Source organism: Lactuca saligna, chromosome 4, assembly GCF_052625555.1.
Source record: "Lactuca saligna cultivar CGN05327 chromosome 4, ASM5262555v1, whole genome shotgun sequence".
NCBI lineage: Eukaryota > Viridiplantae > Streptophyta > Magnoliopsida > Asterales > Asteraceae > Lactuca > Lactuca saligna.
Genome location: NC_136420.1, coordinates 141,217,405 through 141,289,493, shown reverse-complemented (window position 1 = coordinate 141,289,493; position 72,089 = coordinate 141,217,405). Strand labels below are relative to the sequence as shown.

At 39.1% G+C, this 72,089-nt stretch overlaps 3 protein-coding genes and 2 non-coding genes across 6 annotated transcripts; 3 read left to right on the top strand and 2 right to left on the bottom strand.

The window, feature by feature from the left end:
- Nucleotides 1-18,600: 18,600 nt before the first annotated feature.
- On the bottom strand, nt 18,601-18,707 carry LOC145044429 (small nucleolar RNA R71). The gene has a single exon (XR_013681381.1). It is a non-coding gene; the product is annotated as a small nucleolar RNA R71 (small nucleolar RNA).
- Nucleotides 18,708-31,006: 12,299 nt separating this feature from the next.
- LOC145042889 (uncharacterized) lies at nt 31,007-33,768 on the top strand. The gene is made up of 4 exons (XM_078991402.1): nt 31,007-31,320; nt 31,890-31,991; nt 32,064-32,823; nt 33,442-33,768. Exons 1-4 carry the CDS (start codon nt 31,093-31,095, stop codon nt 33,678-33,680), a joined length of 1,329 nt encoding a protein of 442 aa, XP_078847528.1. The 5' UTR covers nt 31,007-31,092; the 3' UTR covers nt 33,681-33,768.
- Nucleotides 33,769-39,703: 5,935 nt separating this feature from the next.
- Nucleotides 39,704-45,750, top strand: MET18 (ARM repeat superfamily protein). Of its 2 annotated transcripts, none has more exons than XM_078991400.1 (19): nt 39,704-39,905; nt 40,015-40,077; nt 40,173-40,227; nt 40,690-40,787; nt 40,922-41,071; nt 41,159-41,218; nt 41,316-41,504; nt 41,571-41,621; nt 41,697-41,783; nt 41,857-42,469; nt 42,573-42,952; nt 43,034-43,213; nt 43,902-44,554; nt 44,647-44,722; nt 44,834-44,945; nt 45,031-45,107; nt 45,193-45,273; nt 45,362-45,441; nt 45,517-45,750. In XM_078991400.1, the coding sequence occupies exons 1-19, from the start codon at nt 39,822-39,824 to the stop codon at nt 45,548-45,550; spliced, it is 3,123 nt and encodes a 1,040-aa protein (XP_078847526.1). In that variant the 5' UTR covers nt 39,704-39,821; the 3' UTR covers nt 45,551-45,750. The 2 variants fall into 2 exon arrangements, with proteins under 2 accessions (XP_078847526.1, XP_078847525.1); XM_078991399.1 differs by having other exon boundaries at nt 43,899-44,554.
- Nucleotides 45,751-45,821: 71 nt separating this feature from the next.
- LOC145042888 (protein PAF1 homolog) lies at nt 45,822-49,574 on the bottom strand. The gene is made up of 12 exons (XM_078991401.1): nt 48,130-49,574; nt 47,966-48,034; nt 47,773-47,880; nt 47,493-47,676; nt 47,344-47,414; nt 47,109-47,228; nt 46,941-47,046; nt 46,775-46,861; nt 46,626-46,694; nt 46,472-46,543; nt 46,253-46,393; nt 45,822-46,176 (listed from the first exon to the last, which is right to left on the bottom strand). The coding sequence occupies exons 1-12, from the start codon at nt 48,984-48,986 to the stop codon at nt 46,030-46,032; spliced, it is 2,031 nt and encodes a 676-aa protein (XP_078847527.1). The 5' UTR covers nt 48,987-49,574; the 3' UTR covers nt 45,822-46,029.
- Nucleotides 49,575-51,197: 1,623 nt separating this feature from the next.
- LOC145044391 (U6 spliceosomal RNA) lies at nt 51,198-51,300 on the top strand. The gene has a single exon (XR_013681346.1). It is a non-coding gene; the product is annotated as a U6 spliceosomal RNA (small nuclear RNA).
- The last annotated feature ends 20,789 nt before the right edge of the window (nt 51,301-72,089 follow it).

The following is a 72,089-nucleotide window of genomic DNA, read 5'->3' as shown; positions in this document are numbered from 1 at the left end:
ATGGAAGGTTGGATGTATGTTACTAAGTTCACGCGGTAGGTTAAGCTTGTATGCCATAGGGCCGATTTTGGAAAGAATCTCGAAAGGCCCTATGTATCTTGTATTTACTTTCCCCCGCTTTCCAAAGCGTATTAAACCCTTCCACGGTGAGACCTTTAATAAAACGTGGTCTCCTACCTGGAATTCCAAAGGTTTCCTCCTTTGGTCAGCGTAGTTTTTCTGTCGGTCTCTAGAGGCCTTCAATCGTTCACGAATCTGAACGATCTTCTATGTTGTTTCTCGTATGATTTCCGGACTGGTGAGAGTGCTTTCAGAAGCTCTTCCTTTAGCTAACTGGGTATCGCCAACTTCAGTCCAGCACAGAGGGGATCTGCACTTTCGACCATAGAGGGCTTCGAACGGAGCATCCTTTATGCTTGTATGATAACTATTGTTGTATGAAAATTCGACAATGGGTAAATGGATATCCCATGCCTTTCCAAAGTCAATCACACAGGCTCTCAGCATATCTTCTAAAGTCTGTATCGTTCTCTCACTCTGCCTGTCTGTTTGTGGGTGGTAGGTTGTACTCATGTCTAGCTTAGTCCCCAGGGAACCTTGTAGTGACTGCCAGAATCTTGAAGTGAATCTACTATCTCGGTCAGAGATAATGGATATCGGAACACCATGCAGTCGCACTACTTCCCTTAAGTAAGTTCTTGTAAGCTTTTCCATTTTTTCAGTCTCCTTGATGGGTAGGAAATGCGCGGATTTGGTCAACCTATCGACGATGACCCATATGGTATCGAGTCCACCCGTCGTCTTGGGCAACTTGGTTATGAAGTCCATAGTAATCCGTTCCCATTTCCATTCTGGTATCTCCGGTTGTTGTAGTAATCCTAAGGGTTTCTGATACTCGACCTTAACCTTAGCGCAAGTAAGGCATTTACTTACGAAGATAGCAATTTCTGCTTTCATGTTAGGCCACCAGTACAAGTTCTTAAGATCCAGATGCATCTTATCTGAACCCGGGTGAACAGAATACCTCGTGTTGTGTGCTTCAGTCATTACTACGTCTCTGAACCCGCCATGTTTCGGCGTCCAGATTCGATTCATAAGATAATATGCTCCGCCACCCTTGACTTCTAGATTCTTTTCCATTCCCCGCAGGGATTCACCCGCCACATTTTCAGGTCGCAAAGCTTCCATTTGTGCCTCTTTAATTTGTGTGGATAAGTGGGAATGGATAGTCATAGTCAGAGATCTGACCCTCCGACCAGTGTATTCCTTTCGACTGAGGGCATCAGCTACCATGTTGGCCTTGCCAGGATGATAACGAATTTCGCATTCGTAATCATTTAGTAACTCAACCCATCGTCGTTGCCGCATGTTGAGTTCCTTCTGATCAAAAATGTGTTGAAGGCTCATGTGATCGGTGAAAATAGTGCTCTTTATTCCGTATAAATAGTGTCTCCAGATTTTCAGAGCAAATACTACTGCTCCTAACTCGAGATCGTGTGTCGTATAGTTCACTTCGTGGGTCTTAAGCTGTCGGGAGGCATAAGCAATAACTTTCCCTCTCTGCATAAGAACACAACCAAGTCCTTGATTTGACGCATTGCAATACACTACGAAGTCTTCTATCCCTTCGGGGAGGGATAGTATCGGTGCGGTGCACAAGGCCTGTTTCAGTGTTTGGAATGCCTTCTCTTGTTTTCTTCCCAGTCAAAGGCCACGCCTTTCTGGGTTAATGTAGTAAGAGGTTTCGCAATGCTAGAGAAGTTCTTTATGAATCTGCGATAAGAACTTCTCTAGTAGCCAGCAAGACCTAGAAATTGACGAATTTTTGTAGGTGTCTTTGGTGCCGAGCAGTTCTCGATGGCCTTGATTTTGGAGGGGTCCACGTGTATCCCTTTCTCGCCAACTATGTGGCCCAAAAATTCGACTCTTCGAATCCAAAATTCGCATTTAGAGAACTTCGCATAGAGTTTCTCCGATCGTAGTGTTTCTAGGACTTTTCGTAGGTGTTGACTATGCTCTTCCTTACTTTGGGAGTAGATAAGTATATCATCGATAAAGATAATGACGAACTGATCTAAGTAGGGACGACATACCTTATTCATTAGGTCCATAAATACTGCTGGTGCGTTGGTTAATCCAAATGGCATTACGACAAATTTGTAGTGCCCATAACGAGTTCGGAAAGCTGTCTTGGGAATATCCCCCTCAAGTACCTGTAATTGGTGATATCCGGATCGTAGATCTATCTTCGAGAAGTAGTTTGCTCCTTGAAGTTGATTAAACAAATCGTCAATGCGGGGTAGAGGATAACGATTCTTGACAGTAAGTTTGTTCAGCTCCCTGTAGTAGATGCACATACAGAACGATCTGTCCTTCTTCTTTACGAACAAGACCGGTGCTCCCCAAGGTGAGAAACTTGGTCTTATGAATCCTTTTTGTAGGAGTTCATTAAGTTGACTGGAAAGTTCTTGCATCTCTGCTGGTGCCAGACGATAAGGCGATTTCGCTACTGGGGTAGCCCCTGGAACTAATTCGATTCTGAATTCGACTTGGTGTTGTGGTGGTAATCCTGGTAGTTCTTCTGGAAAGATATCGGGATAGTCGCGTACTTCTGGAATGTTCTTGATGTCCTTCAGTTCCTGGCTTGTATCGACGATGTGCGCTAGGAATGCTCGACAATCCTTCCGTAAACACTTTCGATCCTGGACGCACGAAATGATACGAAGGTTCGTACTTGATTTGTCGCCATAAATCACTAATGTTTCGTTGTTAGGAGGATTAAGGCGAACTGCTTTTTCAAAACACATAATGTCGACGTGAAGAAGACTTAACCAATCCATACCGACTATGACGTCAAAACTTTTAATAGGAACTGGCATGAGATTGATTGGGAAAAAATGACCGTCTAAAGTTAACGTACATTCCTTGTATATGTAGTTAGTGTTTTTGGTTTTTCCGTTGGCCATCTCTACAGTGAATGATTTTTCTAGTTTGCTAGGTTTAGGTTTAAGTAAGTGAATAAAGTTTTGACTCATGAAGATTCTCTCCGCTCCACTATCGAATAATATGCATGCATATGAATTATCGAGGAGGAACGTACCAGCAACTACAGTTGGGTCTGCTATAGCTTCGTCTTGGCCTATAGTCAAAACTCATCCCACACCGCCGGTGCCTGCTGCCTTAGGGCAGTTCCTCCTGTAGTGGCCCACCTCGCCACAACCGTAGCAACTCTGGCCTATACCTGCACTGGGAACTTGAGTGATCGGCCTTGCGGGATCCTTGCAGAAACGGGTTGTGTGTCCCTTTCTGTTGCAGTTGGCGCACTGCATTTCCCAACAAGGTCCATGGTGGTGGTAAGTGCATTTGGTGCACTTTGGACAGTTACCTTCATAAGGCTTTGTTGGGTAGGTGATTGTAGGAGTTGTAGTAGGTACCGTGGCAACATTTACCGAAACCAGTTGTTTCTTTGCGGTGAAACGACCCAAAAATACAACCCAAAAATTTCGTTTTTCGATATAATCAAACCATAATCAAAGTGTCATATAATAAAACCATACGTGATGTATTCCAACATAATAGAAAACACTGTGCGGAAGTGTATCATACTACGGCAAATCAAAACAAACTAAATCAATCCCAGGCTAAAAGCTAAAGCTGTGGTGTGTGCGATGCCGTCACCCCGAGCTCTTCCCTTTGCTTGCGGAAGTACCTGAAACCAAAACTGAAACTGTAAGCACGAAGCTTAGTGAGCTCCCCCAAACTACCACATACCATACAATAACATATAAACACATATTGGGCCTTGCCCACTGCATCGGGCCGAAGCCCGGAAACTGCATCGGACCGAAGTCCGGAACTGACCGGGACCTTGTCCCCTGCATCGGACCGAAGCCCGGAACTAACTGCATCGAACCGAAGTCCGGAACTAACTGCATCGGACCGAAGTCCGGAACTGACTGGGACCTTGTCCCCTGCATCGGACCGAAGCCCGGAACTAACTGCATCGGACCGAAGTCCGGAACTGACTGCATCGGACCGAAGTCCGGAATCCGTCTGACTGAACATGGCATAGCATAACACATCAACTAGCATAAACACATATACGGCATACTACATCGGGCCGTAGCCCGGAACACATAATACTTAACGCATAAAACATAGCACACAAAATCCTGTTCGAGCCACGAAGGCATCGAACATACTAGCTACTGCATCGGACCTAAATCCGGAAACTGCTGCTAACTGAATGGGTCGGCATTGTGGCCTTAGACCCGTTCCTACAGGAAGGAAACTCACCTCGTAAGCTGGCTGCTGAGTGTGTGGCTCGGGAAGCTAACGGCTGCTGCTCCTGAATCTCCTCGGCTACAAGTCCATAAACACACTCAATCAAATACTAAACACTGCGCTTGGGGTAGAATGACTCTTTTACCCTCGGTCAAAGTCAACTCTCTTTTGGGCTGACTCGCCGAGTTGGGCCACCCAACTCGCCGAGTCCTATTCTCACTTTTCACTCTTACTCGCTGCTACTCGTTGAGTCTGGCATCGACTCGACGAGTACCCTCTTGATCCAAGAACTCAGACAATCTTCATCCGACTCGCCGAGCCGGATGAACAAACTCGACGAGTTGTTCTTGATCTTAAGGAGATTGCCTTGGACTCGCCGAGTTGATGAACAACTCGCCGAGTCCCTCCATCACTGAGTTTACCCTCAACTCGCTGAGTCCACTCTCTAGTTCATTGGGTTCACTCGACACTGGTAAAAATGAAGGAATCGGGAACTCGCGACCCAACTCGCCGAGTCGTTCTTCCCGACTCGCCGAGTTGCCGCCATGCAACTGATTTTTACTCGATTTTGTTTGAATCCAACACATACAATTGATAGATCTAGGTCCAATAAGCTGATTTACCACGTAAAGTTTCCAACTTTACGTGTACAACCTCATGAATAAGGGAAATAAGGCTAAAAGATGCATAAAATGGGTAGATCTATGGTTAATATGCAAAGTAACTCCAAAAAGGCAGTAGATCTAGGCTCTACAACACCCAATCATTCAGATCTAAGGATATCTCGGCCTATTAAGGTATTCATGCAAACATAAGGCTTGGAACAAGCATCAACTAGATCTTAGAAGAGCTTTAATGGAAGTTTAAAGCATATAACAAGAGGGGAAATCCGAAAATACCTCAAATAACTCAGATTTGCCCTTGGATCTTTGCACTACACCTCTTCTCTTTGCTCCTTTCTTCTTCTCCTTCTTCAAACCTTCACAAAATGGCACAAAACACTTAGCTCTTCTGCCGACTCTGCGCAGTCTGCAGCCTACTACGGACCTGCTGGATCAACTCAGTCGTCTTGAGCACCACTTCGGTGCTCCCGATGACTCGCTGACCGACCTTGCCCCAACAAATCGGGGTCCTACACTTCCTCCCATACAGCATCTCAAAAGGAGGTCGATCAATACTCGCATGATAACTGTTGTTATACGAGAATTCCGCTAACGGAAGATACGTATCCCAACTGCCCCCAAAATCTAGAACACATGCCCTAAGCATGTCCTCAAGAGTCTGAATCGTCCTCTCGCTCTGCCCGTCTGTCTGAGGATGAAAAGCGGTGCTGAAATGGAGACGAGTACCCATCTCGTCGTGGAACCGCTTCCAGAATCTGGACGTGAATCGAACATCTCGGTCCGACACCACCGATACCGGCACCCCATGACGTGCCACAATCTCCCGCACATAGATATCGGCTAACTTTTCCGCCAATATACCCTCCTGAATCGGAATAAAATGAGCACTCTTCGTCAACCGATCCACTACTACCCATATCGAGTCCACTCCACGTGCGATCCTGGGGAGTTTGGTGACAAAATCCATGGTGATATCCTCCCATTTCCACACGGGAATGTCTAACGGCTGCATCTTGCCGTGAGATCTCTGGTGCTCCGCCTTGACCTTCCGGCAGGTCAAACATCTCTCAACATACCAAGCGACGTCCCGCTTCATGCAGGGCCACCAATAATCAGGTCGAAGATCTCGATACATCTTCGTCGCTCCCGAGTGGATAGAAAATCGAGACTTATGAGCCTCGTCCATCAATACTTGCCGTACCCCACCCCAGTACGGTACCCATATCCTACCATGAAGCATCAACAAACCCCGACTGTCGTAATCAAATGAAGCTACTCGGCCCACTATCCTCTCACACTTCTGCCTCTCCTCCTTGAGGCCCTCCATCTGAGCCTCCTTGATCCGCTCCAACAACGGAGTGATCACTGTCATCCTCATACACAGACCTCTGATAGGGGCCGTCGACACTTTGCGGCTCAGGGCGTCGGCCACCACATTGGCCTTCCCTGGATGATAAAGGATCTCACAGTCATAGTCCTTCAGCACGTCTAACCATCTCCTCTGCCTCATGTTCAAACTCGGCTGATCCATAAGATATCGCAAACTCTTGTGATCCGTGTATATAGTACAGCGGACCCCATAAAGGTAATGTCTCCAAATCTTGAGGGCAAATACAACCGCCCCCAGCTCCAAGTCATGGGTAGGATAATTAGCCTCGTGAGGCTTCAACTGTCTCGAGGCATAAGCTACCACATGGCCTCGCTGCATCAATACTGCTCCCATACCTGTGATCGAAGCATCACAATAGACTACGAAATCCTCTACTCCCTCTGGCAAGGTAAGGATCGGAGCCTCGCACAATCTCTGCCTGAGAGTCTCGAACGCCGCCTGCTGCTCAGGCCCCCAACGAAAAACCACCGACTTCTTGGTTAGTCGGGTGAGCGGCACTGCTATCTTGGAGAAGTCCTGAATAAATCTCCGATAATACCCTGCCAACCCTAGGAAGCTCCGAATCTCAGATGGAGACTTCGGGACCTCCCACTGCATCACGGCCTCAATCTTGGCCGGATCTACCAAAATACCCTTCTGGTTGATGAGATGCCCAAGAAACTGCACCTCGCACAACCAGAACTCGCACTTGGAGAACTTTGCGAAAAGTCTCTCCCTCCTCAAAGTCTCTAACACCTCCCGTAGGTGCTCCTCGTGCTGCCCCTGTGTCTTGGAATACACCAAGATGTCATCTATAAACACTATGACCGACCGATCCAGCATCGGTCTGCACACGCGGTTCATGAGATCCATGAACGCGGCTGGGGCATTGGTGAGCCCAAATGGCATCACCACGAACTCATAATGACCATACCGGGTCCTGAAAGCAGTCTTCTGTACATCCTCATCTCTAACCCTCATCTGATGATAACCGGAGCGTAGATCGATCTTGGAGAACCAAGACGCTCCCTGAAGCTGATCAAACAAGTCGTCTATCCTCGGAAGTGGGTAACGGTTCTTCACCGTTACTTTGTTCAACTCCTGATAATCAATGCACATACGATGCGACCCATCCTTCTTCCTCACAAATAAGATCGGCGCTCCCCAAGGCGAACTGCTCGGCCGAATGAAACCCTTGTCTAACAGTTCCTGAAGCTGTGTAGACAACTCCTGCATCTCAGGGGGAGCGAGTCGATACGGTGCTTTGGCTATCGGAGCCGCACCAGGAACTAGGTCGATCCTGAACTCAACCTGCCTCTCTGGAGGTATCCCCGGCAAATCCTCGGGAAACACATCCGGGTAGTCACGAACAATAGGAACATCATCAATCGTCGTCTTGCCCTTCTCCCGGGCATCCAAGACGTAAGCTACAAAACCGGCGCAACCCTGCTGAACATAGCGCCTCGCCCTTGCGGCGGAACAAAAGGTCGGTCCTCGCTGGGGCCTCTCGCCCTGAATCACTATCTCTCCCCCACTGGGAGTGCAAACCCTCACTAGCTGAAGCTCACAATCAATCACTGCCCCATTGGGGCTGAGCCAATCCATGCCCACAATAACTTTATTCCCACGCAGGGGAATAGGAACCAAGTCCACTGAAAACTGCTCATCAAATATCTGAAGGGAACACCCTCTATGTACTCTGCCGACCCTTACGGTCCTATCATCTGCTATCTCAACCTCTAATGGACAATCCAGCTCCCCTGGAGCTCTGCTAAATCTCTTGCTAAGCGCAAGCGATACAAATGATCGGGTAGCCCCCGAATCGAACAATACCAAAGCAGGGATGCCGTTCACCGAGAACGACCCTAAATAAAACATATCCTCAAGTAATATTCAAACGATATTATAACAATTAAGAGATGGAGGAAAGATACATACCCGTCACCACATCAGGAGTCGCTCGCGCCTCCTCTGCTGTCATCTGAAATGCCCTGCTCTTCGCCACTGGCGCATCAGATCGGCCCTGCCGGCCATCCGTAATCCTCAAGGTGGCAGGGGTAGGTGCAACCACCTTCCCTGCTGCAGCTAAGCTGGGACACTGGGACCTTTTATGTCCCCTCTGATTGCACTGAAAGCAAATCAGATCTGATGCTGTAACCGTAGTAGCAGGGGCCGTACAATCCCTACTCAAATGCCCAGTCCGACCGCACTTGTAGCAGCCGGAACTCCCTGCCTTGCACGCCCCCTCGTGCAATCTCCCACACTTGCCACACCGACCGTGGCTCTGCTGACTCCTAGACCTGTGATCTGAAACCTTGGGCTTTTTGCCCACACTGCCTGAACCCGAAACCGCCTCCGGTTTCCTCTTCTTCTCCATCTCGAGATCAATCTCCCTCTCCCTAGCTCTAGCAATCATATCGTCCAGCGTTTTGCAACTGGACCGGCTCACAAACATGCGAATGTCACTCCGCAGCATCTCATGATAACAGGCCTTCTTCATCTCCTCATCGGCTGCGTACTGTGGAACAAGAAGAGCCCTCTCCCTGAACTTGGCGGTGATCTCCGCCACTGTCTCTGTAGTCTGGGTAAGGTCCTGAAACTCCCTAGCTAACTGCTGCACCTCAATGACCGGTGCAAACTTCGCCCTGAACCTGGTAGAGAAATCAGCCCAGGTCATGGCATCCAATGTCGTATCATCCCCGATGGCATGTCCGACCTCCTCCCACCAATCCCGTGCCCTGTCCTTCAGGAGACAGGACGCCAATCTGACCTTGTCCCCCTCGGGACACCTGCTAGTGCGGAAAGCATTGGCCACATCCGCCAACCATCTAGTACTCGCTATGGGGTCCCGTTCCCCATGATAGTCTGGAGCCCCGCATGCCCTGAACTCCCTGAACGTAAGTGTGCGCGACCCCATCACGGCCGCCATCTCAGCACGGAAAGTACTCAATCTCTCATCCATCAGCTCTAAAATACCCTCCTTGATCGAACCGAAGATCACAGGAGTCTGCTCCAGTATGATGCGGGTAACCTCAGAAGAAAGGAACTCTCTAGTCTGCTCATCCATCTGCCCGACCTCTGGGCCTGATCCCGATCCTGATCCCCCTCCGGCATCTGAGCTGCCGACTGCTGGTCTCGGGTGCAAAACTACCATTCTGAAACATATCATAACCACATCAGAACACTGAAATATCTCAAGGGATCATGACACTGCTACTAGCTTCCTGGTCTTGTCTTGGCCTTCCTTGATTCGAGTATGGATCCTCTGCTTTCAGTAGTACGGGCCCATACTACCTTCCACATCTATCCATACTTTCCTCAAGAACTGCCTTGACTCCACCAAGTCACTTCTACTACTGCTATTCTCTGTTACTCTCATCCTAGGCTTGCCCTAGGGAAACCTCAAGCTTAACACGACTGGTCCTCAGCTGCTGTAGGTCTCCTCATAATGCCAGTTAGCCACCACCTAAACACCATCACATGTGATGAGGATCAGATAATCCTTCAAGTAAAAGATCCGTCCCTACAACGGTTGGACTCAAACAAGAGCTGCGCAATAGGGCCAGTTCCAGCACTCTGGGATTATTCAAACCTGATCAAATGTGGTGTGACGTGTTCACCTAATGGCTAACTCCCACTACTCAGAACCCCACAAAGCACGAAGCAAGCAGCATTCGGACAAGGGAAACAGACTCAGGCAAAACTATTCTTATAACAAGAAAGTGCACTAGCATAGGATGCTAAGCTCATACTATCAGGCATATCCTAAACAGGCTATCCTACTACTGTCTACTCAATTCTAGCATGCAATACTCATAAAGCTGTAACACATAAGCATGCACATAAGGCATTCTCCTAGATCCTTAGCCCTATACTAGCATGCTGTTCTACTGAAACTGAAACTGAACAAATAACTTGTATGGGTAATTTGGGAGTACTTACTTGAGCTCAGCTGACCGCATGCACACACCTCTATCTTGTTAAAAACAATTCTTTCTTTCTAAGTGCTTTCAAAATTCTTTTTGTAAAACATTTTTATTTTACTAAAATCTTTTATTTCCCTTAGTTTGAGTTCAGATACACCTGGAAGTGTATCCGAATCCCTCAAACCAGGGCTCTGATACCAACTTGAAACGACCCAAAAATTTCGTTTTTCAATATAATCAAACCATAATCAGAGTGTCATATAATAAAACCATACGTGATGTATTCCAACATAATAGAAAACACTGTGCGGAACTGTATCATACTACGGCAAATCAAAACAAACTAAATCAATCCCAGGCTAAAAGCTAAAGTTGTGGTGTGTGCGATGCCGTCACCCCGAGCTCTTCCCTTTGCTTGCGGAAGTACCTGAAACCAAAACTGAAACTGTAAGCACGAAGCTTAGTGAGCTCCCCCAAACTACCACATACCATACAATAACATATAAACACATATTGGGCCTTGCCCACTGCATCGGGCCGAAGCCCGGAAACTGCATCGGACCGAAGTCCGGAACTGACCGGGACCTTGTCCCCTGCATCGGACTGAAGCCCGGAACTAACTGCATCGAACCGAAGTCCGGAACTGACTGCATCGGACCGAAGTCCAGAACTGACTGCATCGGACCGAAGTCCGAAACTGACTGGGACCTTGTCCCCTGCATCGGACCGAAGCCCGGAACTAACTGCATCGGACCGAAGTCCGGAACTGACTGCATCGGACCGAAGTCCGGAATCCGTCTGACTGAACATGGCATAGCATAACACATCAACTAGCATAAACACATATACGGCATACTACATCGGGCCGTAGCCCGGAACACATAATACTTAACGCATAAAACATAGCACACAAAATCCTGTTCGAGCCACGAAGGCATCGAACATACTAGCTACTGCATCGGACCTAAATCCGGAAACTGCTGCTAACTGAATGGGTCGGCATTGTGGCCTTAGACCCGTTCCTAAAGGAAGGAAACTCACCTCGTAAGCTGGCTGCTGAGTGTGTGGCTCGGGAAGCTAACGGCTGCTACTCCTGAATCTCCTCGGCTACAAGTCCATAAACACACTCAATCAAATACTAAACACTGCGCTTGGGGTAGAATGACTCTTTTACCCTCGGTCAAAGTCAACTCTCTTTTGGGCTGACTCGCCGAGTTGGGCCACCCAACTCGCCGAGTCCTATTCTCACTTTTCACTCTTACTCGCTGCTACTCATTGAGTCTAGCATCGACTCGACGAGTACCCTCTTGATCCAAGAACTCAGACAATCTTCATCCGACTCGCCGAGCCGGATGAACAAACTCGACGAGTTGTTCTTGATCTTAAGGAGATTGCCTTGGACTCGCCGAGTTGATGAACAACTCGCCGAGTCCCTCCATCACTGAGTTTACCCTCAACTCGCTGAGTCCACTCTCTAGCTCACTGGGTTCACTCGACACTGGTAAAAATGAAGGAATCGGGAACTCGCGACCCAACTCGCCGAGTCGTTCTTCCCGACTCGCCGAGTTGCCGCCATGCAACTGATTTTTACTCGATTTTGTTTGAATCCAACACATACAATTGATAGATCTAGGTCCAATAAGCTGATTTACCACGTAAAGTTTCCAACTTTACGTGTACAACCTCATGAATAAGGGAAATAAGGCTAAAAGATGCATAAAATGGGTAGATCTATGGTTAATATGCAAAGTAACTCCAAAAAGGCAGTAGATCTAGGCTCTACAACACCCAATCATTCAGATCTAAGGATATCTCGGCCTATTAAGGTATTCATGCAAACATAAGGCTTGGAACAAGCATCAACTAGATCTTAGAAGAGCTTTAATGGAGGTTTAAAGCATATAACAAGAGGGGAAATCCGAAAATACCTCAAATAACTCAGATTTGCCCTTGGATCTTTGCACTACACCTCTTCTCCTTGCTCCTTTCTTCTTCTCCTTCTTCAAACCTTCACAAAATGGCACAAAACACTTAGCTCGCACAAGGGAGGATTAGGGTTCTTTCTCACAGTGTTCTCAGGGTGAGGGAGGCGAGAATGGGGGCTATAAGGTGGTTTAAATAATGGGCAACCCCGGGAATTTAGGGTTTCACCCAGACGGATGGACTCACCGGGTCAGGGATATGGACTCGCCGAGTCCCCAGCTCACGCGTGCTCGAAGTCGCGACCCTACTCGGCGAGTCAGGCTAGAACTCGCCGAGTCCCTCTTGAAAACTTACAACTATTACCAATGAATTAACGTACCGGGAACGGGTCGTTACATGCGGGTTCTTGGGAAGACCCACCCTTCCCTTTATTCCATACTCTCTTCCTGTTGTTGTTGTTGTTGTTCTTGTTGTTTCCTCTTTGTGGTTCTGGTGCAGAAACAGTTGAGTTCTGATGGCCTCCGTAGTCAATCAGAGATTGTGCCAATTCCTTAGCACTTTCAAAGGTGTCAGGTTTGGAAGCTAACACGCTTGATCGTAATAGGGTCGTCAGTCCCCATATGTACCTCTCTATTTTCTTGCTCTCTGGAGCAATCATATCTGGGCAAAGGATTGTCAGCTCGCAGAATCTGTTGGTATATGTTGCGATGTCGGTACCAACCATCCCGAGAGTCCAGAGTTCATGTTCGAGCCTTTGAATCTCTCCCCTTGGGCAGTATTCTCTCATCATCATGGCTTTGAGGCTCTCCCAGCTAATGGAGTTTGCCACAATTAGAGTAAGTACTTTAACGTGGCCGTTCCACCAAGTCAAAGCTCTATCAATGAGTGTGAAGGTTGCAAATTTGACCTTGCTGTGCTCGAGGTAGGAGCAGATTTCAAAGAGTGCTTCTATCCTTTCAATCCACTGTCTTAGAGCCATCACACCACCAATTCCATAAAACATACGGGGTTTGGCATTAGTAAAGTCCTTATAAGTGCATTCTCGGGGTTGCCCATGACTCTCGCCATGGTTGGAAAGGTGTGTGCTAGTTCTCGAGTCAATAGTACTCGAGTTATTTAGTTGTGACATGGCAGATGCTACTGCTGCGGTGACTGCTGCTTGGAACATGACAGCATCAAATTGAGGAGGTGAAGGTGAAAGTGGTGGTGGTATCGGTGTTTCATTGATAGGGTTACGCCTTGTATTCCTACGTGGCGGTATCTTTAACTATACGTTTAAAAGATGATGATATGGATAAGAATAAGTGACAAATGAATGTGTCTCATAAACTAAATCGCCATGGTTCAACAACAGATGATAGCATAAAAATGAAAGTTATTTGTAAGACTGAAAGTATGAAACAAGTATTTGGTTTCTCGATGACTTTTCAAGGTTTGAACGAAATACTCAACGTAGTTATAATAGTGTCACTTATATTAATATAAAAGTTGATACAACGATCATGAAAATTTGACCCTTATAAGGGTCTCCGATTACAAAGTTCGAGAAATTTAAAGACTTTTAGCCGAGGTCCTAAGTTATAACAAAATTTGAGGATTTTCACAAGTACTACTTGCGACGGGTGTTGCGCTTGGAGCTCGATTCTGCATCTGATTGCTTCGACTCCATAAGACGCCTATCAAGGGCGGCTTGTTGCTCCCTCAATTCTGCGAAGGCTGCATTCGTTTGTGCTTGGAATGCCTCGGCGCGGATGTGGATGTCGTTCTGTAACATCTCTAGGCGGTTGATATCGGCCGTGTGGATTTGTACTTCCACGTTTACCTCTCGGATTTGGTTTGCTTGAACCCCCGATTGGTAGGACTGATTTGCGAGTTTTCCCACCATAACCGAGAGTGCCTGATCGGCTGAACCTCCTCCTCGGACATCATAGAAATCTCGGCACATGCCATAGGGAGAGCGTATACTTTGTTGTTGGATCCAGTGGACGAGGTGACTTCCCCAGACGGGAGTCGGTCCTTGAAAGTTCCTCCTAATGGGTGGAGGGTTGACTGTTTCCGGTTCTGAGTCTGTCCCGGAGTCGTCCCCGCCATCCAACTCAATGGGCTCCTCCTCCTCCTCCAGATCCTCTTCAATCCATCCTTCGTTGCCTTGTTGTGGGTAGTAGGGGTCTCCATGCGGGTGAAATCCAGCCATTTGACTATACGAGAATAGGGTTATAAGATTTGAATAAAACTTGAGACATGTAATACTAATTAATCTAGCATATGCACCAAATACTCCTATAGTATTTAAATTCTTGTGTTCGATCTTTGTGATGATTTTGGTAAGTCTTGACTCGTTGCTCACTACGAGCGTTCCTCGATATACATTGGTCTGATCTCGGATAAATATAGTTGATCACGCTATATTTGTCCCAAATATGATTACATATATCGAGTCTTAATCATAGTATCCAACTTTTCTAAATACTAGTTGTATAGTTAATAAACATGAAACTAATTTGTTGTATGCATGTATTTGTACTTGAATGAACTAACATTTTTAAGTTATACTAAACGCGGCTTAGGCGTAAATAAAAATCGTTTTGTCAGAGAGTATTAGTCCCTTAAGCATTTATAGTTTGTATATCTTATGTGGTTCGATATACTTAGTTCACTATAAACGTTGCTCTGATACCAATCTGTCACGCCCCCAAACCTGAACGGTGGAAACGTTCGGGGCGGATGACTTCATGTGGTAGTGTAACAAGTGAATACATAGTAAAGAAAGCAATACAACCATCATATATATAATTGAAAGTTTACATTTGTCAAACGTTACATGTTCAAAATTAATTACAAATATGATGTCAAAATATGAGATTAAACTGGCGCCGCAGCATCTCTTCATCAAAAGCATTATGATACCTGTAGTTACTGAATCCCTGGGACATACAAGTAATTTTGAAAGAGTAGATCTGCATTTAAGCTGGTGAGTTTCATAAGTATTTAATGATAATGTTTGTTATGAAACGAAATATCTTGTCCTTGTTTGTTTGTGTTTAGAAAATCCTGTATTTTCTACTAGTATAAAAGTAGTCTTCCTTCCAGACCAAAGTTTGTTTCCAAAATGTTTGTAAGTGTAAAAGTAACCAATATGTTTGAAAATCTCGTAAATCAATGTATTTTTAATACCTCCTGTGAGCTTTATAACCATACTATTGACTCGGAATGCCTATACACAACGTTCTTCAGGCGTTGGAATGTTATGACGTTTGTCACCCCAAACGGTGGACTGTAGCTAACAGTCAGGGCGCAGGTTGTCAAGCCCGTATAGATCTATACACAAACACCATGCTCCCTCTCCAAGGGATTCTGGTATATAATACAGGACTTGAAATGTGTACTCGAACGTACGTGAAGTAAATGTCTCACAGAACCGTAGTATAAAAACAGATTTACGTGTTGAAATATTCGTTTGTTATCGTACATGAAAGTGATTTCTCGAAAATCGTGTTTCTAGTATGTAAAAGTTAGCAATGTCCTCATAAAACTATACCTATTATATTTTTCTAAAAGTGTGCCTCGTTTGTTTTTGAGAATATCTAGAAAAGAATCACTTGTTATGAAAACATAGATTTTCGTAGCGTCTAAAATAGACACAAAATACTTTAAATCTAAGAAAATGTTTAGTTTATACATGCATTACAACCATTTATAGTTTTTAAAGATAGCATCTATTGTAATATATTTTTGTATACGGGAGTTCCCTATAAAGTTTGTAAATCACACATGATTCCACTTAATAAAAGTGTATAATAATCTTTATATATAACACCCGATAGTAGTCGTGTGTTTTACTTGTATTTCCTCCTAGAAAGCATATAAAAGTGTTTAGAATATTAAAAGGGTTAATTAAGGGGTATGAACTCACTTGAAAGTTTGAAGATAGCGAGATGGAAAATCGGGCAGAGTTTCATCTCGGGAAACGGATTTTCCTCGGGATTCTCGGGAATCTCGGGAGTAAAATCGACCTTCGGGACTTGCACAAAAATGACCAGGGATTCGGGGTGGTGCGGGCACGGAAAACGAGGAAAAACGCAAGAAAAGTGAGAGAGAATGAGCAAATTTTCCGGGAACCCTCGCATCCTATTTATAGGAGGCTGGAACCGCCTCCGTACGCGGGGCGTACGCGTATGTCACACATGACCGAGTCCTCGACTGCCTCGCACTTCGGATGGGACGGGGGGTGATATTGCCATCTTTATACTTATTTTTAGGCAATATTTAAGTACATTTTTATTAAAAAGTCGGTAATTTTTTTAGAATAATGGTACTTATGAGCTTAAATGTTGTTTACAGCCAAAAAAGAAGACATTTTGAAGAAAAGGGGACTGAAAACATTAAAGAAAGAAACTTTGGGAATTAGAAGAGTAAAAGTGAAGTAAATCTGGAGAAAAGGTTATTCACGACGTGAGAATTAAAGGATTCACGACGTGAATCGATGGTTCTAGAAGATATGTACGCGGGTGAAGAAATCCTTGACGGGCACGGTTATCTACGACTCACGATGTGAATTTATGATTATTCACGACGTGAATTTATGGATAACAGCAATTATATAGATCCTTGACCTTGACGAATGGAGGGACTTTTGGCAGAAGAAAAGGAGTTCCAGGAGACATTTCAGAGCAAAAGAAAGGTCCTGGAAGAGAGATTTCAACACCAAAAGAAGTAAAGTTTTATATTTTAGTTAATTATGAACATGTCTTTCATTAGTTTTAACTGTGTTAGTTTAATTACTATGATGAGCAGCTGAATCTAGCTACTCTTGCTTAACTAGATGAAGCTTTGAACTTATGAATAGTTATATGTTTATGGATTAATTTGAGTTGGTAAAAATTGCTTGTGTTTGATTTGTATAACCTAGCATGTTATTATTTGTTTATCTAATTGCTTGATTGCATGTTCTGTGTAGCTTAGTGACCATGAAACTGCATGAACTTGTTTACCTAATAATTTAGTGAACATTAAATTGTTAGAGCTAGTATTGACCAATCTTAATTAGTAATTAGACTGAATAAATCTTAGTTGTGCTAGAGAACGTGAATTGTGACCATAATTGCGTTTATACAACAAACCTTACATAGCATATTTACATTCATAATTAGTTCTGTGTTTAATTATGTGTGAACATACATGGTTTGACATGAATTAGTTACTTATTGGTAAGATAGAACTAAATTACTAATATAACTAAAAACCAACTTAATAACCCATGATCATTAGCTAGCCATAAGGGAGAAGTGGAGTCAACTAAGCAAGAGTGTGTTTTTATTGAATTTGATTTAAGTTCATCTGATCTTGCAAAATCAGATAAAACCCCTTATTAAATTTGTTAATAAATTAGGTTAATTTAATAGTAAGTAGATTAATTAGTAACACCGTTCCCTGTGATCGACACCCGACTTACCTAAGCTATATTGTAATCTGACTAGGTACACTGCCTATAAGTGCATAGATAGTCTAAGTTTGTTAGGTTATAAATATTAAAATTAGTGGGTACTTTTGTGCACATCAAGTTTTTGGCGCCGTTGCCGGGGAACGACGCAGATTATTAGTTTATTTAGTTGCATTAGATTAATCGTTTTTTTATGGAATAAAATCTGCAGAAAGTTTAATTGGTTATTTATTTTGCTAGCTTATCTTAGTTTAATTTTTTTTGTTTGTCACAGCGTTCACGACGTGAGATTTAGTACACTCACGACGTGAAATTTGAGAGTTCATTTTTAGTTTTTCTTATTTTAGTCCAGCTTTACGTTTAGTTTAGCAAGTTGCAGAAGTTAATGACCAGAAGCTCAAACACACACTTGGTGCCACCACTTGAAGATCCCGAGTCTGCACTTCGCAAGAAGAAGACGCCCTTACAAGAACTGAAGTCAGCCTTTTTAGGAACGCGGGAAAGAAGACAGGAGAGTCAAGTTCATCCGCGAGGCACAAGAGCAATCTTGAGCATTTCGATCATACGCCCATCCAAACCGAGTCCGAAAGCGATACCAAGACGGAATTTGAAGAACATACGAGCGAGCCCGAGAACGAGCCAAGGAACGAGATGGAAGCAATCGAAGAGATGTCCATGGGAGCTTACAAGAAGCGGATTCGAGAAGATGTGGGTCCCGGTTTAGTCCAACCCGCAATACCTGCCACTGCTACATTCGAGTTGAAGGGACACATATTGACTGCACTGAAGGATATCCCATTTTTTGGGAAAGATCATGAGGATGCTTTTAAGCATCTAGATGAAGTCAACGACATTGAGGATTACTTCAACGTCCCAAATGTCAACAGAAACATAGTTTTGCTTAGGATGCTTCCCATCACTTTCAAAGGAGCTGCTAAGGAGTGGTTAAAATCACTTCCACCGGGTACAATCACCACTTGGGCTCAAATGCGTGAGCAATTCCTGGACCAGTTTTGCCCGCCATCCAAGATATCTAAACTCAAGAAGGCAATAGCCAACTTTGAGCAACAGACAGGGGAGTCATTATACGAAGCATGGGAGCGGTACAAGGGCTTACTTAGAAATTGCCCACAACATGACCTAAATGTGCAGTAGGAGATGTCAATCTTTTATGATGGGGTCAACGTGATGACGAGACAACTCCTTGATTCTCAAGGACCTTTGACAAAGAAAAATACAAGGGAGGTCAAGGAGCTAATTGAAGAATTCGCGAAACACTCCCGCGAATACTACAACCCGAGGCAAGAAGGAATCAAAGGTGGATGAGGGTCCCAAACTGAAGAAATGGAAGCGGTCATGGCCATGTTAAATAATATGGACCGCAGGATAACACAAATGGACCAATCGATACATGCCATAAGAGTGGGTTGCGAGAGATGCAGTGGTCCACACTTGACAAGGGACTGCAATGTAGATGATTATGGGAACAGAAAGGCTCAAGTATGCTACTCTAGTGGGGATAAATTTGATGAGGACTGGAGGAACCCGAAGAAGGAGTGGATGCCATATGAGGAGTATAAGAATCAAAAAGAAGAGAAGTATAGGCAGACAGGTCGAGGCCTCTATAAAAAGGAGCAGCCGCCAGCCGAGAAGAAACCCGACCTAGAGACCATTTTAATGAAGTTTATGGAAGCATCGGAAAAGCGACATGATGCCACTGATTCTGCTATTCTGGAACAACAAACTTTGATAAAGAATCAGCAAGCCTCCATCCATAACCTTGAAGTACAATTTGGTCAACTAGCAACTCTAGTTCATGAAAAATTGTCCCCGAAGAATCCCGAAGTACATAACCAATCTCATGTAATGGCCATAGACACCGAAGAAGAAGCCATCTCGGAGTTCCTGGAAGCATTGGACGAAGAACCACGGAAGCCCGATCAAAAGATGAAGAAGATCAAGCTCGAAAATCATGAAGCTGCTAAGTTCCAGAATTCACGACGTGAACCTTATATGTTCACGACGTGGGCCCGTCATGAACAAAAAAATTCTGCAGTCAGTTCGGTTTATGAGCCGAATTTGCCTTTGTCAAGTCCTTATCTAAAGCTCCTGAGAACCAGAAATTACTGCAAGACTTGATAGACACTCGAAGGCAATTAAAGAAGCAGTCTACAGTGATTCTAAGTGAACAAACTTCAAAAGTTGTGTTGGGAGAAACACCAGAAAAGATGGGGGATCCTGGACGCCTCACTCTTCCATGCGAGTTTGGGAATAAAATAAAGGTTAATGCTTTAGCCGATTCTGGGGCTAGCATTAATCTGATGCCTTTTTCATTTTATCAAAAATTGGAGATTCAGAAAATGAAGACTACAAAAATGAAGATTCACATGGCGAATCGTTCGGTGACACAACCCCGAGGCATAGTGGAGGATATTTTGGTAAAAATTGGAAAATTTATTTTTCCGATAGACTTTGTAGTCTTGGACATGAAAGAAGATCCAAATGTTCCGATAATCCTTGGTCGGCCATTGCTCAACACTGTTGGTGCCCTTGTTGATATCCGCGAGTCTAAGCTAACTTTGAGGGTTGGAGATGAACAAGAAGTCTTTGGGATAAAGGATGACTTTCAAGGAAATAAAGAAAAGGTGTTCACAATTAATGAAGAGAATGAACTAGAAGAACTGGAAAAGCTTATGGAAGAAGAGATAAAGGTAGTTCATCAAGTCAAGAGGACAAAACCAAAGGCATCTGTTCTATATTTGATTGAAGTCATAGCTTACAAGAGCCCGCCTTCTTGGGTAAGCAAAGAGGATGAGGAAATAACAAGTGATGAAGAGGAGGTCACTTCAAGAGTAACAAAGCCGGTTGTGAAAGAAGAAGAGAATGACATAAAATACAAGGAGGAAACCAAGGGCACAAAACGCAAGCTTGAAGAAAAGGGAAAAGCTAAAACGGAGAATTCAAAGAAGGCATATAAAAGGCGAGTTCAAGCTTACAAAAGGCGGTTCAAGGAACAAAAGATCTTGGTGGAGGACTCTTCCGAAGACTCAACGTAGGAGGCACGGAGTCCAGCTCAAGACTCCAAGAAAAAGAAGCGCTTCTCGGGAGGCAACCCGAGTTTGGTTTGAAATTTTTTTCTCTCTTTCTTTTTGCATTTTAGTTTTGAAAACTTAGATCGAGTCATCCAACTCTATTAGAACAAAATGTGGGGACCTTAAAACGGAAGTAGTAGTAATTAAGAACTTAGTTCAAACTCAAAAATTGATTATCCAGACTTTATTCACGACGTGAATAGTTAGCCGTTCACGACGTGAATTGTGAATGAACCGGACACATAATCCATGATATGGCTTAACCCATTAGACTAGCAAGCCCAAGATCAGTCTGTGAGTACATGGCCCAAACTTAAGCCCAGGCACTATTCACGACGTGAATTGTATATAATTCACGACATGAATGTTTAAAAGTACAGGACCACATGTTAAGTCCCTGGAAACCAGTAAACCCTTTCATTTGTTTATTGTTCACGAAGTGGAAACAGAAATTGGTCCCCCTTGGTCCCCATTGCTGCGAATTTAGCCGACAATTCTACTAATTACCATTGTGCTTACGTAATACTTCCAACAAAGGTACCAATTATTGATTATTAAGTTTAATTTTTGGTTCTAGTAGTGGAACTTAGGGTTAGGGTTTGTTAAATGACGAAATTAATTCTTTACAGTTCGTAAATAACCTTGGAATGTTCATGCTAAGTGTTTGGAAGTGGTATAGGAGTAAAACCCAAGGATATTTTGACTGGATTTTCCCCGATTGTGAAGATTCTGCCTTCTGCGGTTGCGAACTCACGACGTGAATCATAAATGATTCACGACGTGAATTCTGGGGCTAATCAGAATTCATTTTTCTTCTACGTTTGATTTGTGGATATTTGTTTTGGCTGTTTCTTTTTTGTGTTTTTGCAGGAATGGCTCCAAGAAGAGAGGTTCCAGCTGGGGTTGCGGGTTTACACCCGTTTTACAATTTTCCCGCGACGACGACCCGTGATGTTTTGACCCGTTGGAACAACAGATTGGGATGGCTTTACAACAGGGAAATTGTAGTTGCTCCAACAGTCAATTGGACAAGATTGAGGGAAGTAGGGCTCGTAGATCGGGTGGGCCCGTTCTTGACAAAGACATTTATTGGAGATGGGTATTCGTTCACCTGTTCTGGTTGGCAAAATCTGTTCCGGGTGCAAGAGCGTGTCTACAAGGAATTTTGTGTCGAGTTCTTCGCAACGGTGACGTTTCAGGAAACGGTCCAAGATCCACATTGGCCACAGGCATTGGTATTTCGATTAGGGGGTGAGTACCGGGAGTGCAGCCTAGTTGAGTTTGCTTGGAGAGTGGGGCTGTATGATCGACAGGAGGCTATGACTCCCGAGTTTGGCATGTTTTTGGGAGGGGCTGCTAGAGGATATACGAAGGGTGTCACGGGATATTCTTTTTGGCATAACATTGCCTCCGGGATGTTTAATTCTGGAGTATCTCCTGAGAGCAGTATTCGGTCCCCGATCCATCGTTTACTCCACCGGTTCATTACCTTTTCCATCAACCATAAGAGGCATGGAGACAAAGTGACTAAGCAGAACTTATTTTTCTTATGGTGCATCTTACAGCCTGGTGTCTGTTGTAAAATCCCGTATTTTCTAGCCCGTTTTATGGCTGGGTCTGCCACGAGTTCGCGCCCTGGGAGCCCTATTTGTGGGGGTCATTTTGTTACTCGTTTGGCCTGTTCTTATCATCTGATTGTTCCCGATATTATTAGATCCATGACGTGTGTGGACGAGCATGACTTTGGTATGGGATATTTGGAGACTATGCGGGTCGTCAGAAATTTTGGATCACACTGGGGAATAGTTCCATCAGATGTTGAGGGTGAAGATGAGGATGATCAGCCAGCCGATCAACCTACGCCAGAGCCGAGACCAAGGCGCAGGAACGTGAGAGGAAGGGGAGACCGCGGGCAGCCGATACACCCACCTGTTTCCATGGTTGGTGCACCTTTTGGGGGTGATATGGCTGGTTACTTTGACCAGTTATCGTTGAGTGTAAATTGGATAGGCGGCACGATGGAAAATGTGGTTCAACATCTTGGGGTGGAGCAGCCGCCTCATTTAGGGTATCATTACCCGATTTGCCCACGATGGTCGGAATATGGTGGTCGTGGAGGTGATGGAGCTGCTACTAGTGGAGCGCATGAAAATGAGGAGGATGATTGATCGTTATTTATTTTGTTTGATTTGTGTTTAGTTTGTTTTTTTTAGTTTGTTTTTATGGGATTGTAAGAACTACTTTGAATATTATGTTACTTTTATTCTTCGTTGTTGATTGTTTCTCATAAATTGCTACGGAGTGCTTGGGAGGGATAGCGAGTTATGAATGCGTACGTTTTTAGCTGGGATTGTTTAATTCCGAGAGTCGAGACCCATATTTTCAAAATAAGTTTGGGGTGAGTTAATGGAGTGGAGTGTCAGCGAATGAGTCATAAACTGATGACTTTGGAAGAGTCTTAATACATTAAGGCATTAGAAGAAGGATTGAGCAATGTTTTCTACTTGTCCAGTTCTCACGACGTGAACATTTCTAATTCACGTCGTGAGTCAGTTATCAGGAGGTTCTCAGGATACGTTCAGTTCGATTTCACGTTGTGAATTATTCCACACTCATGTCGTGAATATTAGATTTTTACGAGATTCAAGGCCCTTGACATTTTAATCTTCTATGGGTAGATGTTGTTCTTCTTGTCAATATATTCAAGATTATTTTGGCTCATTTTTTTTACCACCATGCAATGTGGCGTATGCTTTCCCACATTGGTCATTCTACTTTTGGAGACTTACACCATATTTGAAGATGATTGAAGGCTCGATTTCATGTTTTGCCGGTACACTCCTTATTTCGCAAGTTCAAGAATCAAGTTTCTATTTTTGGAAGTCCATATTCAAGATGCACGTTTCCCGCACTTTTAGAGATCTTCACGCCACTATCCCAGGGGAGTTTGTTCTTTTTTCTACCTTTTCTTTAAGTTTTTTTTTTTTAACTTTGATGCATACAATGAGGGCATTGTATGAAATAAGTGTGGGGTAGGGGTAGAAGAAGTAATTTGCTAGAAAATCATATAATAGTAAAGATTGAAATTTTCAAATTTTTAATAATTGAATCTAGTAATAATAGTTTGAGCTATAATTGCTAGTATTATGCGGGATGATCCGATGAAAGTTCAAATGTTTAGTTGAGCCAATATACGTTATAGTGCATTTGTGGCCTCCCTTATTTTAGTGAAATCATGGAACAAAAACATAACCCCGCTCGGTTTGAAGGATGCAATATGTTTAGCAGCCTAAACCTGAAATGTATCCAGGAAAATTATTATCATTAACCAATAAAGGTTCAGGTTGAGCGCCTCTGCTTAAGCATGTAGGTTTTGAGTGAAAAAAGAAAGGTACATGTAAAAAAAAGAGAGAGAATTACGAAAAAGTTTGAAGAATTTTGGAGCAAATAAAGTGAAGATTAAAAGATCAAAATTCCAAGGTCCAAAAAGTTGAAGATACCAGAAATCAAATAAGGTGGTGAATTCAAAGAAATCAAAGATCAAATGTCAAAGAATTGAAGAATTCCAAAAGAGCTCCATAGTGGTATCGAAAAGTTGTAATTATAGATTATGTATGCTTAGGTTGCTCAACTAAAAATACCTTGAGGTTAGGACATTTTCTGCGGATGGATTCGGAGGGTTGCATAAAATGAGCATTGTTCGGAAAAAGTGGGCAAGTGTTTATGAAGATTGTGAGTATTTAAAGTATGGGGGGTACTTTAGGAAAATTTTAGACACAAATGCATGCGTTGAGGTCTTGGCATAATGGCTGAATTAGAGTCGGATTGTTCAATGTAATGTTAGTTTAAATTTGCTTGAGGGCAAGCAAAGTCTAAGTGTTGGGTATTTTGATATTGCCATATTTATACTTATTTTTAGGCAATATTTAAGTACATTTTTATTAAAAAATCGGTAATTTGTTTAGAATAATGGTACTTATGAGCTTAAATGTTGTTTACAGCCAAAAAAGAAGACATTTTGAAGAAAAGGGGACTGAAAACATTAAAGAAAGAAACTTTGGGAATTAGAAGAGTAAAAGTGAAGTAAATCTGGAGAAAAGGTTATTCACGACGTGAGAATTAAAGGATTCACGACGTGAATCGATGGTTCTAGAAGATATGTACGCGGGTGAAGAAATCCTTGACGGGCACGGTTATCTACGACTCACGACGTGAATTTATGATTATTCACGACGTGAATTTATGGATAACAGCAATTATATAGATCCTTGACCTTGACGAATGGAGGGACTTTTGGCAGAAGAAAAGGAGTTCCAGGAGACATTTCAGAGCAAAAGAAAGGTCCTGGAAGAGAGATTTCAACACCAAAAGAAGTAAAGTTTTATATTTTAGTTAATTATGAACATGTCTTTCATTAGTTTTAACTGTGTTAGTTTAATTACTATGATGAGCAGCTGAATCTAGCTACTCTTGCTTAGCTAGATGAAGCTTTGAACTTACGAATAGTTATATGTTTATGGATTAATTTGAGTTGGTAAAAATTGCTTGTGTTTGATTTGTATAACCTAGCATGTTATTATTTGTTTATTTAATTGCTTGATTGCATGTTCTGTGTAGCTTAGTGACCATGAAACTGCATGAACTTGTTTACCTAATAATTTAGTGAACATTGAATTGTTAGAGCTAGGATTGACCAATCTTAATTAGTAATTAGACTGAATAAATCTTAGTTGTGCTAGAGAACGTGAATTGTGACCATAATTGCGTTTATACAACAAATCTTACATAGCATATTTACATTCATAATTAGTTATGTGTTTAATTATGTGTGAACATACATGGTTTGACATGAATTAGTTACTTATTGGTAAGATAGAACTAAATTACTAATATAACTAAAAACCAACTTTATAACCCATGATCATTAGCTAGCCATAAGGGAGAAGTGGATTCAACTAAGCAAGAGTGTGTTTTTATTGAATTTGATTTAAGTTCATCTGATCTTGCAAAATCAGATAAAACCCCTTATTAAATTTGTTCATAAATTAGGTTAATTTAATAGTAAGTAGATTAATTAGTAACACCGTTCCCTGTAATCGACACCCGACTTACCTAAGCTATACTGTAATCTGACTAGGTACACTGCCTATAAGTGCATAGATAGTCTAAGTTTGTTAGGTTATAAATATTAAAATTAGTGGGTACTTTTGTGCACATCAGGGGGGTAGGCTTGCACAGGGGCGACGTGGACGATCCAAGGCCGTGGCCTCGAGTACGCTGGGCGTACTCGTGTACGCGGGGCGTACTTGCGTGACTCAGACTTCGGATAATACCGAAGTTTTTAATAAAAATTATATATAAATTATTTATCAAACTTCAAAAATTCATATCTCCTTCATACGAACTCTGTTTTCGACGTTCTTTATATCCCCGCGAAGGTGAGACTACGATCTACAACTTTCGTTTAGATTCCGTCAGCAAATTCCGAAATTATTTTTATTATTTATTTATTAAAATGACGTGATTAAGGAATTTCTTTAAAAATTCATAACTTCTTTATCTGACGTCGGTTTTTGCCAGACTTTTTACCGCTGAAAAACCATTGTCGAGACCTTCGATTCTCGTTTAGGTCATTCCGTCCAAAAGTCGCTCGATCTCTGATTCGAGTTTTCAGTTGACTGTTGCTAAGCCGAATTTGGAAAAAAAAAATCTTAACTTCAGTATACGAAGTCGGGTTTGGGCATTCTTTTTACGTACGATCCCGGTTTAATAATATAAAACATAGTAGGTAGTTAAATGGAAACTTTTTGGATGTTTTATTATCAACGTTTATTTTGATTAACTCATAAATGGTTACAATACTTGACCTATCAGGCCATTACAAAGAGTTGAAATATCGGGTTGTCACAGTAAGGGACATTGAAGTGACCTAGGTAGGTGGGGAGGTATGACTGGTCATAGAGTGGGTGTGGGGTGGTTGCTTGTGACATAAGTTAAGGCAAGGTCAACACTCCACCTTAAATAAATCCCCCATTAGATCTTTATTATTCAGATAATGATTTTCATCAAAATATGTTTAAATTATGAATATTTAGGGTTTATTATGTTAAAATATAATTTCTGGAGAAAATCTCGCTTTAAAATCACGAAAAACGGGCTTAAAATGTTAAAAATATCAAAAAGTGGCTAAAAGTGATAAATTTTCGAAATCTGGCCGAGTTTCGGTCTTCTGATGCTGAAACCGAGAGGAGAGAGGGCAGAAACCGAGAGGGGAGAAGAGAGAGAGCAGGAATCGAGAGGGGAGAAGAGAGACCGAGAGAAGAGAAGAGACATAGAGGAGAGAACAGAGAACAGAGACCGAGAGGGGAAGAGAGAACAGAGACCGAGAGGAGGCAGAGAGGCGGGAGGCGAACAGAAGCAGAGAGGCGGGAGGAACAGAGAGTGAAGAAGGAACCGAGAGGCGACAGAGAGGAGAGAAAGCGACAGAGAGGAGAGAAGCGACAGAGACGAGAGAAGCGACAGAGACGAGAGAAGCGACAGAGACCGAGACTCGGTCTCAGCTACAGGGGTTCGGTCCTCCGGGTTCAGCCAACAGAGGCTCGGTTCGGTCCTTGCTACTTTCGGTTCCTAGGTCTTGGCCTTAAGGAGCTTCGGCTCCTTGAGAAGGGTTTCGGTTCCTAAGGTCCATTTTTCTCGTTTTTACCCCGTTTTAAGCCGTTTTTGACCCGGTTAAGGGTCGAAATGACCCGAATGATTCTAAAAAGTTACGGGAAACTTTTGAGAGAGATTTGGGAGAGATTTCACATACTTGGAGAGATTTGGGAGAGATTTGACATTCTTGGAAAGATTTCTCATACAAGGAGATATTTGAGAGAGGTTTCACATACTTGGAGAGATTTGGGAGATATTTGACATTCTTGGAGAGATTTCTCATACAAAGAGATATTTGAGAGAGATTTCACATACTTGAAGAGATTTGGGAGAGATTTGACATTCTTGGAGAGATTTCTCATACAAAGAGATATTTGAGAGAGATTTCACATACTTGGAGAGATTTGGGAGAGATTTGACATTCTTGGAGAGATTTCGCATACGAAGAGATATTTGAGAGAGATTTCACATACTTGGAGAGATTTGGGAGAGATTTGACATTCTTGGAGAGATTTCTGATACAAAGAGATATTTGAGAGAGATTTCACATACTTGGAGAGATTTGGGAGAGATTTAACATTCTTGGAGAGATTTCTCATACAAAGAGATATTTGAGAGAGATTTCACATACTTGGAGAGATTTTTCATAGAGAGAGATAGAGTGAAAACGATTGAGGGAGGTTCCATGTGTGACAATTGTGAGTGTTTGCCCCGCAATGCAAGGTTCTTAAGTCCCGTTAAGTCATGATTAAGGATCCTACACACTCTCGATGAGTATGTAACATGGTTTTTATCAGTTTAGTTCATTGATTAGCACTAAGGCTCAAGAATTTTTAACACAAGACTTTTCCCAAGTGATGTTTTCCCATTAATATAGCAAGTTATACAGTATGTACATAACACAAACCCTAATACACAAGGTTTAATCGAGTTGACCGGTTTGACTTGATGACTTGACTTGACTCAAGATTGACGATTGTCACACTCGACGAGTTGGTGGCCCAACTCGACGAGTCAGGTCAACTATATGTTGACTTTGACCAGGGGTAAAATAGTCATTTTACCCTCAGTATAGTTATCAGTATTTGATTGAGTGTACTTATGGAAATTGTAGCCGGGGTGAAACCGGAGCAGCAGCAGACAGATTCCAGAGCAGTTCATTCAGCAGCTAGACTACGAGGTGAGTCTTCCTTCCAGTAGGAACGAGTCTACGGCCACAATGCCGGCCCATTTAGTTAGCAGTAGTTCCGGACCTCGGTCCGATGCAATAGTTAGATTGCTTGATGTCTTTGTGATTCAAGTATGTTTTGTATTATGTGTTCCGGATTTCGGTCCGATGCAGTATGCAGTATATGTGCTTATGCTAGTTGATATGTTTATGTTATGCCATGTTATGCTCAGTCAGTTTCAATACTTCGGTCCTATGCAGGGGACAAGGTCCCAGTCAGTTCCAGATTTCGATCCGATGCAGTTAGTTCCGGACTTCGGTCCGATGCAGGGGACAAGGTCCCAGTTAGTTCTGGGCTTTGGTCCGATGCAGTGGGCAAGGCCCTAGTTAGTTCCGGACTGCAGTCCGATGTAGTTTCCGGACTTCGGTCTGATGCAGTGGGCAAGGCCCAGTATGTGTTTATATGTTATTGTATGGTATGTGGTAGTTTGGGGGAGCTCACTAAGCTTCGTGCTTACAGTTTCAGTTTTGGTTTCAGGTACTTCCGCAAGTAAAAGGAAGAGCTCGGGATGATGGCATCTCACACACCACGGCTTTAGTTTTTATCCTAGGAGTTGATTTAGCTTTTCATTGATATGATTTGATACAGTCTTGATACAGTTTTCTTGTGATACTTTGTTATGGTTTTGATACATTAACGTATGAGTTTTTATTTGATTGTATTGATATAATGATTTTAGTAATGATTAAACAAAAAAAATTTGGGTCGTATTTTGGGATGTTACACTATTTTTGGTGAAAAAAACCTGCTTCTATTTCCTTTTTTTTTTAAACTGAAACATTAATTTGCAGAAAGGTCCTTATAGTATGACCGCTTGTCAATATTTATTTTCTTACATTTAAAACCGCCAATTTAGTAAAAAAACAGGGACCAAAAGTGAGAACTTTTAAAACTTTTGTGGCAAATTTCGAAAACATCTAAAGCATACTATTCATAAGGTTTATGAGAATTAATATATTATATAATAAGTGAATAACTTGGTTATTTCTAAAAAAAAAAAAACGAGAGAGAGAAAGAATCAATTATTAGAGTTCTAGTTTTTCTAAACTCCTCTGGTGTGCCCAGTGTTGTGGAAGAATTCAGAAAAGATAAGAAATGAAAACGATTAGCTTGAATAAGAATTAAGAAATAAAAGACGGAACTTATTACTAACCATTGAGTTGCCTTTTGGAGAATCAGACAATATATGGATTTTCCATACAAACAGAGAGATGTTGACGCCTTGGAAAGTGGAAACGCACGGTAGGTTAATTCTCACTCACCCTCCTTTTTTTTGGACTCAGCGCCTCACCTGATTTGAGGACTTAGCCTTTGAAAAATTAGTCAATTAGGCTTAAAATTAATGGGAAGTCATTATATAACCATATAAAATGGAGGCCTTTTGGTATTTGGGTGCCTGGGGCGGTCACCCAGCTTGCCTGACCCATGGGTCGGCCCTGGAACCAACTCTTTCTAAACTATGTGCTACATAGGTGTACTCTTACAAATGAACACACACCTTTATTTTATATATTAGTGGAGGAATATGTTTTTCATGTAAGTGAACATTCTAAGCTAACTATCATTCATTATTGTAGAGTATTTTATGATCCAACAATTATACATTAAATCAATAAAGAAGCATATGAACAATCTGGTTATAATGCATCTGGGAGGCACAAGAATAGCACAATATGTGAACAACCATAAACAGTCAAACATAACTTGTAACAACAACCAACCGAATGATCACTCCTAAATGAACGTCATGTCAGAAAAAGAAGGTTGTCTTAGGGAGGAGGGAGTCGTTCCCACTGAACCCACCGAACCCAATGAACTCACTGCCACATCAGCTTTTCTCTTTGATTTTTCTTCATCTTTCCGAACCCACAACACACGGAAATTCTATCTTTATCAATCCACTCAACCCACTTAATTAAAAAATATACAAAATAATCAAGGTAAAATCTTAATTAGCAATAGAGTTACTGCCGGTACCACTCCCTATTTGGCGGGTTGTTTAATTGGTTTCACGAACCCACTTCATCATCTCTCTCTATTTTCTCTCTCCCATTTTCTCTTGTACCATATGTTTTAAGATTTGTACATTAGTTGTTTAGTATTTTTTTTTAATTGAGCGGGTTGAGTGGGTTGAAAAAGATAGGATTTTTGTGTGTTGTGGGTTCGGAAAGATGAAGAAAAATCAAAGAGAAAAGCTTATGTGGCAGTGGGTTCAGTGGATTCGGTGGGTTCAATGGGAACGACTCCCTCCTCCCTTAGAGATTGTTATTCCCGGATCAAACCCGATTAGGGGCGCCACGTAGCCTAGAAAAATATTCTCTGCAACAAATCGCCAAAAATCATCTTAAGTTATATATAATAGAAATTAATAAAAATATAAAATAATATAATTTGAAGTTTTTAATCGAAAATAAATTTGAATATAAATGTAAGGAATGTGGGCAATATCCGGAACTAATGATACGCGAAAATCCAAAGATTTGAAAACTCGAAAATAACAGAGAAGAGGGAATCGCTCGCTCAGGTTACCGTTAGGACCAGAAGAGAAGAGAAGAATGCCAAAGATCGCCGACGTCAAATCCAAAGCCAGATCGACGAGGAAGCCTCTCAGAGACGTCTCAAATGGCGGTTTCAAATCTTCCGTTCGTAATCCGGTAATTCAGAAATCGAACGCCGATACCCAACAGCAAGATCCGGTTACGACTTGCGGCGACGCCGCAAGCCGAGACCCACTCGATCGACTTCTCCTTGTTCACTCCGATCTCTCCGTCCTCATTCACCAGGTAACTTTCAACTTCTGAGAACAATGTTTATATTATACTCGCAACAACTTCCCAGATGATTAAATCAAGGGTTTTGACCAAAAATTTAAGCACTCTGAATGTTCCTTTTTGAAAATTGGGCGTTTCTTATCGCTCGATGTAGGTTTTACATCATATCTTCACATTCAAGAGAGGTTTTATCGTGTTCTAGTTCTATATCCCTTCATTTCGTCTCAACTAACAGTAGACTTATTAGTTCATGAAGCTGGACTAATTTTGTGAGTGATAAACACCAGGGTGAACTTTGATGGCATAAATTTAGGCTAATTAACCATGTCATATGACTGATAAAAACTTATAGAGACTTGGTTCATTCTGCACCTGTATTGAACTTGAACATTCGATTGTGATTGTGTGAGATAGAGTAGACACTTCTTTGCTTGAAAAGTAAATTTTCTAGATAAAGGGTTACAATTATGATTCCAATTTCAACACCAACTTTCTGGGATTCCAATTTGATACTGTTTCTGACAATTGACGCATTCTGTTTTGTTTATGAACTTCTGAATGACTCAAACCTTCATGTGCAGATCGATGAACTTGTAGTACAAGCATTGGAACAAAAAGTGAGGAACAAGAAAGAAATTGAATCTTTTGCTCACCTATTGAACAATATGCAAACATCACTAAAGGTACACATACCCAATATTTTCACTACCCATTGTGTATCATTCTAACATTCTTCATTGATTTCCCAAACACAGCCATGGATTCCAAGATTCCAGAAACTTCTTTCAACCAATGATACTACAATCTCCAAGAATCAGTTACAAACAATTCTAGCAACAAGTAAGAAGATAACACCTCCATCTCCTTCTATAAACAAACCTCTTGAAAACCAAGAATCATACAAACTCGATTTCATGGTTTCTCCTTCACCATTAGTATCATGGCATGCTGAGTGCACTCAAGAAGGTGGTAGAAGCCTTTTCATGCTAACCCCTTTGCCTAAACCTTCAGCATTCACATCCAAACTAAAGAAATCATCCAAATCAGTATTCAAGAACATAACCAATGATCTTCCTGTTGCCACCAGTGAATTTTCTTCACCTGAAAAGGTGTTAAAAAGGGAGAATGCTACTAATAATGATAATAATTCTATCATTGTTTCTACTCCATACTTAAAGATGTCACCACCGAAGTCTTGTATATTACTAGAACCTGCTTCTGAACACTGCAAGAAGACTAATGGGAGTGTTAAGAATGGAATCATTGGTGGTGGAGATTCTGAAGCTTCTTCTTCTTCTAGTATTAGTCAAGGTTATGGACATTTAGGGTTGAAATATCCAGAGCTTTTTGGAATTAAACATGGGGATAAAATGGGAAATTCAAGAAAAGCGGTTGAAGCATCACCAAATTGGTGTATTTCACCACCTAAGACTTGTGTTTTGTTGGAGCCTAGTGATGATGATAAAGTTGTGATTAAAGATGTTGAAATAAACTTCCATAAGCCTCTCGATAAAGGTACGTATTTTTTTTTTTTTTTTGTAATTAAGTTTTGTTTTTGATTTTATTCTCTCTCCTCCACGTGTACACAACCATTTAAATTTTGTTGGTTTATTGGCAACCAAATTCAACCTAGTATTTTGTTAGAAAACGTTACTATTTGTATTTTGTAATCTACTTTTACTATTTTTAAGATCATAAGATGGAAATGAAATATTATTTTGTTTCAGAAGAAAGTAAACTTTTATTATTTTCGTTATTTTTTATTAGATTATAAGAAATATAAAAAAGTTTATGAAAGTATTCGAATATTTATAGAGAAAAAAAAAATACAAAGTTTTAGGTTTTTTCAATAAAATAAATGATATTCACCAAAATATCACTTTTGGCCAAAGTGGTAGGCTTTAGTTGAAAATTGTGGTTCTTTTGTGAACCAAAAGTCCAAAAGTGACCATTTTAGTAATCTAAGTTATAACTAATTTTTGACAAAAGAAAAAAAAAACAATAATAGGATGACATGTGGATATCCGTGTGTGATTTATTTTATGTATTGGAAGTGGGGCCGATGCCTTTTTTTTATTTTATTTTAAATTTGTGGATGTATTTATGTTTTTTTTTTTTTTTTTTTTTTTTTAGGAGTTGTTGATAGTACGCCAATGTGTAAGGATCTTGACACAACGGTTTTAAGAGGGAAGCGTGTTGGGGAGAACACTTTAAAGAAAGAATTGTGGATGAGATTTGAAGCAGCAACAGCTCATGAGCTTCGGTTCAAAGCATCTGTTGGTGGACATGGACAGACTATTACTACTACTACTAGTAGTAATGACTGTAAAGGGTTTATGGAGTTGTTGGAAGAGGTCTGTAGTGATGACTGAATGAATCTTCCAAATATGTATTCCCTTCTTATAAACTACTTGCAAAATTTTTTGACCATGAAGGTTTACAAGTTGAATCTCCCCTCGATTTCGTGTTTTATGTTCCTTTTAAGCTATAAAAAAATTAAGGAAATATATCTTTTGGGTGAAATTAATCCATAATTGATAAGAAGTTTAATACCATTTAACCTTTTGGGTGAAAAGTAAGATCCCTTTGTATTTGTAAAATAGATGTGAACAAAATAGGATTCAAGGGATAGGGTCTTTTTTTGGTCATAGCGGTCAAGACTGTTCAAGAATATTAAACTTTAAAATTATACAATATTTATTCTATTAAGGTGAAACCAAAATGAATATGTAAACTTTGAATTAGATAGCTAATATCTTGGAATGAGAAAATACAAGAAAGATTAAAATGCTTCGAACCATGGGTGTTATTACTAGGACGATTTATTGGGGGAAAAATGATTGATGATACCGTTCCTAGTGGTCCAAGACTGGTTTAGACTGAAACAAGACCTAGTCAAGATCGTTTTTTCAAATACAAATCATGAGAATTGAGACCGATATGAAGCTAAAACTAAGCCGTGTGAAGTTTGAAATGACAAACCGATCTAAGACTATGTTTTACGGAATTGTGTGGATAGATTAGCTTAAGGAGCCTTGTATGATATATTATAATTTTCTATTGCGAGTATTGAATACAGTCTTGTTGTTCATATACTTGAAATCCAATTAAAAAAACAGCAACAAGTGTATCAAAAATAATTTATTTCCTCGGCTTCGTGGATTGAAAAAAAAGCAAGCATTGCCAAAAAAAAAAAAAATAATAAAATAAAATTGTGAGAACAGCTATATCAAAACTTTTCTTTTTTATGTAACCCAAATGAAAGATGATACACCAACTGATCCAATCGTTTGCCAAAATAAAAGGACCGGGATATATCACCAACGAGCGGTTAAGAGTCATACAGACGTCGCCACTTTACAACCCATAAGGCTAGACGGTGTGGGTTCGGCGCACACCAGACCGAGTACTCGGCATGCCGAGCTCGGCTCCGCAAGTCATTGACCAAATGGTGATAGAGAGAAAAAAGTTTTCAATTGGAAAGTTACATTAAAGGTCATCATAAATTCTTTTTTGCTTCACTCTCTCCCTTAAACTCAACTTGTAAATAATATTAACCCTTCAACTTTATAAAAAATGGAGTAAATTACACCAATGGTCTCTATGTTTGGGGTAATTTGTGCGCTTGGTTACTAACTTAATTTTTTTTAACTCGGAAAGTTTCTACTGTTTATTTTTGTTACGTGTTTGGTCTTTGTCTTACCTAAAAAAATTATTATTTAAATATGAAAAAATGGTGGGGTTGGAGGTATGTTTATTTAAATAAATTAAAAAAACAATGACAAAATAGTTTTTTTAGGTAAGACAGAGACCAAGCGCGTAACAAAAACAAACAATAAGAACCTTCCAAGTTTAAAAAAAAAGTTAGGGATCAAATGCACAAATTACCCTAAACCATGGGGACCATTCATGAACCATTCATGTAATTTACTTTAAAATTGTCATTTGAGTTGTTGCCTTTCATATTTAATGATCTTTATTAATTCAAGTAAACTAATTTTTTTATATAAGTTAATTGTTATTAACATTCTTTGTGTCCTCATTTTAAAATCTGATCTAGCCTCCGCCTAATCATATGAAATAAACACTCTAATCAATACATCTCTCAAGGATAGACTATTCCCTCTCTTAGTACTCTCAGAAGGGTAAAATACCATTTTACCCCTCTCATGGCTCCAAGACCCTAAAATTGACCAAACCCTAAAAGTCAACAAAAGTCAACTCTCCGGGTTACGCTGCGCGTAGCAAACATGTACGTTGGGCGTACCCGGTGTCTTCACAGAAACGGGGTGCGCGACCCCTTACGCCGCGTGTACTGAGATTACGCCCCGCGTAACTCCTAGTTTTAAACTCTAAGCTTTTGGGGTCTTAAACAGTTAAGACTCACGTCCAACTTCTAGATCTGACCACTTTTAAGCCTCTTAATCCATAAAGTTGGTGACTTTTAAGCCTTTGCATGGCTGGACAAAGTCACTATCACTCATAATATTCCACTTCCCAACTCTAGAGAGCTCATAACTCAAGCATGACCTCATATCAACGACCAAGATAGACACTTTATGGATCTATAACACAAATACAACTGAAATGGGACAGATCTAGGTCCATGGAGCACATTACATTCATAAAGTCTCCACCTTTGGGACTTTTAACCCTAGAAATGGTCCATGCAGCATCAAACCAAATAAGGAGGAAAGTTTTGAACTTTATACCTCTAGATGAAGCTCCTTTCTCTGAAGATCTCAGATCCAACCTTGCACTTCAAGCCCTGGCCTCCACAAGCTCTTTTCCTTCTTCTTCACTAACACACCAAAACACTTTTAGCTCCAAAATACACACACTCAAGTTATGGATGATGGAAGGTTGTCTCTTAGGGTTTTACTCTCTAATATGGAGGCTGAGAAATGAGCCTTAGCGTCCTTTAAATAGTACACAAGCCAAACATTTAGGGTTTGCATCTGGACCCATTACGCCCCGCGTAACCTTGGGTACGCCCAGCGTAGCCAAGCGAGTCCGCGTCCAAATTAAGCACATAAGTACAGTACGCCCAACGTACTCATTTGCTACAAGAATTAACTCAAGGGACCACTCTTGACAACTTGATAAAATGGAAGGGTTTAATAGTTTTACCTGTATTTCAGGATGTTACAGAGAGGTGTTTGAAGAAATTTAAAGTGAGAATGATGGTGGGGAATTAGCTTTGACCGAGAAATAGACAAGAGGAGAGAGAGAGAGAGAGAGAGAGAGGGAGAGAAAGACCTAGTTGGTTATTACATGAAGGTTTAGAATGTTTAATCATGGAAATATGTGAGGTAATTAACTTGGAAGACCTCTAGCTAATAATGAGGTGTCTTCATTAAGGTTTTCCCATTTTTTCTCTTTTTTTTTATCAAAACCGAGAATGGAGTAAAGAGGATGAGAAAATAATTAATTTGGGCCATTAATGAATATATTCTAATGTTATAGGGTCTAATATGGAAATTTTAGTCCATTGAGCCCTTTTATAGGTTTACGGCCCAAAAGGGTGAACAAAATGGGTATTCGGCCCATTAATGTTCAAGAAACCATTTACGGCCCATTAAGGCCTATGATAACAAAGTGAGACATTTTAGGCCCATAAGGCCCATGAGAAGTAGAATGGCCCAAAATGCTATTGTTTAATGAATGTGGGTCCAATTAGGGCCTAATTAAAGACTCTTAGCTTAAAAGAATCAAGTTGAGGGTTTATTGATCCATTAGGCCCAATAAAATGATTCATGGTCCATTAAAATGTTTGAACTGGGATATTAGGGTTTCAAACCCACAGTTGAGTACATGAGATGTAGTTAATTAGTTTTTGAACTTCACGAGTGGATTTTAATTCAAATGGTTGATTTTGAATGAACACAATACATGACATCAATTTAGATTACAAACTATACAAGAGTTGATTTTACATGAAGACAAAATTTCATAGCTAAAATGTTAGTTATGACACTATAGGATTACACCTAATAGCAAGTTGTGACTGATTGATTATTATTTAGTAATTTTATTATAAATAAATCCAATCAACACTAGAGTATGAAATAATAAAACTAGAGTATAACTAGTTATATATAATCATATATTATGATTAAAAGATTGTGTACATTATTTTGGACTTGTGGAAGTCTACTAGTTAAATAAAGTGTATATTTAAATAATAGAATGGAGTGTTAGACACATTTTCTCATTCTCTTTCATTGTCATCGTCCCTACCATGCATGGTATGGGTTGCTTGCTTTCTTGGCTCTTACTTACACATATCATGCTGCATATAAGTGCGAGATGCGTGAATCGCAATGCTAGTCGTAAGAGATCATTTCTAGTTTAGCAAGGAGAATTAGATTTCATTTTTTTGAAAGTATCGGCTGCATGATATAAGTGCAAGTATATAAAGAAGAGTAAGAGACAAAAACTAGCTATTTTTATTCTTCTTTTTGGCTCAAACTTGAGAGCTCTCATGCTTCTCCCCTCTCCTCTCACTTGCAAAGTGTTGTGTAGTTTGAGTGTTCTAAGTTACTTATCCTTTAAGGCTTATTTGTCATAAGTTCTTTAAGGCTTAAGATGTGCTTAATATAAGTGAAGATTTGCATATTTAGTGTCTTACCCTTGCTTGATGTATACTTATAGAGGAACTCTCCTTTGTGTTGTTGTTATCTTCATCAACTTCCAACCTCTCGAGATGAATCAAAGTCTTCAAAGGTTGTAGGTTATTTACTTACTTATTTATTTATTTATATCTATCTATGGTTGTTTTAATCTTTCCATGATTGCAAAATGATCATTGGTGGGTATAAAATGATTTTATTATTATTATTATTCAAAATTTAATGTTTTTATTGATAAACTTGTAGTTTTTTATAGACTATTTTTGAATAAAACCCAACATAGATGACATACACTAAGATAAATGAGCTTAATCCATCAAAAAAGGATTGGATTATTCAGGTACGATTGTGTATGATGTGGGAAGTGGTGGATCATAAGAATGAAAACGATATAATAGGTTTGAGGATGGTATTTATTGATAATAAGGTATATTTTTTGTATATGTTTTCTTTTAAGTTATTTAGAATATATGCATAATTATGATGTCAAATAAATTGACATTTGAATTGTTTGTCTACATATTGTTAGGGTGAATCGATTCATGTTTTCATCGAGAAGAACCAAATTAATAAGTACGAAACTATTTTGGAAGAAAAAGTGGTCTACGCTATTCTGGTTTTCAAAGTCACCAAATAAAATGCTCAATATAAGGTTGTGTCAAACGAAAACCATATCTACTTTAATATGACAACTTTGGTACTAAAGCTCGCAACTATATGTCATGAAATCCATACACATGTGTTCTTCTTTATGCCCAACGAGACTCATAAAGAAATAGTAAAAAACAATTCACTTATCACATATAACTTTCATATTATTTTCTCTTTTATTTAGCTTTCCAAGCGATTCTCATAAACAGATTTGTGTACATTTTTAGCATTGCATTGGTATATGTTATAAATATTATTGGATGTTTTGGTGAAGTAAAAAACAAAAGATGATCAATTGCATAATGATGATCAATGGGCATTTATGTATAACGTAAGGTTTTAGGAAAAAGGATAAATTATATAGTTTCAAAGCTAAATAACCAACTTTACATAAGTTACCTCTTTTAATTTAGTAATAAGTTAATGACTTTTGAAATATTATTCACTTAAGTAAACAAGGCCTTTTCCGTTTTACTTAAATCCACTCCGTTATTTTCACTTTTTTATTTATTAAACATAAATATATTCAACATATGTAAAAAAACGGGGCAAAATCTTAATTTAAAACTTTTAAAAAGTTTAATATCTATTGACGCCATTGTGTCGATTAAATAATATATTGTACCAAAATTCATTTATACAAACAAAAAGGTATTACATACAAATATACGTTACGAAATGGTATACGTGATTTGGAATCCTTACTAAATACACACAAGTCAAATGCTATTACAAAAAAAGATTTTCTAATATGTACTCTAAGAGCACATATAAGGAGTATTAATTAATCACAATTATTACCATAATTAAATGTTAAACACATCAATTGTAAGAAATATTATCATAATTAAATATAAAATTTATTAATAATCTCTATAATTAATACATTTTACATTTAATTATAATAATAATTGTGATTAATTAATACTTCTTATATTTGTCCTCTGTATACATATTAGAAAATCCCAAACAAAAATAATACAAGTGAAAATGTGAAATGCTGTAAGATTATGGTATGTTCCATATTCTTTACGATATCTTCAATAAAATCATTTATGTTAAATATTTATAATTCTCAAAATTCTATTTATTTGATGAAATAGACTGATACATTTTTTTTTCGCGGTTTATGTATCAAAATCCCCCCAACAACAAGGTGTTCTTGAAAAAGCAAAACCCTTAAAACCCTTGAACAATAGCCGTTGCAGTCAGCTACAACCCAATCTGCCAATGGGGGATTCAACTACGATTAACTGTGTTAAGCACATCGAAACGTATGTCGATTCGTCGTCGTCTAAATCTCCGGCTGAACAGGTTAACTTTTACATTCATTTTTTTTTTTTTGGTTCGTCGCTAGTTTCCGTGCTAATTGATTGATTGACTTATACGAAGAGTTCTCACTGAAGCTAATTATTGATTTCAGGATGCAAGTTTAGATGCAATTGCGAAGCTCGTGATGAATGATATTATAACTCTGGAATCACTGGTTCGTTTCTTGTAATCAATTTTGTCTGTTTGTTCTTTTTTTGGTGCTGTTTTTCCTATTGATATTATTAAAGTGCATTCCTTTTCAACGTGCAGGTAAGAGAAATGGGGATGTATTTAACTACTACAGACAACATCATTCGTGCTAGAGGTGATTACTCTTTTATCTCTTATTGTATCCAAATCAAGATGATTCAGTTGTGTATTCACAAAGGCTACTATACTGAGTCCAAGTAATTAGTTATTTTACCAATTTTAATGTGTTCATAACTTCATATATATAATATCTAATTGGCATAATCAAGGTGTTCTAGTTTTGGCTCCCTCCGTTTGTACCTAGGCCCATTGTCAGTGGAGACCAAGAAAATTGTGAATGATTTATGGATTCAGTGTGCTTAATCCCTAGAGACTAAAGAAGTTGTCTTATGATCATGTCATACGACAACTAAGTGTGATTGTGAACTTTTAAATCAGCTTATAATGTTCTGATACAAGTTTGCTAGTGAATTTGTCTTACCTTTTCTTTCTTCCTGGAAATTTAAATTTGTTATACTGCAAGATTATCCCATTTTTGCTTCACTAATCTCATGATTGATGTTACCTTGTCATTCAGGCATTCTCCTTCTTGCAGAGTTGTTGACACGTATATCATCAAAGCCTTTAGAAAATGCAACAATACATAGTTTGATTGGGTTTTTTGCAGAAAGACTGGTAAGTTTAGTTAACTATCTATTAAATGGAAAGAAACACCCTACGTTAGATGTATTATAATGTGTATATACATTACACACCTACAAGTTTAAACACAAACAAATATTAAATTTGATATAAATTTCCAATATCAGTCAGATTGGAGAGCACTACGTGGTGCACTTGTTGGTTGTTTGGCTCTAATGAGAAGGAAAGGTGACATCAGCAGCAGTGATGCAACTGCAGTTGCTCAATCATTCATGCAAAATCTACAAGTTCAATCTTTAGGTCAACATGACAGAAAGGTGACATTGATGAACATTAAAGAATCTTTTTGATTTTTCATTATCATTTTTCCAAATCTTTATATTCTGCTATGATTTTTCTTGCAGCTTTGCTTTGAGATTCTAGAATGCCTTATAGATTGTTATCCCAACACTGTGATGACAATGGTAACCTTTTTTTTTTTTTTTTTTTTTTTTTTTTTAAAATCTATTCATGCATACATATTTATTTTGTGTTTGACTTTTTTCTTTTTTAATTGTGTAGGAGGATGACTTTGTTTATGTAATCTGTGAAGCTATAGATGGTGAAAAAGATCCACAATGTTTATTGCTCACTTTTCATCTAGTGGAAATGCTATCACATTTGTATCCAGATTCATCTAATTCACTAACAAGCTATGCTGAGGATCTTTTTAACATTTTGGGATCTTATTTCCCAATTCACTTTACACACGTGAGTCTACTTATTAAAATCTTGTAAAATCATATATATACTTATTGTCTAACATTCGTTTTTCAGCCAAAAGGAGAAGATGATGTGAAAAGGGAAGAGCTCTCAAGGGCACTAATGGTATTTAGTAGTATTTATTTTGCTTATACTTCTTAAATTTCTTTATTTTTCCCTTTTAACTTATTTCATTAACAGCTGGCGTTTGCATCTACTCCCCTTTTTGAGCCATTTGCCATTCCATTACTTCTTGAGAAACTTTCTTCATCTCTTCCATCATCAAAGGTTAGTGAAAACTTAAAACCGGATGTTTTTTTTTAAAGAAAAATCAGTTTTTTAACAACTTTTGTACTCACAGGTTGAATCTTTGAAGTATCTTAGCTACTGCACACTTAAATATGGACCCCACAGAATGCTACAACATCTTGAACCTCTTTGGTCATCATTAAAAGATGCAATATTCACATCAGATCAATCTAATTCCAACAAAATAGCATCCGAAGCTCTTGTTCTTCTACAAAATCTCATTCAACAAGATAATGGCGTATTTGTAAATTTAATCCTAAAGGATGCAGACATCAACATGACCTTGAACTCCCTCTCAAATTATAACAATCATGACGATTCTCCAATGCCAGATCAGCAAAGATTAAACTCAATTGGTCAGATTTTACATGTTTCATCTGCAGCTTCCATGGCTTCTTGTAATGCAATCTTTCAGAGTTTTTTCTCTGGTTTAGTAAATGGTTTGGAGAAAGATTATGCTTCTGAAAAACCTAAATTCGGGTGCCTTTATATCTGTGTTGAATTATTAGCTGCTTGCAGAATTTTGGTTATGAAAAATGATGAAGTGAGTTATAATGACAATGAGACATGGTGTATCATGCTTCATAGCTTCTGTGATTCATTGATTTCTTCTTTTGTAAAAAGTATGAATGAAAGCAATGAGGATTCCTACACTCAATCTGGAGGTAACTTTTTTTTATCTGATTAATTCCATTACTTTGCTGTTCTTTCTATTCTCCTTTTTAGTGGTGTGATATTCCTAAAATGCCCTTTAAAACTTTTTTGCAGTTAGGGGTTTGAAGATTTTAGCTTCATTTCCTGGAAGTTTTTCGCCTGTATCAAAATCCACATTTGAGAATATTTTGAGAGAATTTATTTCAGTTATTATCCTCAAGTTCAACAATACATCTCTATGGAGCTCCATATTAGACTCATTAACTGAAATCGGGTCATTTATTGAAAAATCTCAAGATTCTGAAAAAATGCCAAGCTTTGATGCTATTATTGTTGACAAAATGGTGGATTTGTTGTCTTCTGATGATTCAACAATGCCCTTTTCACTCAAAGTGAAATCAGTATCTGAAATTGGCATCATTAATCTTAAATATATGATGAAGATTGTTCAAGAACTGAACAAAACTATCATTACAAGTTTACACAAATCTTGGGTATATTTCAGTATTTCATGGATTTATTGGAATTGCTTGTTCTGTTTTATTAATGGATTTTTTATTTTTTTTTTATTATAGATTGATGGAGACTCAAAGTCAGTTGAACATGCAATGATTCTTTTGGAATGCTATGATCACAAGATTCTTCCATGGTTTCAGAATATCAAAGATTCTGATGATGTGGCAACAAATTTTGCATTAAAGATTTGGGATGAAATTGAAGATAACACACTTTTCTATGACACCCTTGTGGAAAAAGTGAGTTTTTTTTTTTTTGTGTTCACATTGCAAGAACACCTTCATTAAATCAAAATTTTATGATAATGTTGGATAATTTAAAGGGCAAATCACAAAAAAATAGATAATCATCGTTATATTTGTGCAGTTTTATATTTTAATTTAACCACTGTTACTTTATTTATCCAATCAAACCATAAAGATTTCAGGCATTTTCTAAAGAGTTAATCTAAAAAAAGACCTTATATTTTGTGTTTTTTTCGGATTAAAGTTAAACCTCAAACTTTTTTTTTTTGCCTGAAAAAGACCTTGTATTTTTTTCATTTTTTCCGAAAAGCCCTCAACTTTGTATTTTTTTTCCGAAAAAACCCTCAACCTTATTAATGTTTCCAAATAAACCCTCAACTTTTTTAGTTTTTCTCAAAAAGCCCTCACATTTTACAAGGAGAAAAATTGACTAAAAGGGCCAAATTTGGAAAAATGAAAAAAATACAAGGTCTTTTTCAGGCAAAAAAAAAGTTTGAGGTTCAATTGGGGAAGAACACAAAATATAAGGTCTTTTTTGAGATTAACCCTTTTCTAAATTAACCATCTATTAGGTCAAAATAGTTAATTTGGAAAAATGTCAAAAAAACAAAGTATCAGTGGAATGGTTTTCCTGTAATTTTCCCATAATTTTATACAAATGTGTATTCTTTTGCATCAGAAGCTTCTAGAAACAACAATGAACACAATGAAGCATGCAGTAGCAACATGTTCAGTGGAGAATCAAATCAAGATTCTTGAAAAATCCTTCAAAGTCAACGAATCCAATCCGGTCAACAAAGTCTTCCAACCAAGAAACGAGTGGATTATCTCATTATTTAATTCAGTCATAATCGCCCTTCACCCAAAAACAAACATAAAAAACCCCAAAATAACCCTTGAAACACTCACAGAATCTCTCACAAATGGCCACACCTCATCAGCTCATGCTTTAGGATCCTTTTTCAACAAAACTCCTTCAAATGAAGCAATAGATAATACATTTAGCCACTTGATAAAATTCTCTAATGTTAATGCAATTATTGGATTATCATGGATGGGAAAAGGGTTGCTTATGAGGGGACATGAAAAGGTAAAAGATGTGATCAAGTTTTTTCTTGATTTCTTGATTTTAAATTCACCTCAACATCAAGAAATGGTGGATTTAATGACAAGTGTTGCAGATTCTTTTGGTATTATGATGAGTGATTCTGAGTTTTGTTTGAATAAAAGATTAAATTCAGTTATAAAACCGTTGTATAAGCAACGATTATTCAGTATAGTGATGCCAATTTTATCATCATCAATCGTGAAGTCAGATTCTTCACCAATTACAAGGTATGTTATTATATATCAATATTTTTTGATGTTATTTAACTTTTTTTTTTTTTTTTTTTTAATTTTTAATTTGAACTTTTGATAAATTACAGATCCATGCAGTATCGAGCACTTGTACATGTCATATCTAATGCTCCATTGAGTGCTGTTTTGGGTGAAGCCAAGAAGGTTAGTATTTATTTATTTTTATTTTTTTTAAAGTTAACTGAAATGTGTATATGTTTTTATTATAAGCATATTTGGATTTTAATGATGCAATTTTTTTTTTATGTTTTACAGCTTATTCCATTGATGCTAGATGGTTTAACAATCCTTAGTGAAGATGTTGAAAATCGGGACATTTTATATAACCTCCTCCTTGTTTTATCAGGAATATTGACTGATAAAAATGGTGAGATTTTAGCTTTTTCTAATTTCCCTAAATGTTTATGTTTTTTTTTTAAAGATTTAAACGTTTACATGTTACTTGTGTTTAGGTGAAGAAGTGATTGTGGAAAATGCGTACATCATCATTAGGTGTATCAACAAGCTTGTAGTCTACCCACACATGATGGTTGAGTTATTTTTATAAACTTTCAGCTCATTTTATATAATTAATGAAAATTAGTATTTAAATTATTTGTTTATGAAATATGCAGTTGGTACGTGAGACAGCTGTGCAGTGTCTGACTGCCATGTCAGAGGTGTCCTACGCTAGGGTTTATCCATTCAGACCAGAGGTCAGATGTTTTTACTACTAATCACTTAATTCAATTGTAATTTTTTGTTTTTCCGATTTTACCCCTTGAAATTTTGTATTGATTTCAGGTGTTACAAGCATTATCAAGAGCACTTGATGATCCTAAGAGAAGTGTACGTCAAGAAGCTGTTAGATGTCGCCAAGCATGGTTAGATTTACATTATTTTATTTATTTATATTTTTTTTAAGATTGTATTACATTAATTTGTTATCCGACAAACAGGGCCTCAATTTCATCCAGAAGTCTTCATATTTGAAAGTTTTTTCAATATTTAAAAGACGCCGAAGAGAAAAAAAAATTGGGATTCTAATGTGTATGTACATAACTTGTGCATCTTTGCATCTCATATTTGAAAGTTGTCATATTTTTATTTCATTTCTGATTTTCCACATTTTATAATTATGATTAGTATTGGGACACATTGAATATGATGATTTATGATTGTCATTTTTGTTATGTTTGTTGTACAAGTGTTGAACAGAAAAAGAACAAAAAAAAAAAAAATCTAAATATGCTTGTTGTACAAGTGTCCTAAAAACATCTTCGTAATGTACACCTTTCTTAACATTACTAAATGTTTGCAACTTTCAACACAAAATGGGCAAACAACCAGGTATATATATAATATATGTTATGCTACAAAAATATTCCTTAATCCAATTCTAAACAACTCTAGCTTGTTTGTGTAAGTACTTCGATTTGTTATCTTCATCTTGAATATCATCATCATCATTATCAATCAGACATATTATCATATTCAGCACCACTAGATTGATCCATGTAACCATTATCATCATCATCATCATCATCATCATCTTCCATCTCCATTCTTCTTTCATGCCTGGAAGATCTCAAACTCCTCCCCTTTGAACCAACATAACTCTATACAAGCCACATAAAATTTTCCATTTACAAACAAATCAATAATAAAAATAATAATAAATGAATAAATTAATACCTCAGATTCTTTCATGTCTATTGAAACAGTTGATCTTTGCCTTATAGTCACAGTTGATGGCACAGGAAAATGTTCAACCTCATCACTCGTTTTTCCTTCCTTAGCTCTCTTTTTCCTTAGCATCAGTTTTGTAGGCAAAGGCTGAAAAAATAAATATATAACAATAAGAAATTAGCACACAACTAAAAAATATATAAATAAAAATATTTGTGTGCATACCATGTAACGAGCCTTGGATTCATCAAATGCCACGAGATAATTTGTTGGATCATCTGCATCTTCACCTCGAACCTTTTACACCAAAAAAAAAAAAGCCACGTCAGATTATTGTGTTACTCAAAATTTCAAGGGTAGAGTTGTAATTTTCACATACATCCCAGTGATATTCGCGAACCCATGTGTAAGAAATATCTTTGTTTTCGTCGTATATATCCTTCGATAGCTGCAATATATATATTTTTTTATATAAATTTATACGCTAAAAATAGAATTAATAAATGAATTAAGGGTAACTTTTTTTACCTCACCAACTGAAGGAACCATATAAGCCAAAAACTTATCAGGTTTAGCTGAACCCGAGGTGTTTGCCACAAAACTTTTCATAATAGCCTTCAATGGAGAAGAAGAAAAAAAAAGTCAAAAAGTGGTGAAATGACGTTATTACCCTTCCACCTTAAGAATATCTTACCTGAGATTCATAAGCATCTCGTACAGATTTGTCCATTTTGTTATAGCTTTCTGAATCAGCAGTTGGAGCACCATCAAAAGTTGCAACAACATATTTATCATCCCACCTGTTGATTCAGACATAATTAGCAAAATCAATATCTTAATAATTTATTATAAAACTTGTTACCTTTCAAAATCAGGAAATAATGGTAAAATCTCAACAGGCTTCAGCTTTTTATTAGTAGCATGAACAGGATGTGATTTGCATGCCTCAAAAGAAGATAAAATATCTTGAATTTTCCTTTCCCTGATACACGTTTTCAAAATACAACTAATTAAGCATCATATCCAGCCTTCAATTTATTCATATACACAAGAGATTAAATTACTTATTACCATAAATTTTATTTTTTATAAAATACCTGCTATTCAGGCTATCTAACATGTTACGTCCACGTGTTTCACGTTCTTTTGCTTGTTTTTCTGTCAAAGACTGTAAATTTCAAGAAAAAAAATATGTTACATTTTAACCAAAAAAAAAAAAAAAAAACTAAAAAAACTTTATAGAAACCTGTCTAGTTGCATCTGTGGTAAGTGGAGATATGTATTGTGTCTTAACCAACCAAGACATCCCTTTATCTGTAGGGCGATCCTTTCTTTTTAATCCATCTTTCTTGATAGGAGTCACAGAAACATCTTCCTGCAACAGTTTTTCATCCTCAGGGGCAACATGAAGGATTTCATTCTTTGGAGCACTAATCCAGGGAGAAAATGGAGATTTGTGAGAGTTAATCGATTGGAAAGAATAAAGAAAGAGAGTAGAATGAGGTATAGAGTATAGAGTATAGTACTTGTATACACTGAGATCAAGTAAGTCAAGAGGTATCCCAAGATCTGGTTCAACGTGTAATTGAGGTTTGTGTACATTTTCCAATGAAGTGATGCCATATTTAGCAGCTCTGAAAACATCAATTGGTGAGATATGGAAGAAATTATACAAAAAAAAAAAAAAGAAGTTAAGATTAATAGATTATGAATGTGTACCGATCTTTGTCTCTTCTTAAAGACATAAGCTTTGGTTGAGCTGTTGAATCTGGTAACTCGTTTCGGAACCTTTAAAGAGCATAAAAGTGAAAAGTATATTCAGTATTATATCTATAGAGGGAAAGAAATATAGGCATTTGAAGATGTTGTCATAACATACGCACTTCAATTTGCAGAGAAATGTTGTTGGCTTCTTTAATCGGTTTTCAGCCCTTTCACCACTCAAAAAAGGTGTAGCTTTCCTTTCACCTATGTGTGAACCACTGATTGAGCCATGTGGTTTGATTGAAGATGATGATAAAATTCGAGTCTTTTGAAGGATTTTATCTTGAGATTCCTTCAATTGCTGCTTATGTTTTTCCTCTTGCCTTTGCTTCTCCATTTCTCGTTTCTTGCGTATCCTCCTCTCTTCTTCTGTCTCGGCCTTTGATGTTCTTGCGGGCATTGGAGGAAGAGCAGAAGGCTTGGCATGTTCTCTAGAAGGAACCTTGTGGTGTGAATCGCGCTTGGAAGAACTTCTATGGTCACCTTGTCTATGTTCCTTGGTTTGATTGATCGAGGGGACTGATGACGGAGGTGGTGGAGGCGATGGTGGTTGTGATGGGGGCGGTGGTGGTGGTGGAGGGATTGAAGAAGTGGGTGGAGAGGAAGGTGGAGGTGGCGGTGGCTGGTTATTAAGCAGGGGGTTTTGAGAAGATGGAAAGTACATTTGTCCAGGTCGTGCAGGCTGAGAAGGAGGAGGTAGTGGTGGTGGGTAAGCGGACTCTAGTGGCGGTGGTGGTGGATACGATGAATACTGTTGTTGCTGATTTGGAACAGGGGGTCTAGGAAGGGCGGCATAAACACCCGGTTGAAAACTCGAAGCAGGGTAGCTCCAATTCTGCGAAAACATATTTCCTCTCGGTTGGGGTACAGGGGCAAGTTGGGGAGGTGGGAGGGAAGTCTGATTGGGTGGCGGAGGTATTGGCGGACCAAATTTTGATTGAGGTGGCGGTGGAGGGAATGGTCTGTACGACGCCATGCCCTTCAGATTACGACTCTTCCAAACCAGAATTCACAGTTTCACAAAAACCCTAGAAGAACGAGAATATTATATATCACATAAGAACAACTCAACTTTATCGCCGGAAGCAGCTGACGATGTACGAAAACGAAATCACACTCTCAAATTCCAGAATCCACCGCCTGATTTTTGAATTTAGTCCTGTAGCTTTCCACGAAGAACCAAGTAGTTCGAATCTAAAACCCTAGAATCGAAACCAAGCTATCACAATTTTCGCTGTTTATATTGCAAAAGAGCTAGATCAAACCCTTATGAATTCTGAAAGGAGAAAATTTGAGAAACAAGCGCACAGATATAACACCGGCAATGCAGGAATCAATCGCTGAGGGTAGAATTTGTCGGAGGAAGATTTGACTGTTTGATGTCTAGAGGACGAACAGTGTTATTAGTATCATTAAGCAAGTGCACCTATATCTATATATAAAACAAGGTGATGGAGATATTGAAGGGTTTTAGGTTCAGAAAGCGGCCGGAAAAGTGACCGGAAGGGCGAAACCTGCGGCGGCTCATGAAGATCATGTTTTTGGTGTTAATTCATTTAAATGTTATTGTTTTTTTAAAGATCATATTTATTTATCCATATTTTGAAAAGTTTCAATTGCATGACATTAATGGATTGTATCGAATCTGGTCGTTGTAATTTAGCAATAAGATTGATGGATAATAACTTGAAAGGGTAATAAATTTTAATTTTATTGGCATCTAGACATTGAATTTTTTATCGTTTGAAATTGATCATATTTTATATTTATGATCGGTGTAAGGATATAATCGGAACAATTTCAAAGAATTCAGGGATAAATTCAGCACGAAAAAAATCAATGATTAAATGTTAATAAAATTGAAAGTTCCAATACCTTTCAAGTCATTATCCTAAAAATAAATTCTTTTACTTTGGTAAATCACAATCTAATGTTATTAATTTCAGGACTTAATAAATTCTATTATATTATTTTATATGAGAATAGGTATAATAATCCGAAATTTTCAATGAGTTTGATGGATAACGACTTGAAAGGGTAATAATTTTTAATTTTGTTCGCATCTAGACATTTTTTTTAGTGTTTGATTTATTATTAAATTGTTTGAAATTGTTTATATTTTATATTTATGACCGACTGTAAGGATATAATCGGAACAATTTCAAATAATTTAGGGATAAATCCAGCACGAAAAAATCAATGATTAAATGTTAACAAAATTGAAAGTTCGATACCTTTCAAGTCATTATCCTAAAAATAAATTCTTTTACTTTGGTAAATCACAATCTTATGTTATTAATTTCAGGACTTAATAAATTCCATTATGTTATTTTATATGGGTATAGGTGTAACAACCCGAAATTTTCAATCTAAATATTATGGAGGTTTATTAGAGTTTTCTATAAAATTGTGGAATTCTAAATCTCAAAAACATTTTATATCGCAAGATATTATCGGGTTTGTAATGAATCATAACCGCAATTTAAAGCAACGAGGAATACCAAAAATAAAATCTACTTCTACTCCAAGTCTTTGGTGCTTCTGTCTCCTCTCGTTCCCAAAGGAATCATAATCTCATTCCCGAATAAATCATCATCGTATGCATGAAAGAATCAACTTTCTATATTCTAATAATTTTTCATGTGAATGTTATGATCCTTCCATAATCTTACATATCACTTGTCATATAGGCATTCTATCTCATAATTTCATCAATAAATATTCTCCTAACAATCTAGTACTTAACTCATTATGTACTTACACCAAGTCTTCATTTAATAACATGTAAGTATTTAACATAACACCATTAACATCTAGGGATAATGACTTAGGAGGGTAATAAGGTTTTCAGTTTGTCCGTATTAGGTCACTAAGTTTTTTTTTTGTGCGTATTAGACCAATATGGTTGTTATTACCATTTAGAAATAGTCATTTTACCGGTTTTAACGGGTAAAAAAGATTATTTCTAAACGGTAATAACAACCATATTGGTCTAATACGCACAAAAAAAAACCTAATGACCTAATACGGACAAACTGGAAACCTTATTACCCTACTAAGTCATTAACCCTAATTTTAAAGACATTGAGAATATATGACCATCAACAGTAAACTACTTCATTTAGAACTCGAGTCGTCCCATATAACCTGCTACTCCTCTATATGGCGAAGCTCTTCATCTATAGTCGTCCCTTTAGGGACATCCGATAAAATTGGAATGATACAGAGAAGATTAGCATGACCCATGCGCAAGGATGACACACACAAATCGAGAAATGGTCCAAATTTTTTTTTAACCCTTCGTCGTCTTCTTTGGAACCCTAATTCCTTTTTCAAATGCTAATAGAGTTCAATTGCAATTCTTACGTTTCAGTAGTTCATCTACTGAAGTCATGATCAGACAACATGTAGATTCTATGGTCAGATTGATCTTGTTGTTGATGTCTTCAACCATTTGTGGCAAGTAAGGGTGATCTTTCTTTCTATAAAGTCTCCTTTAAGTTTTTTACTTTTCCCGTCATTAAGTTTCATGCTTTATAAACTTTCGTTTATGTGTTGTATATAGTAAGTATATATTTGTTTATGTGCTGATTTTTTTTATTCATTTTGCAACTTCAGTTTCTTAGTTCATGTTGTGGTTTTGCTTTTTATAAAATAATTGATAATAGACATCCTCTGCAAGTCCCTGTTGGTTTTACATTTCCATTCGTTATCAAATGTAGACATTTATGGGAGATATCAAAATGAGAATGTTTTTGTACATATGGATGTGTTCATGTAAACATTTAAATGACAAAAAAGAAGTTATTGATAAAATGTTGCATATTTATTTAATGAAGATCATCAATCATATGAGTTTTTGGACTTAGAAGTTCTGGAAGGGTTGTAAGATAAGTTTAAATGGAAGCAACTATTTTCAGTTAAACAAATCAGTCACATTGATTAGTAAGCATGTTTTCTAAATAATTAGGGTTAATGACTTAAGAGGGTAATAATGTTTCCAGTTTGTCCGTATTAGGTCACTAAGGTTTTTTTTTTTTTTTTTTTTTTTTTTTTTTTTTTTTACCGGTTAAGACCGGTAAAAGGACTATTTCTAAACGGTAATAACAACCATATTGGTCTATTAAGCACAAAAAAAACCTTAGTGACCTAATACGGACAAACTGGAAACCTTATTACCCTCCTAAGTCATTATCCCTTAACATCTAACCATGCGTACATACTTATTCATAAGATTATACTTCATATAATCACATTCTATCTTCCTATGATATATTGTGGGTATTTAACATAACCCCCTTTACATCTAATCATACATCGATTTCATCTAGTATATATGTAACGCCCGCGTTTCCAGGCTAGGCATTTTCATTGATGTAATAGTCTAGGTTAACCCTTTCAACTCTTTTTGGAGTATTAATGATGAAATATTTGAGTATTATGTGAATTATGTGTTTATTTTCTTAATTATTATAATTTAATGAATTAAGAATAAAATAAGCGTCAAATTTGAAGTGTGAGATAATCCCAATATCTTTGCATAAAGATGTAGTGGTCGAAACAAGGATTCCGAAGATATAAAGAATGCCAAAATCCGAGTTATAACGAAGAAGTTATGACCTGTCGAAGTTTCGCGACAGAACCGACAACGCTGAATGACGTAAAAAGTGAAATTTACGTTAGAGCAATATTTAGCCTTAGTGATCTAAACAAAAGTCGTAGAGTTTGTTAAACCGAGAGCGTGCATAAAAAGAACGCCAAAATCTGACTTCGTATGAGGAAGTTATGATTTTTCGAAGTTTCGACTTAGCGGTATGCAGCCCGAATACTTGATTTGAGACCGAGCGGTTTTAGCCGAAACAATCTAAATGAGAATTGAAGATCTCATTAATTGTAGTAAAACAATAAAAAGATAGGCGAAAACGGACGTCGGATGAAGAAATTATGATTTTATAACGGAGTTTTCCTATCGCGGCCTACTAAAAATAAATAATAAAAATAAGTTCAATATTAGCCGACGGATTCTAAACGAAAGTTGTAGATCGTAGTCTCACCTACGTGGGGATATAAAGAATGTCGAAAACGGAGTTCGTATGAGGAAGATATGAATTTTTGAAGTTTATTAAATATTTTCGATATTTTATATATATATATATATATATATATATATATATATATATATATATATATATATATATATATATATATATATATATATATATATATATATATATTGGCCGATATTATCCGAAGGGGGGGAGTCAGCGATCCTATCCACGTTACGCCCAACGTAACTAGGATTTACGCCCAACGTAAATCAACCTTCTAGCCCCTATAAAAGGGTGTCGAGGGCAGCCGGGTAGTTTGCTCATTTCTTCTCCTTTTCTCGCGTTTTTGCATCGTTTTTCGTGCAAGAATTATCCCGAAGCCCTGATATCATTCCCGAGCCCCGAAGCAAGTCCCGAGGTCCCGAAGATCCCGAGAAGTAAGATTCCCGAGCCGAAGCTTTGCCCGCGAGGAGTCCGGTTTTTGTGAAGATCTTCCAGATCTGCCGAAGAATTCTACTTCTACAAGCCGTAGTGCTGTCCGATCATCTTCTGATCAAGTGAGTGTGTGGTTACTTTCTTCTAACGCATAATTATTAAGTATTTAATATAAAATACATGTTATGTGTATATTTTGTTGTTATATGCGTGAATATATATTCACTTTCTTCTATCTCATAGATACGATTTATTCTCTATGAAATACGTGTTATGTGTATGTGTCTCATCTGTTGTTTTGGGAGTATGTATTGAATGAGAATGCTATACAGGTTTTAAACTATGAATAAAAATATATATTTTTATCTACTAATATGTCGGGTAGAACATGGGTAGATAGTTGACGTGTGATAAACAGATGAGAGGCCTCGATGTTGTTTTTGATTCAGTCATCTAACGGAGTTTAGATGACGACCACAAACTTTTCTAGACAGTCCTGTGGAACGCTAGCAGGTTCGCCACCTATAGGTGTTAATGAACTTAGGTGTTCATTCGCTGTACTCCATCCCCTCATGGTTGCCTTATTTGACATATATTGCCGGGAAACCCCCGAATGCATGTGTTGTCGCCCCGATGAAATATTCTAAGACTAGGTCCCTTGTGTTAGTTGTTTTAGGGACGTAAAGTGAGAATAACGGGAATGGGTAATTGGGTTATTTTTGGTTGATGGAATTAAATATAATTATTTATTGTCGGTTGAAAACCCTATATGCTCACCAGGCTCCCAAGCCTGACCCACTCAGTTTTATTTGTATTACAGGAAGTGGCGCAAGGGCATAAGATGGATGAACCACCAAATTGTTTTGTTTACAAGTCTGTATATGTATATATTTGTTGAATGACTTGTAATGTTATCGTTTATGCTTTATGGTCTGTATCGGAACATGACATCCCGAGTTTTGATTATATAATGAAAATACATTTCTTTTATGAAATGCTTTGGTAAATATTATTTTATCATACTTTGTTTTTGGGAACAAATTTCGCACCTCTTTCAAATCAAAAGGATTTACTCTGAAATTATTTTAAAAGCATAAATGAAAATCGGTCTTTTCTGGCCGAGATTTTGGGGATGTCACAGTTGGTACCAGAGCATTAGTTTAAGCGAACTAGGAATTTGTAGGATTTCTAGACTTAAACTTAGAATGCTAAGTGGAATTTTGAGATGTGTGTCCGTTATATTTTAGACACGAGCATTAGTTTATTTTAGGAAAGTTGCCTAAAATGCTTTATGTGCTAAATGTTATATGTTGTCATATATGATATTATTTGTTCGGATCTATGGTCTGTTGCCGACCGGATCTAGAAACTTTATGTGTGTAGGATTCTAAGCGTACGTCTACGATATTAGAACTAGCATGTAAACGTTTCGGAGTGATAAGGATGATTTGAATATCTATCGTGAATGAGGATCTAGTTTCACCTTATTCGGTGTGTAGATCAAAAATGGTGAGAACAAGAAGTGGAGTTGGAAATGCTGATGAAAACAGGAATCAACCACCATTGATTGGACAAATACCTGTCGTAGTAGCAACACCTGAGACAATAACCATGGCTGGTGTGCAAATGATGATTCAAACAATGTTGGATCGTCATATGGATGAAACTAGGCAGTTGCTTCAACGGAATCGTGAAGAACTGTCAATTCGTGTGGAGGAGCCCGAATTAAATGAGGGGCACTCGGAAGGTGGAAACTTCAGTGGGTCTGTTGGTCAAGCCAACCCACCGATAGTTAGGCAAAACAACCATGATGGAAGGAATGATGGAATGGGATGCAAGTACAAGGACTTTCTGACTTGCAAACCATCGACCTTCACTGGAAAGGAGGACCCGATCAAAGTGATGGATTGGATCTCCGAAATGGAGTTAGCCTTTATGACTTGTGGCTGTAGAGGCAAGTTGCAGACCACGTTCGTAGTACGTCAGTTCCGAGGTGGATCCGTTCGTTGGTGGAACACTCTAGGGAAGACTTTAAGCCCTAATGAGCCACTGCAATTGACATGGGCAGAATTCTTGGTGCAGTTCAAGCGCAAGTTCTGCTCGGCTCAAAATCTGTTAGAGTTGGAGAACAAGTTTCTGACATTAACAAAGGGCAGCATGTCAGTTGATGAATACACAAATGCTTTCACCAACAAAATGGAGTTTTCCTTGTGCATCGTTCCAGATGAGCTGACAAAGGTTGACCGGTATGCAAAAGGACTCTCATGGGAGTACGCAGTGCCAATTCGTCTGGCACCTACTCTAGAGGCAGCTATTTGGGCTGCCAAGTCTGTTGAGAACATGATTAAGGGGAGAAACACCGACAAGGTTGAGGTTGGTGAGAAGAGAAAGTTTGAGGGAACATCTGGTTCTGGTAAGAGAAGCAAATTTTCGAAATCTGATTCGAAAAAGTTTGGAGGAAAAGGAGGCAAAGCGAAATGGTGTGATAAGTGTAAGAAAAAGCACTTTGGGAAGTGTAGTGAGGATGTAACTTGTTACAAGTGTGGAAAACTTGGGCATTTTGCCAATGACTGTCCCTCCAACAATAGGATGTGTTTTGGTTGCAATGAAGAGGGGCACATTTTGAAAGACTGTCCGAAGAAGAAGGAGGCAACTAAGCCCAACATTCCACCAAAGCCGAAGGCGAGAGCCTTCCAGATGACACTTGAGGCCGCGAAAGATGAAGCTGATGTCGCTTCAGGTACCTTTCTCGTAAACAAATTACCTGCTTAATTTTTTTTGATTTTGGAGCCAACTACTCCTTTATTTCGCATGAGTTTGGTAGGAAACTAGCTTTGCCTGTTGATAGACTAGATAATGCTTTATTAGTCGAAATTGCTAGTGGAAAGTTTGTACCTGTTAGCCATCGTATGAAAAACATCTTAATCGACCTTAATGGGAATAAGTTTCACGAGGAATTATTACCTATCGAACTTAATAGTTTTGACATCGTGTTGGGAATGGATTAGCTTAGCGCCAATGATGCCGAAATTTCATGCAATAAGAAGATAGTTAAAGTAAACCCGCCTGGGAAAGATTCGTTTATGGTGTGTGGGGATAAACGCAGAGTAAACTATGGAATCATTTCTCTAATGAAAGCCAGAAAGTGTTTGACCAAGAGATGTACATCATATTTAGCATTTGTGATTGATGCTAAGAAGGAAAAGAAGGTGATGCAGAGTATTCCAGTGGTGTGTGATTATCCAGAAGTATTTCCCGAAGATCTTCCTGGATTACCACCTGATCGACAAGTGGAGTTTAGAATTGACTTGTTACCAGGAATCATGCCAATAGCAAAAGCACCTTATCGATTAGCACAGACGGAGATGAAGGAGCTGATGATGCAACTTCAGGAGTTATTGGACAAAGGTTTCATTAGACCTAGTTCATCGCCCTGGGGAGCTCCGGTTTTATTCCTGAAGAAGAAAGATGGAAGTATGAGAATGTGCATTGATTATAGAGAGCTGAACAAGGCAACAATAAAGAATAAATATCTGTTGCCAAGGATTGATGACCTGTTTGATCAATTGCAAGGTTCGAGCTATATCTCGAAGATCGATCTAAGGTCAGGATATCATCAGCTAAAAGTAAGAGAGCAAGATATCGAGGAGACTGCATTCAGAACTAGATATGGACACTACGAGCTCTTGGTTATGTCGTTTGGACTAACCAATGCTCCGACAACATTCATTGTAACGCCCGCAAATCCGGGCTAGTCAATTTAGAGGCAATAGGGGTCGAAAATGACTTTTTGACAAAAGATTATTCAGAATAAATCATTTTAACCAAGTTGTAGAATATGTCACAAGGTTTCCGTACATATAAAGAACGCCGAAATCCGAGTTATAACGAAGAAGTTATGGCCCGTCGAAGTTTCGCAACGGAACCGGCACGGCACCGGGAAGCGTAAATAGTGAATTTACGATGGAGAACTTTTTAGCCTTAGTGATTTAAATTAAACTTTTAGAATATGTTAAACCGAGAAAATCCATAAAAAGAACGCCCAAATCTGACTTCGTATGAGGAAGTTATGGTTTTTCTAAGATTCGGCTTAGTAGTGTACAACCCGAAACTCGAATTTTAGTTCGAGCGGTTTTTGGCTTACGCGAACTAAATGAGAGTTGAATATCTCATTAATAGGAACTCAACGGTAAAAATACAGACGAAAACGAAATCCGTATGAAGGAGTTATGAATTCTTCACGGTCATTTAACAGTCTAAACGCCTCCTACTGTTGAATTTGAGATCGGTCAAGAATTATCCGATGGAGTCTAAACGAAAGTTGTAGATCTTGATTTTACCTACGTGTGGATATAAAGAACGTTGAAAACGGAGCTCGTATGCGAAAGTTATGATTTTTCTAAGTTTGAAGGCTGATGCGCGATAGGGGGCGACGTGGCACCACCAGAATTGGACACGTGGCACCACCAGAAGGGTGCCACATGCACCAACTTGGCGAGTCATGACTCAGACTCGGTGAGTCCATCAGGTTTTTCCACTATAAATAGAGGTGCCGGGTTCCATTCATTCTCACACCTTCCAACCCTTCTTTCTCTCTCTAAACTCTCTCTCTAAGCCTCCCTAACCCCCTAAAGCCTAGGGTAACTCCCTAGCACGAGGCGGAAGCCCCAGAGCGTCCGACGGCTCCAAGAAAAGAGCCTTTCGGCTCGGGAAACACTGCTCCAGCGAAGCCCGGTTTTGCGAAAAACCCGCTGTAAGTGAGCTACGCCTACGCTAGTTTTAATATAGCTTCTAATTAATTATAGTAACATTATTAGGACCTAAAAATAATTATTTGGGCTATTATTATGAGTTATATTGAGTGTCATTTAACGCTTATATAATAATAATAATAGTCAGACTATTAATTTGTCGCGAATATCGGTAGACTAAACCCTAGTGGTGTTGATACTAGGTTTTATCGAAGGAAAGTTGTTTTGAGAGTATCGAAGCGCTGTCCGAGTGTTGAGTCACCACCTTTCAGGTGAGTGCATGGTCCCTTTCATCTTACACATAGATATGAAGTATTTATTATATAATTTACATGTTGTGAGTGCATGGTCCCTTTCATCTTACACATAGATATGAAGTATTTATTATATAATTTACGTGTTGTGAGTGCATGGTCCCTTTCATCTTACACATAGATATGAAGTATTTTATTATAAATTACGTGCTATGTGTGCATATTGTCTGAATACTTGTTGTCTATGTTGATGAAAGATTTTTATACATGTTTTAAATGATGTAAACTGTATAAAGTATTTTATATCTACAAAATATGTTGGGTAAAACATGGGTAGATGAATAATGAGCGATAAAAGTTGATATAGAGGAACATTAGTAGCATGGACCTAGTGCCCTATGGGCATACATTGGCAGCAGTGGACCTAGTACCCTATAGATGAGCACTGGCAGCTGCGCCACAACCCATAGATGTTTTAGATCTACGGTAAATGTCCTAGCAGCTGCACTCTAAGGACAGTATCGGCAGCTGCGCCTAATAGGGAGCCTTATGACCATGACAGTACCGTTTAAAGGTCAATACCGGCAGAAGCGCCTCATAGAAAATGTCCCAATTCTGGCAGCTGCGCCTAAGTAACAAGATTAGCAGCTGCGCTTGACCAAGGTGTCATTGGCAACAATGGACTTCAAGTTGTTTCCTTAGGATGATGCTTAGGAATGAATGAACAAGAAATAGCTGATTCTTAGGGTAGATCCTTAAGAATAAAGAAGATAATAGGGATGGGTAATTGGGTTAACTGTTTGATGATTAATCATAATAATTATATTATTGTGGGTTGAAAACCTTATGTACTCACCAGGTTTCCCAACCTGACCCACTCAGTTTATTTATATCACAGGTGTTGATACAAGGTCACTTTACACTGAGAGATTTAAAGAGATGTAGATCACTAGTGTAAATAAATGTAAGTTCTGTTTATGCTTATGTTTATGTATTAACGATGACATCCCAAACGTTTTGAAATGAATAAAATACGTTTCTTCGAAAATGTTTTAATAACGTATTTATCATGTTTTTCTGGGAACAAATTCCGCAACATTTTTATTAAAAGAAGTTGTAACACCCCCCTCTGGCACGTATCACAATATTGTCCGCTTTGGGCCACTCGGCACGAGGACTTCCCAGGGGGTCACCCATCCCGGTACTACTCCCGCCCGAGCACGCTTAACTGCAGAGTTCTTATGGGATCTGCTGCCCTCACGGCTTTAAAACGCGTTGTGACAAGGAAGGTATCCACACCCCTTATAAGGAGATGTTTTGTTCTCCTTCCAAGCCGATGTAGGATCAGGTGCAACCCACCTTCACCCCCCATTATAGGGTTCGACGTCCCTGTCGAACACATCGACCCGTGCCCTAGCTCTGATACCATTTGTAACACCCCCCTCTGGCACGTATCACAATATTGTCCGCTTTGGGCCACTCGGCACGAGGACTTCCCAGGGGGTCACCCATCCCGGTACTACTCCCGCCCGAGCACGCTTAACTGCAGAGTTCTTATGGGATCTGCTGCCCTCACGGCTTTAAAACGCGTTGTGACAAGGAAGGTATCCACACCCCTTATAAGGAGATGTTTTGTTCTCCTTCCAAGCCGATGTAGGATCAGGTGCAACTCGGGCGGGAGTAGTACCGGGATGGGTGACCCCCTGGGAAGTCCTCGTGCCGAGTGGCCCAAAGCGGACAATATTGTGATACGTGCCAGAGAGGGATGTTACAAATGGTATCAGAGCTAGGGCACGGGTCGATGTGTTCGACAGGGACGTCGAACCCTATAATGGGGGGTGAAAGTGGGTTAGATCTGATCCCACATCGGCTGGGAAGGAGAACTAAGCATTCCTTATAAGGGGTGTGGATACCTTCCCTATCACAACGCGTTTTAAAGCCGTGAGGGCTGCAGATCCCATAAGAACTCTGCAGTTAAGCGTGCTCGGGCGGGAGTAATACCGGGATGGGTGACCCCCTGGGAAGTCCTCGTGTAAAAATCACCAAAAATTATAGAAAAATCGTATGGAGATGTGCTATATATCCCTGGAAAGCTGAGAATGTCTACTTTTATTTTTGTTTTAAAACCAAAATCTAATTCCGGACTTAAAATGGGTGAAAACAGCTATATGTTCAGTGCAGTAAGGCTGAATTTTGACAGCTTTGGAACATTTTGACAGCTTTAGGATGCTGTTTTGTAAAATTCATAGTAAATTATAGAAAAATCATAAAAATGTGAGGTCAGTGGCATTAGAAAGATATAAGAGTCTATTTTGTTAATATGTATAATTTATTAGTTATTTTGACATTTAATAAGGGTAAACAGATCTGCAAGTGACAGCTATACAAAGAACAAAAACTAAAATTTCTAAATTGAAAACAACATAACTTGAGAGTAGTTGAGTAATTGCTTATGAAATTTAAAATATGAACTCCAGGGGTATAATTGAAGGTTTTAGAGGCCTGAGGATGGTGTAATTTCATCAGAAAAAGAGGAATTTTATCGCAACATTCGGTTACAGCACAGTGAGTTCAATATAGGGACAATTGTATGTTATGTGTTATATGTGCAATGTGCTTTCTTGTGTTATTGATCTAAGTGGTTATTACTTGATATTGATTTTGTGCCTTTGGCCATGTAGAGCATGACTCGTATCACTTTGGTATTGGCTTTGTGCCTTTGACCATGTAGAGCATGACTCGTATCACTTTGGTATTGGCTTCGGGCTAGGTAGGGCTGAAAGCCTGTATATTCTAGCAACATGATTAAAAGGGATTGTGTTTTATGTGCCTCTTGGGCTGGAATTTATGATGCTTATGATCCTAAATTATTGTGTCTTAATTATTGTAATCCTTTGAATCTAACCGTTTATTGATTTGGAAAGTCCTTCATTTGATACACATATAAGCCTTTGTTGTCCTTTGTTTCTTTTTGTTCCTGTCATATTGTTATGTATATGGCATAGCGTTATATTGTATCTATTTTTGAACTCACTAAGTGACGCCCACTTATCCCTTTTAGTGTTTAACTATTTCAGGTGATAAGCATCCAGAGTAAACACGCTTTGTTGGAGGACTTAGAGTAGTTGACACTACTACGTTTTTACTTGGTATACATATATGTATATGGATTATAAATTCCTGGGTAGTTATGTATTTATACAACTAGTTATGAAACTTTGTAAAAACCCTTTTAGTTGGTTTGTATCCATGCTTTTGTATTTAGACCACTAGTGTGAATTATAATTATGAATATGCATGTAGCATGTTTGGCTTTATGGTAATTTTAGTGAATGGGGTCTTACAGAAGTACTCTGATTTTTATAAAGCATAAACAAAATCGGTCTTTTCTGGCCGTGAAAATGGGGATGTCACATTCATAGATTTAATGAATAGGGTTTGTAATCCGTTCCTTGATAAATCCGTGATAGTGTTCATAGACGATATTCTGATTTACTCGAAAAGCCAGGAGGAACATGACAGACACTTGCAAGAAGTGTTAGAGGTTTTGAAGCAGGAGAAGCTGTATGCAAAGTTCTCCAAATGTGATTTTTGGATTCGAGAAGTCCAATTCTTGGGTCACGTGGTCAACCAAGAAGGGATAATGGTTGATCCAGCAAAGATTGAAGCTGTGATGAAGTGGGAACAACCGAAAAGTCCCACGAAGATCCGAAGCTTTTTAGGATTAGTCGGATATTACCGAAGGTTTATCCAAGGCTTTTCTTCGATTGCTAGTCCATTAACATATTTGACCCACAAAGGAGCTACTTATGCTTGGAATGATAAGCATAAAGAAGCATTCGAGAAGCTAAAGAAGAAGCTATGCGAGGCACCAATACTTTCTCTACCCGATGGAGTTGAAGACTTCGTTGTTTATAGCGATGCGTCTGGTGTTGGATTGGGTTGTGTTTTGACACAAAGAGAAAAGGTGATAGCATATGCGTCTCGACAGCTGAAGGAGCATGAAAAGAATTACCCGACTCATGATTTGGAGTTGGCAGCGATAGTTTTCGCTCTGAATATATGGAGACATTACCTTTATGGCACGAAGTGCAAACTTTTTACTGATCATAAGAGTCTCCAATATCTCTTTAATCAGAAGGAATTGAATACGAGGCAACGACACTGGATAGAATTAGTTAAAGACTACGACTGCGAGATACTTTACCACCCCGGTAAAGCTAATGTTGTTGCTGATGCTCTCATTCGGAAAGTCAATCTTGAAAGGAAAAGGCCAAGAGCATTGAGAATTGAAGTTGTCTCGACCATTGTGGAAAGTATAAAGAAAGCTCAAAGCGAAGCTTCTGAAAAGAATGACCGAAAGGAGGAACGTTTGGGCAAAATGTTGGTGTTCGGTGTAAACAGTCATGGACTGAAGGTGTTCCAAGATCGGATTTGGATACCTAAGCCAGGAGGAGTCAGAGATCTTCTGATGGAAGAAGCTCACAAAACCATGTACTCGATTCATCCCGGTAGTACTAAAATGTATAAGGACCTAAAACCCTATTACTGGTGGCGGACGATGAAGCTTGATGTTGCAAAGTATGTGGCTGAGTGTGTGACTTGTGCGAGAGTAAAGACACAACATCAGAAACCGTACGGGAGTTTAGAATCATTGCCTATGCCTATGGGTAAGTGGGAAGACATTACTAGGGATTTTGTCACTAAACTGCCCAGAACAAAGAATGGTCACGACATGATTTGGGTGGTCGTTGATCGATTCACTAAGAGTGTGCATTTCATAGCAGCCAAGGAGAAATGGTTTATGGAGAAGCTTGCAAATTCTTACGTGAAGGAAATTGTAAGGCTTCACGGTGTTCCGTTAACGATTGTGTCGGATCGTGATAGCTATTTCACCTCGAGGTTTTGGAAAAGTCTACAAGAGGAATTGGGTACCAAGTTGTGTTTAAGTACAACTTACCATCCGCAGACTGATGGTTAGAGCGAACGAACAATACAAACACTTGAAGATATGCTGAGGGCATGTACCCTGGAATTCCTAGGTAACTGGGATGAACATTTACCTCTGGTAGAATTTTCCTACAATAATAGTTTTCACTCGAGCATTAGGATGGCACCTTATCAAGCTTTGCACGGGCAGAAGTGTTGTACGCCGTCTTGTTGACTTGAGGCTGGGGAAAAATAGTTTATGGGTCCCGAGATGGTCCATCAAACCGCTGAAAAGTTGAAAATAATTAGAGAAAGAATGTTAGCAGCTCAGGATCGTCAAAAGAGCTATGCTGACAAGAAGCGAAGACCGATGACTTTTGAGGTTGGAGATTCGGTTTTGCTTAAAGTCTCGCCGTGGAAGGGACTTATAAGATTTGGTAAAAGGGGAAAGTTGAGTCCAAGGTTTATTGGACCATTTAAAGTTCTTCAGAGGGTTGGGAACCAAGCTTACAAGCTCGAATTACCCGAAGAACTGAATGGAATTCACAACACTTTTCATGTGTGTTATTTGAGGAAGTTCACGGGAGAAGTTCCCGATATAATTCCAATTTCTGAATTGAGAATTGATGAAAACAAGAGGTTAATTGAAGAACCAGAGGCAATTGTTGACCAAAAGACTAAGAAGATTTGACGCAAGATGGTCGAATTAGTGCTTGTCCGTTGGAAACATTCGAATGGGCCAAATCTCACGTGGGAAACGCAGAGTGATATGTTGAGTCGCTATCCGCATTTGTTTGTTGATGTGTAATTCCGGGGACGGAATCATCCTAAGGGGGAGAGAATTGTAACGCCCGCGTTTCCAGGCTAGGCATTTTCATTGATGTAATAGTCTAGGTTAACCCTTGCAACTCTTTTTGGAGTATTAATGATGAAATATTTGAGTATTATGTGAATTATGTGAATTATGTGTTTATTTTCTTAATTATTATAATTTAATGAATTAAGAATAAAATAAGCGTCAAATTTGAAGTGTGGGATAATCCCAATATCTTTGCATAAAGATGTAGTGGTCGAAACAAGGATTCCAAAGATATAAAGAATGCCAAAATCCGAGTTATAATGAAAAAGTTATGACCTGTCGGAGTTTCGCGACAGAACCGACAACGCTGAATGACGTAAAAAGTGAAATTTACGTTAGAGCAATATATAGCCTTAGTGATCTAAACGAAATTCGTAGAGTTTTTTAAACCGAGAGCGTGCATAAAAAGAACGCCAAAATCTGACTTCGTATGAGGAAGTTATATTTTTCGAAGTTTCGACTTAGCGGTATGCAGCCCGAATACTCGATTTGAGATCGAGCGGTTTTTAGCCGAAACAATCTAAATGAGAATCGAAGATCTCATTAATTGTAGTAAAATGATAAAAAGATAGGCGAAAACGGACGTCGGATGAAGAAGTTATGATTTTATAACGGAGTTTTCCTGTCCCGGCCTACTAAAAATAAATAATAAAAATAAATCAATATTAGCCGACGGATTCTACACGAAAGTTGTAGATCGTAGTCTCACCTACGCGGGGATATAAAGAACCTCGAAAACGGAGTTCGTATGAGGAAGATATGAATTTTTGAAGTTTATTAAATATTTTCGATATTTTATATATATATATATATATATATATATATATATATATATATATATATATATATATATATATATATATATATATATATATATATATATATATATATATATATATATATATTGGCCGATATTATCCGAAGGGGGGGAGTCAGCGATCCTATCCACGTTACGCCCAGCGTAACTAGGATTTACGCCCAGCGTAAATCGACCTTCCAGCCCCTATAAAAGGGTGTCGAGGGCAGCCGAGTAGTTTGCTCATTTCTTCTCTTTTTCTCGCGTTTTTGCATCGTTTTTTCATGCAAGAATTATCTCGAAGCCCCGATATCATTCCCGAGCCCCGAAGCAAGTCCCGAGGTCCCGAAGATCCCGAGAAGTAAGATTCCCGAGCCGAAGCTTTGCCCGCGAGGAGTCCGGTTTTTGTGAAGATCTTCCAGATCTGCCGAAGAATACTACTTCTACAAGCCGTAGTGCTGTCCGATCATCTTCTGATCAAGTGAGTGTGTGGTTACTTTCTTCTAACACATAATTATTAAGTATTTAATATAAAATACATGTTATGTGTATATTTTGTTGTTATATGCGTGAATATATATTCACTTTCTTCTATCTTATAGATACGATTTATTCTCTATGAAATACGTGTTATGTGTATGTGTCTCATATGTTGTTTTGGGAGTATGTATTGAATGAGAATGCTATACAGGTTTTAAACTATGTATAAAAATATATATTTTTATCTACTAATATGTCGGGTAGAACATGGGTAGATAGTTGACATGTCATAAACAGATGAGAGGCCTCGATGTTGTTTTTGATTCAGTCATCTAGCGGAGTTTAGATGATGACCACAGACTTTTCTAGACAGTCCTGTGGAACGCTAGCAGGTTTGCCACCTGTAGGTGTTAATGAACTTGGGTGTTCATTCGCTGTACTCCATCCCCTCATGGTTGCCTTATTTGACATATATTGCCGGGAAACCCCCGAATGCATGTGTTGTCGCCCCGATGAAATATTCTAAGACTAGGTCCCTTGTGTTAGTTGTTTTAGGGACGTAAAGTGAGAATAATGGGAATGGGTAATTGGTTTATTTTTGGTTGATGGAATTAAATATAATTATTTATTGTGGGTTGAAAACCCTATATGCTCACCAGGCTCCCAAGCCTGACCCACTCAGTTTTATTTGTATTACAGGAAGTGGCGCAAGGGCATAAGATGGATGAACCATCAAGTTGTTTTGTTTACAAGTCTATATATGTATATATTTGTTGAATGACTTGTAATGTTATCGTTTATGCTTTATGGTCTGTATCGGAACATGACATTCCGAGTTTTGATTATATAATGAAAATACATTTCTTTTATGAAATGCTTTGGTAAATATTATTTTATCAGACTTTGTTTTTAGGAACAAATTCTGCAACTCTTTCAAATCAAAAGGATTTACTCTGAAATTATTTTAAAAGCATAAATGAAAATCGGTCTTTTCTGGCCGAGATTTTGGGGATGTCACAATATCTTGGGTATTTAACACAATACCACTAACATTTAAACATACATACATAATACCATTAACTTATAAACATGCATGCATAATGTAGTGAGAGAGAGTTATAACTCACCTTGTTAGTTAGTGAAAACTAACTACCCTTGGCTTCAAATCTTTAATTGATGCATCTTGATCCATCTTCTTTGCTTAAGGCCTATTCATACAACATACCAAGCTCCTTAGAACTTATCTTAGTTTATTAAGAGCTTCACTACTCTCTATTCCAAAATGATCACTTAATTAATCAGAATTCTAACATCTCATTTTTTACCTTTAAATTTATTTTATCAAATGAATCAAGCATCCCATACTACCTAATTCATTACACTCTAAACTATATGACATCAATTCATCTTCATTATTAGTTAAGGTTGATGGGTTCAACAACAATTCCTATGTGTGCATGCAACCCTAATGCTTTGGATCTAGGTTTTCTCTAATTGAACATGAAAACTTGAGCACAAAAGGAAAAACTCTAGGTAGCAACTAAAATTTTCGAAATTCATATGAAACTAGGGTAAGGTTACATACCTTGATTGTTATATTGTAATAACAATAATTCCCTTGTAGATCTTAAAGCTTGAGAACTTACTATCACAAGTGTAACACCTTTAATGGTTCACAAACACACAATGCAAGAGAATGATATTGTAATATCCAGAATTGCGGGTATGCTATTTTGATTATTTAATCATTTAATTCCTTTTGGAGTTATTGGAGGGACTCGACGAGTTTGTGCCTCAACTCGTCGAGTAGGGTCGTGACTTTTGATGCGTTTTAGCGACTGGACTCACCGAGTCGGGTATCTGACTCGACGAGTTGGTGCTGACGAGGAAAACCCTAATTTATCTGGTTTAGGACCTATTTAAAGGTCCTTATGGCCTTCATTTGCATCCACTTACACCTTGGGAAACCCTAGAGAGCGAAGAGAGCTTAGAGAGCGAAAGAAAGGCTAATTCATCATCCTTTTTGGTGTGTTCTTGCAAGAAGGAGTGGGAAAGTCCAAGCTAGATCGATTGTGGAGGTTGGATTTGTGTTATTCATTCTGAGATTCGCTTCTGGAGGTACAAATCCTTTTCTATTTCGTGTATTTGTTAGATTTCTTGAAACTAGGGTTTCTTTGCATCATTTTGAGTTGGATTATGAAGCATGTGATGTCCCAAGGTGGTGTAGATGTTGGATCTGGACCATGAGAGGTCCAAAAAGTCCCAACCTTGTAGTTTTATGTTGTTTCATAAGAGTGTTGAGAGTATGTTACCATTTTGAAGGTTATTTCTCCATTTATGGCTTTGCGTGTATTGCATGAACGTAAAGTTTGAATCTTTACGTTGACTTTTGAGTGCTAGAAAGTTAGATCTACTAGTTAAAGAAGCATATCTGACTTCAGAAGGTCGTTTGAGTGTTGCCATGGAAGGAACTCGCCGAGTCCATAAGGGGACTCGACGAGTCGAGTCGGGTTGCCCCGCGATTCATAACCAGTAGTAGTCCGTCGAGTGAAGGGTTAACTCGACGAGCCGAGGAAGGATCAATGAGGATTCATGGGATGCCCGGACTCACCGAGTCACCTATGTGCACTCGACGAGTCTGGTCAAAGTTTGACAGTTGACTTTCATTGACTTTTAGAGTTGGGTCAACACTTGGACTTTTGGACCATTAGAAAGGTAAAATGGTCTTTTAGCCTTCCGAGAGAACATTGGGACAGACTAGTCTAGCCTGGAGAGCCATTATTGATGTGAGATGATTACTTATGTGTTTAGGCGGGGCTAGATCATTGTTACGAGGATCAAGGATACCGAGCACGTGAGTTACTAGACAGTATACAAGGTGAGTCTTCTCACTATACTTTACCTATAGTGGTAACTATGTGTGACCGGAAGGTCTTGTATGCTATGCGGAGTATGTGATATGTGTTGCTATGTGATATGTATGTGTTATGCTATCTTATGAGTACATGATATGGACTGGAAGGTCAAGATGATGAGGACTGGAAGGTCCTATGTGTAAGGCCGGAAGGTCTACCAAAGTTGGGACGTTAGTCCCCTGAGACACATGGATCGGAAGATCCCATAGAGTTATGGCCTTAAGTGGCGTATGTGTTGTATGTGGTATTTTGGGGAACTCACTAAGCATTTATGCTTACAATGTTGTGTGTTATGTGTTTCAGATACTAACGATGATCGTGGGAAGGCGCCGACATGATCTGTACACACTGGCAGGAGATTTATTTTATGATCTTGGGATATGTTTTTATCATGATGACATTTGTTAAACATGAGATTTGAGAATATTGAATGAGTTTTATGTTATTTGAAAAATGAAAAATTGTTTTGAAAATTCACGTTGTTAGAAGTTGGTATCAGAGCCTTGTTTGAGGGATTCAGATGCACCTTCAGGCGTATCTGAACTCAAACTGAGGGTTTGAAGAAAAAATTCATACAAGAAACAATTTTTCTAAAAAGTAAAAGAATTTGAGAAAGCGGAAAGAAGCAGTGAGTACGATCAGTCAGCGCTCAAACGGTGATTTCCCAAAATACCCTTACGTTATGTGTTATGAGATATGATATGATATGCTATGTATGCTAGAGTAGGCTAGGTATTCATATTAGGATTAGAATGGCTTGATCAATGATGCCTTAGCCTAGGAGATTGTTGCTGCTATGAGATGCTTGAGAGTGAATAGGTAGCAATGAGGGGCCTACCGAATGGTAGCTGGTGCTTAGTGAGAAGTATAGTACTTGTGATCTGGGATCCTAGGAGGAGGACTTGGAATGAATGTTGATGCAGTGTGGAAGGTAGTATAGGGCCCGTACTACTGGAAGCACCAGATTAGTGCGCAGTCCAAGTAAGAATCCTTAGGATACTAAGGAACAAGTAGGGTTGAGTTGTCGAGTGTGAGTACACTCGAGCAAGTCTCTGATATTTTTATGTTGTATTTCAGAGACATCATGGTTGCGACACGCCATAGACCAGAGACCAGTAGTGTGAGTGACGAGGAGCTTCGTCAGATGATCCACGAGGAGGTGGCTGCGGCTATCCGTGCAGAGATATCGGAGATGTTTGGGTCTATCAAGACCACTTTGATTGAGACGTTTGACGAGAGATACGTAGCGGTTACTGAGGCTGCGGCTAATGCAACTGTGGCTGCTGCTAGACCTCAGGGGGTAACTCGATGCTGTTCTCGGAGTTCAGCAACACGGAGCCATCAGAGTTTGATGGGACGTAGGATACGATTGCTGCGATGAGATGGAATTCTGATATCGAGGGATGCTTCTACACCTGTTCGTGTCCGGAGCATTTGAGGGTTCGGTTTGCACTGAACCAGCTTCGCTTGGGAGCGAAGGACTGGTGGAAGTTTGTGTCGACGAACTTCACTCTTGCAGAGATTTTGGAGGTGACCTGGGAGAGGTTCACCACCATGTTCAGAGATGAGTACGTTCCCCAGGTTGAGAAGGAATGGTTAGAACAAGAGTTTTTATCCCTCAAGCAGGGGAAGGAGTCAGTGACTATAATCACACGGATGTTCCATGAGAGGGTGTTGTTTTTTCCCTGAGCACGTGTCGTTTGAGCAGGCACACATGAGCCGGTATTTGAGCATTTTGAGGAGGGACATCCGGGAGTTCGTTGTGAACTCGACTTAGCAGACATTTGCTGAGCTCCAGGAAAATGCCCGAAATAGGGAGATTGAGCTGGAGACTCAGGCCAGGAAGGAGGCCGAGTCTCAGGGGAAGGATAAGCGGCCGGTACAGTCTCAGCCGACAGCCAAGTGGGCTAAGCCCGCCGATTCGAGATCTGGAGGCTCGAAGGGAGGCACCTATGGGAAGTGCAGCAAGGGACATGATGGAGTCTATCGGTCGGGTGCTTGCTATAAATGTAGCAGGAAGGGGCATATAGCCAAGGACTACCCCAAGGGATTTATGGTTTGCTTTCATTGCAACCAGACAGGCCATCGGAAGGCTGAGTGCCCGCAGTTGTTACAAGGATCAGCGCAGGGATCTGCCCCTGCTACTACACGATATACTGAGGGTCGGCCAGTGAAGGTCGAAGCACCGAAGGCATGAGGGAGAGCCTTCAAGTTGACAGCGGAGGAGGTCCGTGCAGCGCCCGAAGTCGTGGCTGGTATGTATTCTTTCATTTATTTATGCTGAGTTGAGATATTGTGCTTATTTTATGATATGCGTATGTACTTTTCTTGTGAATTATGTGCATGATTTGGTGTTATTTGACTCGGGTGTGATTCGATCATTTGTGTTGTTAGCATTTAGTCAGCACATCAGTATTCAGCGAGAGGCGTTGAGTCGACCTCTACGAGTTTCCATAGCTAACGAGTGAGCGGTGTATGCTACTGATGTGATCCGAGGATGTATACTTGAGATCTTCGGTGTTGAGTTTCCGATAGATCTAGTCCCGATTGTGATGGGGGACGTTTGCATTATAGTGGGCATGGATTGGTTGAGCCAATTTGGGGTGGGTAAAGACTACGAGTGGCAGTTAGTGACGATACGATACCCTAGTGGGGGAGTGCTGACTATATGTGGCGTGGGTACCCGATGTGGGTCAGCATTCTGTTTGGATGCTAGAGCGAGGCAGAGTTTACAGTAGGGCTGCAACGGTTTTGTAGCTTATGTGATGGATACACGAGTGGTCGCAGAGAGACCGAGTTTGATTGGTGATGTTCCGATAGTGCGTGAGTTCCCGGATGTTTTTCCAGAGGAGTTATTGGGTGAGCCTCCCGAGAGGCAGGTGGAGTTCCGCATCGATTTGGTTCCGGGGGCAGCGTCTTATCGCCTTGCGCCGCCAGAGATGCAAGAGTTATCCTCGCAGCTTCAGGAGCTGCTGGGAAAGGGGTTTATTAGACCGAGTAGCTCGTCGTTGGGAGAACCAATCCTTTTTGTCAAGAAAAAGGATGGTTCACACCGGATGTGCATTGATTAGCGGGAGTTGAACAAGTTGACGGTCAAGAACCGTTATCCATTATCGAGGATCGATGATCTGTTCGATTAGTTGTAGTGAGCGTCTTGGTTCTCCAAGATAGATTTGAGATCTGGATATCATTAGATGAGAGTGCAAGATGAAGATATACAGAAGACGACATTCATGACTTATTATGGGCATTACGAGTTCGTGGTGATGCCTTTTGGGCTCACCAATGTACCGGCAACGTTCATGGATCTCATGAACAGGGTGTGCAGGCCGATGTTGGATCGGTCGGTGCTCGTGTTTATCGACGATATTGTGGTATATTTGAGGTCTGGAGAGCAGCATGAGGAGCATCTGAGAGAGATTCTTGGAGTATTGAGGTCGGAGAGGCTTTTCGCCAAATTCTCCAAGTGCGATTTCTGGTTACGAGAGGTCCAGTTCTTGGGACACCTCGTTAACCAGAATGGGATATTGGTCGATCAGACCAAGATTGAGGCGGTTATGAGATGGGAAGTGCTGAAATCCCCCAGCGAGATCAGGAGTTTTCTGGGATTGG

Coding starts and splice junctions, on each gene's coding strand:
- LOC145042888 (XM_078991401.1), bottom strand. CDS start 48,986: ATGGCGTCGTACAGACCATTCCCTCCACCGCCACCTCAATCAAAATTT. Junction 47,677..47,772: donor CTTGATCTCAGTGTATACAA/GTACTATACTCT, acceptor TCCCTGGATTAG/TGCTCCAAAGAATGAAATCC. Junction 46,862..46,940: donor GAGATGCTTATGAATCTCAG/GTAAGATATTCT, acceptor TCTCCATTGAAG/GCTATTATGAAAAGTTTTGT.
- LOC145042889 (XM_078991402.1), top strand. CDS start 31,093: ATGCCAAAGATCGCCGACGTCAAATCCAAAGCCAGATCGACGAGGAAG. Junction 31,321..31,889: donor TCTCCGTCCTCATTCACCAG/GTAACTTTCAAC, acceptor CTTCATGTGCAG/ATCGATGAACTTGTAGTACA. Junction 32,824..33,441: donor CCATAAGCCTCTCGATAAAG/GTACGTATTTTT, acceptor TTTTTTTTTTAG/GAGTTGTTGATAGTACGCCA.
- MET18 (XM_078991399.1), top strand. CDS start 39,822: ATGGGGGATTCAACTACGATTAACTGTGTTAAGCACATCGAAACGTAT. Junction 41,219..41,315: donor CCAACACTGTGATGACAATG/GTAACCTTTTTT, acceptor TTAATTGTGTAG/GAGGATGACTTTGTTTATGT. Junction 41,622..41,696: donor AGCTCTCAAGGGCACTAATG/GTATTTAGTAGT, acceptor TTTCATTAACAG/CTGGCGTTTGCATCTACTCC.